Source organism: Pipistrellus hanaki (assembly GCF_964339955.1).
Source record: "Pipistrellus hanaki genome assembly, chromosome: 5".
Taxonomy (NCBI): domain Eukaryota; kingdom Metazoa; phylum Chordata; class Mammalia; order Chiroptera; family Vespertilionidae; genus Pipistrellus; species Pipistrellus hanaki.
Genome location: NC_140507.1, coordinates 34,041,305 through 34,110,066, shown reverse-complemented (window position 1 = coordinate 34,110,066; position 68,762 = coordinate 34,041,305). Strand labels below are relative to the sequence as shown.

Genomic DNA, 68,762 nt, shown 5'->3' with positions numbered 1-68,762 from the left:
CGGCTCGCACGCGGCTAGACCGCGCCCAGGTCCCGTGAATGGGGAGTCGGCTGGTCGCTGCTCCTTTAGTTTTTCTGGGGGCGTACACCCCACCTCCTGGCTCAGACCCTTTTGGCGCTTGGAACCCCAGTCTTATCCCTCTTCCCCAGCCCAGCATGGGCTCCTTGGAGAGTCTCCCAGGAGCGCCTTCCAGGGAGGACTGGAGCAGACCGAGATTTGGGAGGGACTGGATCATAATATTAGAGCCCTCCTTTAAAAAAAATCATTCCACTTTTGCTCAAAGGAGTGCATTTATTTAGAATAGGAACAGAAAGGAGCTTGAGCTCCATCAAGTTTATCCACATCGAGTAGCAGAACGCAGTGAGGTCTGACAGACCAGCCTCCTCCTCTCGTGGGCGGGGCCTCTCCCACATCCGCCCCGAGCCAGAGAAGACCCAAACCCCCTGGCCACAGGAAAGGGAGAGAAAAAGGGAGCTGTCCCCCTCCTCAGCTCCCTCTGCGAGATGATGGGGTTCTGCCTCAAAGCCTCCAGCCTCTGGAGTGAGGGTACAGCCCTACTCCAGAGAAGAGGGTGGTCTAGGAGGGGCTTCACGCCTACAAATCTGATGGAGAAAAGTCCACCAAGGTTTCCCAGCACAGCGATCCCCCGTGGTGCTAGCTCGGAGTGGCAGTAGGCTTGAGCTTCTCCCCTAGAACAGAAGGCCTCCCTAGTCCCCTTTCCAGGTAGGCACAGGGTCAGTACTGGGTCACAGACTGCTCCTGTCCTCTTTCCACCTTCGGTTGGGCCCTCCTTCCCCGTAACTCACCCCACCCCACCTCTGGGCGACACAAGGATACCCAGGGATTCCCGCCTCCTTTCCACTGCCCTGGTCCTCAGCCTGCCCTCCACCACCTCCACCCACAGAGCAGCCCCTGGACCAGGGTCCCAACGCATGTTAAAGCATGTTCATATTAACTCCCCAACAGGTGAGAACCAGCCCTCCGCCTTCGCCCCCGGTCCTGCTGGGACACACATGCACACAGCAGTGAGAGGCTCAGGGGTGGCTGAATGGAGAGAGGTGCCTAGGCCCTCTCACACCACAAACTTGTTCTTGGCCAGGATGTTGCTCTTAGTAGCTGTGTCTGCGTGGGCCTGGTACCCAATGATGGTCTTTGTCGAGAGTCCCAAGCGCTCTTTGTAGACCCGCCTGGGATGGGGATGGGGGTAAGTGGGAGAGGAAGAGACAGGCAGTCAGCACAGCCCTGGAGATAAGCTGGTCCTCTGCCCACAGCTCCTACCCTGGTTCCAGCCACGGACACTCCCATTTTGGGTGCTTTAGTCACATGGAAACCCAAAATAAGACTAGGGCAAAGGAAGAGTTCTGCTAGAAAGAGTTTGGCATCTAGGGTCCCAAACCCTTAACACAGGTGGGTAAGGCAGAAGGGGTAAAAGTTCCAGAGGTCTCCCCTGTAGGCCAAGTCCTCACCCACATGTTACTTTCTCCCCTAAAAGAGGCCCAGACCCCCCACCCCCATGCCAGCACCCTCACCCGATGGAGAGCACGCCCGTCTGGTTCTCTGCCTCCCGTGTCCACACTGCGATCTTGTCCCCCTTGGCTCGGATGTTGATGACCGCCCCACACACCTCCTGGCTGTACTCTTCGAAGCTCTCCCCGATGAGGCACAGCAGCTGGGGCCAAATTGGGGGGGGGGGGGTTGAGACCTCCAGCTGTGACACAGGGACTGCACCCGCCATCCTTGAGACCACAGGTACCATACCAGCCCTGCCCCCTCTTTTGGGGGACCCTCCCCACCAGCCCCTCCACTCACTGTCTCCAACCACAGGCGGTCCAGCTCAGTGTGGCGCTGCTGTTTGGCAAGGCTGACCAGCCAGCGGCCACCCCGCTTATTCCTGGCGTCTTCCCACATGGGCTCGATGCCATCCTGGGAGGCCAGATGGCAAGTCAACTGCCTCCCTCTGTTCAAAGGGAAGTGGGGGCCCAGCCACCTCCCCCAGTCCTGCCCCTGCCCCGCAGGAGGTCTCCACAGGGTAGCTTCTGTTATGCCTCCATCCCCTCTGTGCAGGCAAGTGCCACCACCAGCCATTCAACCCCCCGAGCCTTCTCCTTCGAGCTCCCCCAGGCTCGAGGGCCCTAACGTGTGTCATCTTTTATAGCCTTGCACGTGTGTGTGCCTGTCTCCTTTCCTGAACTGAGCTCCTGAAGACAGGAGTTCAAATGGGGATGATTCACAGAGCCTCTGGGCCATGCCCCACATCCCAAGCTCAGCTGGGCACAAGGTCACCTGGGAAATCTTGAAACACTGATGCCAGGGTCCCACCACACACATCTGCTGGGTGGGCAGCTCCAGGGATTAGCCCGGTCTGTGACGATCAGTGCCCGTGACCAATGCTGACACCTATTCCTAGTTAAAGAGCCAGGCCAGAAACCGGGCTCGTCTTTGTATCCCCACTTTCCAGACTCTTCAATGGTCCTCAAGGCGCAGCGCAGGGCTGACATCTTGCCCCAGCTCCTCTACAGCCTCTCCTCCTCCTGGCTCTGAGGGAGGCTGTCCTCAGACTCCACCCCGGACCTCCTGGGAGGGAGTAGTCCTGGGGAGAGTCCGCCCCCTGTGCCTGGGGGCAGGGAGGCAGCGCTTACCTTGAACACCGCATAGTCACAGCCGGAAGAGAGCTTACTGGCCAGCTGGATGTGACTGTAAATCCTAGAGAGAGTCCCCGGCCCCAGGCTGAATGTCCAGGCTTCTTAAGGGCCTGGTTCCAGCTGAGCTCAGCCCCTCGCCTTCTCACCAGACCCCACCCTGCTTCCCACCAACCTGCCAACTTCCAAGCCTTTGCTCACCCTGGGGCTCCGGCCTGGAATTCCATCCTTACTCACCCTCACCTTCAAACCCCACGTCCTCCCCGGCCTCCCCTGACCACCCATGCCCAGTGCCACATTTGTTGTCAGTGCCCCTCTGGCTGGAGCCCAGGCCTTCGCCCCGACCCCTAGGCTTATAACAGCCCCTTCCCGGTCCCCTCACTTGGCTCTCATAGACACTCTGAGGCAGCCTAATCCTCACTGTGTGGTTGAGACAAGCTCGGAGAGGGGCGGGAACTTGCCCAGGGCCCCGAACCATGAAGCAGCAGAGTCAGGGTCAGCCCCCTGCTTTCTCCCACGCTTTCTCCCTAAACCCCAAGGTCTCCCCAGGCCTGTGCCCCCCGAAGAATCCACTAAGCCCAGCCCTCACTAACGCGGCCAGGCCCCAGGGAGGACTGGGGGAGCTGTGTGGAAAGCAGCCCCCAGAGGGCTGGGCTCTGGGAAGGATCCTGAGCTCAGGGTCCCCTGGCCCCAGCCTCTTCCATAAAGGGCAGGCAGACACTCACGCCCAGAAGTCCTCCACGGTGTCAAACTTGGTGACCAGTTGCAGGTTATCCTGCCAGGCCCGGCTGCGGTCGTTCTTGAAGAACCACAGGGCCCACCTGGAAGCAGAGAGCCCCTGTGCCCTCCCTGGCAGCAGCTGGGCTGGCAGGGAAGTCTCACCCTTTCAAGGACAAACTGGGGGACATTTGGGGTGCAGACCCCCCACCCCAAAGTGTCTGGAGTCAGTTACCCTGGTGGGGCAGAGGGCCGAGGAGAAGTGGAGGCGCTTAACTCAGAGTCCCAGTGGGGTTACGGCTGGAAGGAACACAGGGCCCACGTCGTAGGCCAGCTCTGGCCTTGCCCTTGAGAACCGGGGCTGAGGGAGGAAGGGGTTGTCCAGAGCAGACCCTACCTGTTCTGCAGAAGGTGCAACTGCTGTGTGGCCTCCACTGGGCCCGCACTGCGGGCCTTCCCCCGCAGGGACAGCAGAGTTGAGGGAGAGTTTGGAGCCTCCTCTCTCATGGATGCTCCCGCTGCTGCTGCTGCCGCCGCCTCTCCTTCCTCTTCACCCTCAGCCTCTCTGACCTGACAGAGAAAGGAGCCAGGGTGGGCTGTGAATTCCGGCCCTGGCGGCCCAGGCTGCAGGCGGGGCAGGCAGGGGGGCTTACAAGGCTGCTGGTAGCCATGCTGAAGCAGTTTGGGCTCCTCCACAGAACATCCAAGAGGGACCCCCAGCTGCCAGCTTTTAACCCATCAGCGTGCCCTGCCCCTGAGTGCTCAGGGCAGGGGAAGGGGTGGATCCAGCAAGGAGCTGCTCAGAGGGAGGGGGGCTTGTACTATTCCTTCTGCCAACCGCCTTTAGCAAGCACTTTCTGCCTGCAGCCTGGGGGCTGCGGGACAGGTGAGACCAGGCAGGCTCCACCCCGCCCACATCGTGAGACAGGAAGGTAAGGGTCAATATTAGGGAGCTGCCCTTAACAACATCGAATCCCACTGAGGGTGGGATTTGAATTTAAAGCAGACTGTCCCAGCTGAAACCAGTTTGGTTCAGTGGATAGAGCATCGGCCTTCGGACTGAAAGGTCCCAGGTTCGATTCCGGTCAGAGCATGTATCTTGGTTGCGGGCACATACCCTGTAGGGAGTGTGTTGAAGGCAGCTGATCTATGTTTCTAACTCTCTTTCCCTCTTTCTTTCTCTCTGTAAAAAATCAATGAAGTATATATTTAAGATAATAATAAATAAATAAGGCAGACTGTCCCAGAGATGGCAGAAGCAGTGACTGACATAACTGGGGCGAGGCCAGATCAGAGACCTGGTACATGCATTGAGGCATCCCCTTGTTTCTCTCTGCTGCCATTCACCTCCTCGAGTGGCCACCGATGCCATCTGACACAAGCATTCATGTGGTCTCAGGAAGCATTTGAGTTTATGTTAAATATAATCATTCAGAAACCGGGAGATTGTATTAAAAATACACATTTTTGGTTTCTCTTGAAAATGTGGGGAGGTCTGGCAACACTAGGGCCTCTACCTCGCAGATCCACAATCTGCTGCAGCTGAGGCTGCCCTTTGGCGGAACAAATGAGGTTGCACATGGCCCCACCAGCCAACTACACTCCTGGCCTATTCCAGTATAGCCCACCTAGGCATGGATGGCAAGGGGTAGTGCCACACAATCGAGGTTCAAGTCCTCCCTACCCTGACCTCAGCCAAGTTTTACTGAACCTCATTGAGTCCATTTCCCCATCTGTAAAATGGGAAGGTTAATGATATACAACTCAGAAGCTTATTGTATTAAATGATATAAAACACAAAAGGCTCATAGGAGAAGGCTTGGCTCGGAGGTCAATAGAAATCACCTGAGAACTACCCTGTTGGGAGTGGGGGTAGGAACTAGAAAGGGAACGGGAGATTGGAGGGGGGAAGCTCTGGCTCTGAATAACCTTTCCCAGCCTTCTCAACAGCTATTTTTCTCCCTACCTAATCCCTCCAGAAGTTGGCAGCTCTTAATGAATATTATTATTTTCTTAGCAATATGTTTGTTTGCATGAGTCCAATAAGAATCTGGTCTCTTTATGAATAGGACACATAAAGCCAGTTTCCACTTGTAGTTTTATCAACCAAGACTTTGATTGGAATGTCATGATGGAGAGGACTTGCCTAGATTCTGGATGTCACCAGAAAGCTTTAAGGAATTAAGATTGACTTTGAAGCTAGTAGAATCCCCATGGAGAAATGGCTAAAGACTAAAGCTCAATCTGGAGATTCCTTATGAGTCTCTACCAAAGCAGATTTTAAAGTTTCTCCTCAAGTTTCTTTCCTTCCCCCTGCCCACTATTAGGGGCCCAGATCTCTAAGGGGACCAATCCCTTCCCCTTCTCCCACACCGAGGGAAGCCCATGACCACCTGGAGGCTGACAGGCTATATGTATTCAGCCCCCATCCCCTAATGTATGTGACAGGCATGGGGTTATGTGCTGGGAGGTGGTGAGTGCAAACTGGGTGGCCCCTGTTCTCTGATCTGCCAGAGAGCCAGACATCAGATAATCTCCCCAAGATCACCTTTGTAATCACAAATGCAGACCTTTGAAGGAAAGGAATTGCAGGTGGAGAAAATAAAGTCCACCACCTGACCTGGGCTTTAGAGCAGTTCTAAAGTGCCTGGGCCAGAATCACCTGCAGGGCTTGATAAACAGACCACATTTTGAGAACCACTAGCTCAGAGGTAGCTCATTGGAGAGGTGACGTTTGAGCCAAGAGCTAAAGTATGAGTGAGAGTTTACTAGGTAGTGTAGGAGGGCATCTCAGGGGTGAAGCAGCATGCAAAAGGCTGTGGGGCAAAGGGAACATGGGTACTGGGAGATGAGAAGAAAGAACAGTGTGGTGAAGCCCAAAGGAGGAAGGGTGCTAAGTCTTGATCCCAGGAATGTGGAAAGCATCGCCGAGTGCTTAAGTTGGGACAGATGACCTGGGCAGGTAATCGAAGGGGCTTTCCAACAAGTTCTCTGTAGAAACACAAAAACACTCTCTGAAGCAAGAATGGGAGGAGATTTATGAGGCTGCTAACATAGTTTTCCAGGTGGCAGGGAAGATGGAGAGAACATGGATTTCAGAGGTATTTAGAAGGCAGACTCAGAGGCATTTAGTGATGGACAGGCTCTGGACAGGTGAGGCATGGTGTCCCAGCTACCTGTTGCTGCACAATAAACCACCCAAACTTAGTGGCTTAAAGCAATAATGGTTTCTTTCACTCATAGATCTGCAGTTTGGGTAGCCCTCAGTAGGGATCGTTCATCTCTGTTCCAAAGCATTATCAGTTGGAGTGGCTTACAGGCTGGGGCTGGAATCATCTGCTCACTCCCAGTGGGGCAGTTGGTGCTGGCTGTCCACTGGAACCTCGGCTGAGGGTGTCTGTTAGGACAGCTCTAGTGGCCTCTCCCTGTGGCTGCTTCCTTTCCTCACACTGGCCAGGTTCCCAGAGTGAGAGTCCAGAGAGATGAGAAGCAGAAGCTACTAGTTTCTCAAAGCCTGGGCCAAAAAACTGGCAAAGCCTCAGATCCATGGTATTTGGGTCCTAGGGCCCACATTCAAGGATGATGACATAATCCTTAGGAGGAGTATGACATAATCCACTGGGGGGAGTGTCAAAGAATTTTGAACAGAGGAAGTACTGGAAGAAGGCCAGGAAACCTGTTATTCCCCTCTATCAATTTGGTAAAGTATACTCTTATAAGCAATATTGAAGAATTTATATTTTTCTCCCTACCTAATCCCTCCAGAAGTTGGCAGCTCTTAATGAATATTATTATTTTCTTAGCAATATGTTTGTTTGCATGAATTCAATAGGAGTCTGGTATCTTTATAATAGGACACATAAAGCCAGTTTCCACTTGTAGTTTTATCAACTAAGACTTTGATTGGAATGTCATGCTGGAGAGAGACATGCCTAGATTCTGGATGTCACCAGAAAGCTTTAAGGAATTAAGATTGACTTTGAAGCTGGTAAAATCCCCTTGGAGTAATGGCTAAAGACTAAAACTCAATCTGGAGATTCCTTACAAGATTCTATCAAAGCAGATTTTAAAAAGCCTATATGATCAATTATTATTCTTGTGTTTATGCAAATAATCAGGCCAAATTGAAACTGAACTTAATGCAGTAAATAGTCTTGAGTTGACTGTCTTTGATTTTTTTTTTTAAAGAGGGTGATTTTAGCAGGGGAGAGAGGAGGTTGTGTTTTAATAGAATCTATTGAAGCCAGGGAAAGGGGATAGTAAATTCTAGTTAAACTTTTGGATATTAGACTCTAGTTAAAGTTTTACTTTTCACCTACAAACTGAATTGGATCCTGAATTTTTCTAGTTTTCTTAAGTATATGGCTGCAACTCTCCAAACTAATGTTTCCTTTTTCTCCCATCCTTTGATTTGGAATTATTGAGAACCACTGATGCAGGGTAAACCATACAAAATTTACTTGAGCACCTGGTGGTGTTCAAACTGCAGGTAAGGAGGATCTCTCAGACTTAACAGTTTGCTTTCATTCCAGGAAAAGAATCTTTGAGCCTTACCTCTAAAAATCTTCTCGACAGACAGCCTTACAAGCTGAGAAACTAGCTTATCATTTACTCTGATCATTAACCTTTGTTTCTTCTCTTCTGTTTTCTTGGGCATACCCCGATGGAACACCTGATTGCTAGTTTACACAATATAGGTCTCCCTTTGGGAGGCCATCTGCATCACTGCCTCCTAAAATGAGATTTAGCAATTTAACTGAACTGACTTTTTTTTTTTTTTTCAGAACTAAATGGCTGAGTCAATGAAATGTGAAGCAACCTACCAACTTCACTTTATATAAACTTTTATTATTTAAAAGGGTGGGGTCTGCAGGAACCAGAGGTCTGCCACCTTGAAATTGTTTTCCCTATCCTGCCCAAGAGGTACAGAAGAAAAAAATAAACTTACATCAGAAAAAAGATCTTAAGGTGTTTCCTTTATCAAATTTAAATTAAAAATAGTGAAAAAGGGCTTCAGGCAGGTGCCACGCCTTCATCCAGGGAAGCCTGTCCACCAACCCTGTAAAGTCGGTCCCTCCCTCTATCACCTGGTTCTTACCTCTCCTCAGATCTTAAATAACTATAATTCTCCTTCTCATTTTCAGGCCATGCCTTTTCACTTTCTTGTCAAATTTGTCACCTCTAGGATATAATTCCATATCAAGATGATGATGCTTCATGGATTCAGCCTATGCCTACTTCAGAAGAATCAGCTAATAGCCTCTCTGTTCCCGTCGTGGATCCATCCCCTTGTCTCCCTTAGATCACGCATAGAGACACTTCCATACCATCTATAGGCAGGTACCACAGCCTTGTCAGCAGGAAGCAGTTATTAAGACAGATCATCCTCCCTTTCACCCCTAAAAAAAATTTCAGGGATGGCCTAACCGGTCTGGCTTTGTGGATAGAGTGTTGGCCTGTGGACTGAAGGGTCCCAGTCAAGGGACCCTTCAAGGATCCAGTCAAGGGCATGTACCTTGGTTGTGGGCCCATCCCCAGTTGGAGATGTGCAAGAGGCAGCTGATCCATGTTTCTAACTCTTTCCCTCTCCCTTCCTCTCTGTAAAAAATCAATAATATTATATATATATATATATATATTTTTTTTTTAATTCAGGGATGGAAGTGTCTGAGACATGCCAGTAAGCCAGGACCCTGAAATAGGGAAACTGAGATAGATAGTTAAATGGTTGAGCAGTTTAGAGCCATTAAGTAAATTGAAAAATCCTATCTTCTGTAAACAAGACACTTAAGGGTAAATGGTTACACTTCTCCTCCCCAACCAGAGGATAAATAGCGGAAATCCAACAGTGTACTAGGCTAGTTTGGACCAGCTTGTGAGAACAAATATTAAAGTTTTAGGAATTTTATTTGCCATTTATAAAAGCCACACCCTGACTTCATTGGTTGAGCATCATCCTGTGAATCAAAAGGTTGTAGGATTCCCAGTCAAGAGCACATTGTGGGGTAGGGGGGGTTGTACGCAGGAGGCAGCCAATCTTCACTCTCACATTGATGTTACTCTCTGTTCCTCTCCTTTCCTCTCTATCTAAAAACAATAAACTATTCTTTGAAATCCATTATTAAAAATTAAATAATGTAAACTTTTAATTTTATAAATTATGTTAAAAACATATATAATAAGCATATAAAACAAGTATAGCATAATAAAAACAAATTTATAATTATTTTACCATTATCTATGCTCTTAAGATCATTTTTAAATCTATTTTATCTGATGGTGGAAATACAGTATATCTCTTCCCAATTCTCTGTTCAGTGACACCACATTGAAAGCTTGAAATTAATCATGGTGTGAGAATTTACACCATGGGTATCAGCAAACTACAGTTCAAGATACTCCCCTCTTTGGATAGCCGTGTGTTAAAATGTTCTTGTACACCATGGCCCATATCTACACCTGCAGCCAGCCTGAAGTGAATGCCCGAGCTCCGGGCTCAGGTAGCCTGCTGCTGCTGGTCACCTCCTCTAGTTTGTCCACCAGGCACCGCACATTTGGCATGGCCCAAACAAGCTCATTACCCCCCTCCCCCAACCCCCAATACTGCTCCACCCCCTCAATATCTGTTTCATTTTGCAGCAGCATTAATCACCCGTATGCCCAAGCCAGAAGCTGGGAATCTTCCTAGACTGGTCCCTCTCCCTCTTCCCCAGAGCCTGATAAGTTACCTCCTGAATGATACCCAAATCTCTCTCTCTCACACACACACACACACACACGCACACACACTGGCTTTGTCATCCTTCCTGTGGGTTCTGCCTCCTCCTCCTCCTCCCTGATCTTGCTGCTTCTAGCCATGTCCCCCTCCCACCGACCCTGATTTGGCTCTATAAAATGCAGATCTCGTGTAGGTCTCTCTTGTGCTTAAAATCCTGCAGTGACTCCCAGTTCCAGAAGCACAGACACCTTTCCTCTGGTCTCCTTCTTCTCTTCCTCCTCTCCTCTCTCCTGCTGGATCCTTCCTCATCACATACTCAGACATTCGTGAATCACAGAAATCACTCTGGCTAATTTAAGCAGGTAAGTTTATTAGCCAATACTGGGCAGCTCAGACACTCTCCGGGAAGGCCAGAGAACTCTCCCCGGAGACCACGCAGCCTAGAAGGATGCCCCAGCCCACACTGCCAACAGGCCCGGGAAGACCCCCCTGACGTGCTGGCTGGGCACAGACAGTGCAGCTTGGGCTGCCATGCTGGGTGCCCCCAGAAGCAGTGTCACTGCTGCAGGCAGTCCCTGGCAGGGGCTGCCACCACCACCACCACCACCTGTCCTCACAGACCAGACTCCCTCACTCCCCGTTGCTCTGGCACCAGCTTCAGATTCAGAGTCTGGGGTCGGGTGTCTGGGGCTGAGGTCACATGCAGGTCCTGGCTACAAGGAAGGCTGGGAAAGCAGTGAAAGTGCCTAAAGGAGGAGGTGGGCTCTGCCTCAGAAAGTGGGGATTCCCCAGACAGGGGAAGGGGGCAATTTTAATGCTGAGAGGCCAATGATAATGATAGGTATCCCCTGTGCTAGCTCTTACAATTATACAAGTGAAATACTATTCCAGGTAAAATAATCAAAGGTGATGAAACATAAAAGCTTCTCTCTCTCTCTCTGAGTCCTCTCAGGGAGAGAAGGGGCAACTACTATCAATGGTTTTATTAAAAGTCCTTGCAGCCTGGCCAGCATGGCTCAGTGGTTGAACATCGACCTAAGAACCAGGAGGTCAGTTTGATTCCTGGTCTGGGCACAGGCTCAATCCCCAGTGTGAGGTGTGCAGGAGGCAGCTGATTCATGATTCTCATCATTGATGTTACTATCTCCCTCTCCCTTCCTCTCTGAAATCAATAAAAACATATTTTTAGCCGAAACCGGTTTGGCTCAGTGGATAAAGCGTCGGCCTGCGGACTGAAGGGTCCTGGGTTCGATTCCGGTCAAGGGCATGTGCTTGATAACTCTCTCATCGATGTTTCTAACTCTCTATCTCTCTCCTTTCCTCTCTGTGAAAAATCAATAAAATATATATATTTTTAAAAAACATATTTTTAAGAAGTCCTTGCAGATGTGTTCTTTGTATATTCAGATATAAGTACGTCTGTATATATTTGAGCATAGGTATCTTTGTAATGAATATGGTATGTGATATATATAATTTTCTATGTATCAAAATTGGCTTGTCCCACACCTTACAGTTTGGCACCTGGCTAATCCTTTCTAGGTAACGTAGCAGTTCGCCAAGTGGACATAACCACAGTTAGCTTGCCAGTCCTCTACAGATACACATATAGGTCTTTTCAGGGTTTTTTCTTGCTACAAGAAACCGCGCTGCAGTGACTCTCCCTGCACAAATGTCCGTGTGCTTGTGCAAGGAGAGATCCAAGAGATGTATTCCTGGAAGGGGGAACTGTTGGCTCCAAAGGAGCGTGCATTTCTGTCTTTGGGAAACATTGCCAAATCGCCTTCCAAAAAGCAGGCGCCAACTTGCAGCTCTCCCAGCAGTCTGTGAACACCCTGCTCCCCCCACCGCCTCGGCCCAGGCCCTGAACACACTGGCTGCTAGCTGCCCCCTCATCACCTGTCACTCACATACCGTGTTTCTAGCCACAGTGCCTCTGCCCAGGCTGTATGCACTAACATTCTCTTCCTCCCTTGTCTGTCAGGTGATATCTTACCTCACTCATGAGGCCCAGCCTAGCTGTCACCTCCTCTGTCTGTACAGCTTCCATGACTGCCCTAAGCTGTCAGAGTACCTTCCTCTGGGATCCCAGCTTCTTGGGCATAATTCGGTCATGGCACTGAAGACCCATGTGCAGGCTGGAATTGAATGGCCATTTTGACAATCCCCACCATAACCATACATCGAGTCCATCTCATCTCCCTTCCTCCTGGTTCCCCAGCTGCACTGCCTTTTATCTCTTCTGAAGCATAGTCCTGCCTCAGGACCTTTGCACCTGCAGTCCCCTCTCTATGGATCCTGCCTTCACCAATCTTGGCCTGGGTGCTCTTCCCTGGCCACCTTGTCTCAAGTATCCCTCCTCCAGTCACTCCTTACACCACCATTCTATTATCTTCATCACACTTCTCACAAGCTGAAATAACACTGGCTTAAATTGTCTGTCCTGTGCCCCATCTCCACACACACACACACACACACACACACACACACACACACACACACCGTTATAAGCTCCAATGCAGGGACCTTGCTTTCCTTTCCTACTGTCTCCAGCCTGGCGCCAGCACAAGTCCTTTGATTAAACCATGTGTATTTTGCAGAAGAGGAAACATTCAGAAACTCAGCTGAGTAGCCCAGGGCCCCACAGTTAATGTTTAAAAGCACAGCGGAGATCCAAAGCCATCTGAGCCCCCAGTGAGTTCTGCTGCTCCCGGGGACCGGACGCGAGTCTGCCGCCCCGAGGTCCCCACAGCACCGCCCGGGAGGCCGGCGGGCGCGGAGGAGATGTCACCCTCCCTCTCCGCCCCCTTGTCAGTCAGGCCGAGGGGGCGGCGCTGAGCTCAGAGCTGCCGCAGCGCCGGAGCCGGAGCCGGAGCCGGAGGAGCCGGAGCGGAGCGAGTGGGGCTCTGGGCGCGAGCGGCGGCCGGCGGCGCACCCCAGGCCCGAGCTCTGCCGCGCCCGCTCAGGTCCTGCGCGCCGCCTGCCCAGACCCACCGGAGCCCCTGTCCCGCCGCCCCGCGCCGCCCCGCGCCCGCCGCAGCCCGGCCCGCCGAGCCCCCGCGTCCTCCCGCCGCAGCCCCAGCCCCAGCCCGGCCCCAGCCCGGCCCCGCAGCCAGGTGAGGCGCCGCGCTCCGGAGCGGACCGGAGAGGACGGGGGCGCAGAGGGGAGGAGGCGGGACGGGGAAGGGCTGGGTGAAGAGGGGCTGGATGCGCTGGGGGAGACGACCGGGAAGGCGCTGGAACGCGGAGAAGGGGCGCCGGTGGGTGCACCCCGGGGCTGGGTGCCTGCAGCTCGGTGTCTGCAGCCGCCTGGGGGGCCGTGTGGACGTGCGTCCGCGCCCGTTAGAACGCCCGGTGTCCTGTGTGTGCACACGAGCGTGTCCGCGGGGTGTTTGTGTGTGCATGCTCAGCCGTGTGGCATGTGTGTGTGTGCACAGGCAGGCGCAGAGCCCGGCGCTCCGGGTCCGCCGGGCTGCAGCGTGCGGGCTCCCGGGTAGCCGAGGCGGCCCCTCCCGCGTCCCGGGGTTTCAAGGACGCGGGGACTGCCCTGTGGCCTGGCGCGGGGGGACTGGGGCGGCGGGAGGGGGTTCCGAGCCGGGAGCGCGCCCGGGCCTCAGGGGGACGGGGGGCCCCCACCGCCTACCCCCCTCCCCCCGGGCAGCTCTGGGGTGAGGGTGCAGGGCCAGCGCCCCGTGCCGTGTGTTCGCCCCCCCCCCCTCAGGCCGCCAGGATGGACGTGTTCATGAAGGGCCTGTCCATGGCCAAGGAGGGTGTCGTGGCCGCCGCGGAGAAAACCAAGCAGGGGGTCACGGAGGCGGCGGAGAAGACCAAGGAGGGCGTCCTCTACGTCGGTGGGCGAGGGCGAGGGGGAGGGGTAGGGGGGGTCCCCGGGGAGAGGGCCTGGGCACTCACGGGGGGGCGGGTCTGGGCAGGAGAGTGTGAGTCAGCAGATGGAGCGGGGTCCCAGGGTCACTGGGGACACAGCCCACGGGAGGGGGAGGGGAGTCAGGGTCGGTGAGGGTGGGATCCTGCTGAACGGCCGGAGATGGGGGAGTGATCAAAGCAGGCAGTCTTCCTTCTCTTCCTCTTCGCACGAATAGTTCGCTGGTTGTGAGCCCTCCCTCTCCGCCCAGGACTGTGGGGAATGCCGTAGCGCCCATCACCTCAGTTAATCCTCCTGCCCATTGCACAGACCAGGGCTGGCCGCCCGGAGGCTTCACTGTCTTGCTCAAGGTCACACCAGCTGATAAAAGCCAAGCTCTCTGGATGGCAAGGCCCCCCGCCTCCCCTGCCGCCCCCCCCCCCTATGTTCTGGGACTCCCTCCAGCCCTCCTCCCCACACGCTGCCACCAGAGTTGCTCTCGGTGCCCCCTGCCTCCCAGTGCCTGTAGTTCCACCCTGCCCTCTCTCCTCCGGGTCCCCCTCCTTGCAGTTGCCAGCTGGCACCAGGACAAGGGCCAAGGGGGTAAATCTCTCACCCTGACTGAGGAAGGAGAGGGAGCCTGCAGCATCCTTTGTAGACCGGGGGCAAGGCCCGGAGACTGGCATTCGCCGAGTCCCCTCTGTGATTCAGGCCTTCCCTGTGGGCAGCGGGCTGCAGAGGGCTGCCTTTGGCTTTGTGGTCATTGGGAAAATACTTACTGACAGCGTACTGTGTGCCAGCCATGTCATGGCTCCTGGAGATGTCACAGCGGACCAGAGAGTCAAAGGTGCCTTCTCTCCTGACCCGGACACAGTCGTGGGGTTTGACAAGGGGCTGGGGCGGGGGCCGCTTTGGTAGGGTAGGTCGGAGAGGGGGATGTTGGAGCGGAGTCCTGAGAATAAGGGGCCGGAAGGGGGTTGGCGGAGGCTAGAGAGCAAAGGGCATGGTTGGGGGGCAAGAGCTGGCTCATGAGGGGCCCCTTAGACCCGGGCACAGCATTCTACTTGTCATGAGAGATTGGAAGGTAGGGACTGGAGTGACCTGATTTCCGTTTGGAAAGATCCCAGAGACCTCTGGGGACAGAACAAATCCCAGGGATGTCCCCTGGAAGGGAGGGTAGCCACCAAGCAAGGGTGGCTAGGGCAGAGGGGACGGAGTCGGGGGAAAGGCCTGAGCCCATACCTACTGGAGCCCATTCTGCCCCCTTCTGCCTCCTCCCCCTGCACAGGAGCCACCAACGGCTCCCAGTTCCTAGGCTGTTAAGCCTCAGCTCCCTGGAGCCTGAGGTCGTGCCTCAGTCTATGTTCCCAGCTGTGTTTCTCACCAACCCCGTCCCCATCCCCATCCCCATCTCTGCCTCAGTCTATGTTCCCAGCTGTGTTTCTCACCAACCCCGTCCCCATCCCCGTCCCCATCTCTGCCTCAGTCTATGTTCCCAGCTGTGTTTCTCACCATCCCCGTCCCCATCCCCATCTCTGCAGGCACACAGACCGCTTCCATGTGCTTCCTGCCGGCCCCAAACACACACCTCCCTGTGCCCTGCCTGCATGGTTCCCCGCGCTTAGAGTACCCTCTCCTCTCCCTTCTGCATATCCACCTGCTCCCCATCTGGCAAGGTCCAGCAATGCCCCCTCCCCATCACATACCCCCTGGAGGCTGGAGGTCCGCTCAAGGAAGTAGGTGTGAGGGGCTCAGTGCAGCGATGAGGGGTGTCTTGTAGGATTTTGAAGCCCAAGGAGGCAGTGATGGGGCCAGGATGCCCGCTGCCAACCAGGTCCCCCTGCCCATTGTGTAACCCCTGTGCTTGCCAGAGTCTCTGACCCCTCAGCTCAGAGCCCTTAAATGTGCCCTTTATCTTCCTGCAGGAAACAAGACCAGAGAAGGGGTGGTACAAGGAGTCACCTCAGGTACCGGCCCAGCCCTGGCCCAGCCCCTTTCCCTCCCCAGCCTGAGAGCCGCCTGGTCCCAGAGGGTGGGATAAGGGTGGTAGAAAAGGGTTCCCCTACGATTGAGGGGATGCTCCACGAGAAAGGCAGGTCCCAGGGCACTACAGGGGCGGGGGCACCTATGTCTCCTTCACCTTGGCCCCCAACCCCGTCCCTAACCCTCTCCCTGCTCTAGTGGCTGAGAAAACCAAGGAGCAGGCGTCACACCTGGGAGGAGCGATGTTCTCCGGGGCTGGGAACATCGCGGCAGCCACTGGCCTGGTGAAGAAGGAGGAATTCCCCACTGACCTGAAGGTGAGCGGTCCTTCCACCACACACGGATGACTACAAATGTACACACGCTCCCTGCCACCCCAGCCAGCACCTCACCTCACTTCTGCCTAGGGGTGTGTAGATGTGGTGCTCCTGTGACTACGATTCAGATCTGGCTGTGCACATGCATCCTGCTTGCAAGGGTGACCTGGACCACTTCTGGCCACATCTGCAAGTGTCATTGATTGTTCATTCATTTCTTTTTTTTTTTTAATACAGTATATTTATTGATTTTTTACAGAGAGGAAGGGAGAGGGATAGTGAGTTAAAAACATCGATCAGCTGCCCCCTGCACACTCCCTACTGGGTATGTGCTTGCAACCAAGGCATATGCCTTGACCGGAATCGAACTAATGCTCTATCCACTGAGCCAGACTGGTTAGGGCCATTCATTACTTTCCATGCAACAAGTATTTACACCAGAGAGGAATTGCTCTGGGGATTGCTGCAATGAACAGTTACCTGCACTCATGGAGCTGATACTGCAGTGAGAGAAGACAGAAAAAAAGCCAACCAATAAGCAAGGTTATTTCAGACAGGGATAAATGCTACGAAGAAAAGACAACAGGGTGATAGGATAGTCAAGGGATGCTTGGCTGCTTTGGCTAAGAGGGCTTTTCTGAGGAGGGGACATTTGAACTGACACCCAAGGGATGAGGCAAGCCAAATGGGGAGTGTAATTCAGGCAGCAGGAGCAGTTCATGCAAAGGCCCTGAGACAGGCGTGAGCAGGTGAGGTCCAGGGGGGAGCGGGGAGGGGGAGTCGTGTGTCACTCGTTTGTGCAGGCATGTTCCCCCAGGGTAGTGGTGGTGGCTACCTGTGTGTGCATAAGACAGGTGCCTGCATTAGGACACTGCAGAATAAGCCTTGTGAGCTCTGGAACCTCACAGAGCTGGGCCTGAATCCCAACTCCACTACTTCCTGGTTGTGTGACCGTGGGCAGGTCCCATCACGTCTCTGAGCCCGAATCTCTGACTGTAAGATGGGAGAGGAACACGATAGGGCTCTTTTATAGATTAAAGATAATATAGATCAGAGGCACTCAACACGTTAAGCATGCCTGAGAATCACCAGAAGGCCGATTACAGTACGGACCCTTGGCCCCAACCCTAGAATCTCAGACTCAGTAGGCCTGAGGTGGGGCCTGGTGATTTGCATTTCTAACAAGAACTCAGGTGATACTGATGCTGCAGGTTCAGAGACCCCATCGTGAGAAGCACTGGTGAAGAGACAGGCTTGCACACAGCGAGTGCTCAGTAAGACACAGGGGCCCCACGACCATGTGAGCGGTCCGTGTCTGCCCCCGGGGACTCTGTGAGCACAGTGTACGTGGAAGTGCACTCCGCCTTGCACTCTGGGCCCATACGTTTGCACAGACGTTCATCCCCCCGTGGGATGTTGCAAGTCTGCCCGCCTACAAGTGCAGACTCTGCCTCTGTGGGGCGGGGGCTCCTTCCTCCGCTGGTTTGGGAAGTCGGTGTGCCTTTCACGTGAGCGTACCCACAGGCTGGGGAGATCCCGCCCCATGCTGCACTGCAGACGTTTTGCACAGCTGCTTCCTTCCCCAGCAGAAGTCTGGGACTTGACTCAGAAGTTCTGCTTCAAGTCCTGCCCATGCATTTCTTATTGTTACATTTCCAGTGATGGCTCCCATTCATTGACTATTCTATGGGCAGGTACTGCTCTAGAAGTGTTATAGATGCAGCAACTGAGGCTCAAAAGCAGTGAAGTGACTTGCCCAAGACCCCATGCCTGCATGCCTGCCTCCCTGCCTCCCTGAGAAGGTGGTTGGGAGGATAAGCTCGGGTCCATATCATTGGAGTCACTTGACGCCAACTGATGCTACGTCCTCTGCCGGGGGCTGGGGTGCAAGAGAGAGGCAAGTCTGGGCTGTGTGTGAGGGGCGTTTGCACAGAGCCATCTTTCTCTGGCTGCCTAACTCCTAAAGCACCTCAAGCCTCCTCTCTCAAGGAAGCTCAAGATCATAGATTTACAATCCAAACCATAGCCCTCTGGGGCCACCCAGCATTGGGAAACCTGTGCGAGCCCAGCATGCATGTTCCTGAGTGTCTCTCCATCCCAGCCTGCTCACATACGGCATCATGGAAGCCTCCTGTACTCCTACAAAGCAGAGACACCATCTCATTTCACACCCGAGGCTGCTAGGATCAGCGGTGAAGTGACATCCCTGATGCCAGTCAGCTAGTGCGTGGCCAGGCTGGGAAACACCCTCATGTTAGCAGCACCCAGATCAAGGCTCAGAACACCGGCCCTTCAGGAGTCCCACCTTCTACCCACTTCCAGTCCTTTCCACCAGGGCCAAGACTAGGGTGAGGTGAGGGAGGTGTCTGGGGTACATAATTTAAGGGGTGCACTCATTCTGGGGTCTCATTTCCATGGTGATGAGAATGGTGCCTTCTCAACACTTGCACCCTCAGCGCCTTACTCTCTCCCACTTTCAGCCTGGCCCTGCCTCCCTGCCCGTGCTTCCTGCCTTCTAGCATCACAAATCAGCTGGGTGTTGTTTAACTCCCTATAAATGCTATCCTAAAGTAGATGCTCTTCTGTCCCTGGCTTCTTCCACTCAGCAGGAAGCTGTGCTATGTACTATAGGCCTCCATGTTTATTGTGCAGAATCCATGTATGATGAAACCACAAGGCACACATCCTTTTATTCTTATTGGACTTCTGTTTCCAAGCAATGTGCTTGAGTTGGAAATTTTTTAAAATATATTTTATTGAATTTTTACAGAGAGGAAGGGAGATGGATAGAGAGTTAGAAACATTGGTGAGAAAGAAACATCAATCAGTTGCCTCTTGCATACCCCCTACTGAGGATGTGCCTGCAACCAAGGTAAATGCCCTTGACTGGAATCGAACCTGGGACCATTCAGTCCGCAGGCTGATGCTCTATCCACTGAGCCAAACCAGTTTCGGCTGATCTGGAATTTTTAAAAATTGATTTCAGAGACAGGAAGAGAGAGAGAGAGAAACATTGATGTGAGAGAGAGATACCAGTCAGTTGCCTCCTGAATGTGCTGACCAAGGATCGAACCTGAAACTTGGGTATGTGCCCTGACTGGGAATCGAACCCTCCACCATTTGGTGTACGGGACAACCCTCCACCCAACTGAGCTACTCCGGCCAGGACTCAAGCTGGAATTTTTAACATCATGTTTCTTTCCTGGATTCTGAATATAGCAGGGTGACTAAACTAACATTTCTCCACTTCCTGGGCCCTGGTATATCCATCTGGACACTGAGGGGAATGAGTCAGGTCAAGAGCTGTAGACTCGTTTGCCCGTGGGGCTCACCTAGACAGGTAATTAGAAGGAGCTGAAGTCGCTTGGGTGGAGTTGGTGCAACTACAGTGCACAGTAGTCCGTCTCAGTGTCAGCCCTTCAGGATCCCAAGAGTCTTATCTCCGCCCAGGAGGGAGGGACAGTGATCCTTGTGGAAGTGGGGGAGGTGGTATGCCCTCCTCCCTAAGGTTCCCCAGGGGTCCAGGCGTGTGCCAGCCCATGTGGCCTTGTGCAGCCGTACGCTGGACCCCAGGTTATTGTGTGTGCAGCCAGCTCCATCTCATGTTTGTGCACATCCTGTGCTCACCTGGCCTGGCAGCCCCTCATTTGCATGCCTGCTGGTCTGTACTAGGCGGGGGAGCAGGTGCAGGGGGAAGGGACTGGAGTCTTAGCTCACACATCCAAGCAACACCACTGAGCCGTTGCTTCCAGCTTATCTTAAAATAGCAACAGCTGAAGAAACCAGGCCACACAGGGCCGCGGGGGAGGGAGGGAGTGAGGGAGGGAAGGCGGCAGGGGAATGGCTCAGAGCCCCTTCCCAGCCCATCGGTGAGCCTCCATCTCTCTCCAGCCAGAGGAGTCTCCGGGGTTACCTCTGGGGTCCCAAAGCCCCACACAGAGCCTGACGCACGGGCGTGGGGATAAAGAGGTGACTGCGTATGCTGTCGCTCTCCCCATCCCATTCAGTAAAAGTGATGGGAGGGCAGGGGCCTGCCAGGTGCCGGGGAGAAGGGTCTGGCGAGCCCTGCTCCTCTCCCCACACCCAGCTTCAAGCAGGGTCTGGAGAGATTCCACTTCTCATGCATCCACCCCACTTCCAACTAAGCAATTTAATTAGACATTCTGGTTGCACTGCCAACAAAGCCTCACCTCCCCCTAGTCAGGCAGGAGCTCCCCCGGGTAGGAATTTGGGGGGCACCCCTGGCGGCCCTCACAGGCCCTGTCCCTTCTCTGCCTGCAGCCTGAGGAGGTGGCCCAGGAAGCTGCTGAGGAGCCACTGATAGAGCCCCTGATGGAGCCAGAAGGAGAGAGCTATGAGGACTCGCCCCAGGTGAGGGGGAGCAGGGCTGGGTGGGGCTGTGGGCGCCCCAGAGGACAGCAGCCATCCCCAGCTGGGGTGGGAGGTCCCTGGCAGGGTAGGGTTGGGCCAGAGAGCTTCAGGCCCCCGTTTTCTGGAACCCAGGTCCCCAGAGGTGTCAGCATGGAGGGAGGACAGCTGGGGTGTATTACTGGGCCCCAGGGAACCCTGCCCAGGACTGAACAGGCTGTTTCCAACTCCCAGGTTCCTGGTCTGGGGTGGGGGTGGAGGTGCGGGGATATGCCCTATTCCTCCCTAACAGACCCAGAGCCTGGCCACCTGGTTTCCAACCCCTTCCTCTTCTGCTCTTCTCCACTTCACCCCGATCCCTCTGATGCAGGAGGAGTATCAGGAGTATGAGCCAGAGGCCTAAGGGGCCAGGAGGGCCCCCCACCAGCAGCACAATTCCATCCTGGTCCCTGCCTCACCTCCCAGAGCCAGGGCTGACCTTCAACCCCTGCCCCCAAATACGAGATCTTCCTACACTCCACGGCGCCCGCTGGGAGCCAGTGTTAGTATCTGTCCATCTGTCTGTCCTACCCGCCGGCATCCAACCCCGGGGCCTGGACAGGGCCTGGCCTGCGGACGACCATGGGAGCCTCGCCGCCCCACCTGTGTTGCCCTGCCCGCCCCATCCCGTCCAGTGTCTGCGCGGATGTAGCATGTTCTGTGTGTTTTTAAACCAAGATCCGAAGGCGACGGCGCCCTGCCCTACCCCCACAGAGTCTCTCCGAGCGGCCCCTCCAGAATCCCCCACTCCACTCCCACGCCCGCCCCAAAACCTTTTTTTTTTTTTTTTTTTTTTTAACCAAAACCGGGAGTCAGGCTGTGCCATACCCCTCCCCCAGCCGGTCCGGTCCAAGCGCGGGCGTTGTGTGTGTCGTGATCGTGGCATGGAGAGTCCCCCAGCCCCCGTGTGAGCGTGTTCCGGGCGGGCGGCCCAGCCGCCCCCTCCGTGTCCATGAATAAAGTCACTCTGTCTGTAGCCGGCGCCACGCGGGCAGGGCGGGCGGGGCGCCAGAGGGGGGTGGCCCACGGACTCCACCTGCCCCACTCCCTTCTTTGGGGCCCGCCAACCTCGGCCCGGGTATGGGACTGACAGCCTCGGACCCCGGCTTCTCAGTATCCCACCCTCCCGTGGAAGGATGTGGGAGAGGTGTTCTCCCGGGCTGCGAGGCGGGGAGGCAGCCTCTGGAGCCCCCTGGCGGCGGTAGAGCGCCTGCTGCCTGTTCGGGGAGGAGGGGAGCCCCGGCCGCCGGGGTGCAGGGTGCACGGGTTCACACCTCGCCTAGCTCGCAGCACGGGCGCGCGGACACGGGGGCGCGCCGGGCGGAGTGCGCGCTCCCGGGCAGGCGCTCCCGGGCGGACACGTGCACACTCACGGCTGCACGCGCGCCGCCAAGTCGTCGGGAACCTGCTGCGCGGGCACGGAGACGATGCTGTGCGCAGACAGACCTCTCCCCTCCCCAGAGCGTTCACACGTGCGCACATACCCCCCTGCGCGCGCACACTTGCACACACTCCTGCCCAAAGCAGACAGCCCATCCTGCCCAGGGGACGGGAGATGGGCAGCCGTCTCAGGAGTCACTGCTCGGGCTTCACCCGGGGGGTTGCGGCCTGGGCTGGGGTGGGCGAGGGTCTGCAGACATCCGGAAGCCGGCCAGCCCACTGGATCAGACCGTTATGGACATTGGAGGGACCCCAGCACCGCCTGGGCAAGGGAAGACGGGGCGGAGACGTCACGTGGCTGCGCGGAGGCCCCGCCTCCGTCAAGCGAAGGGGCCGCTCTCATTGGCTCAGAAGCTCCCCACGAGGCTCCGCCCCCGTCGATGCGCCGCTTTCTGCCTCGGAGCTCCTTCATTTCATCCCCGCAGAAGCGGGATCCCAGCCCAGGCGGAACCCCCGCTTTTCCTGGCCTCTGGACCCCACCCCCAACCTCGCCTGCGTAAGAGCTCACCCCCCTTCTCTGCCTGTTCAGACATCCTTTCGGACTCCAGCCCCTGGGTTGGAAGGAGCTTGGCCAATTCAGTCAACGCCGAGTGTTAGCGCTGCCTCTTTCCCGAGGGGAGGGGGCTGGGATGGTGCCAGGCTCGCGAGCTCCTTGAGCATTGCGGGAGGTCCGCCCACTGGGGTCACCTTGGCCTGTACCGAGCCTTTGCTTCCGGAAGTCGGAGGCGGCTGGCAGACATGTGTGTAGTGAGAACAAACCGGTGGGCTTGGCTTCTCTGACTCCATGTGCAGGTGCCAGGATCTCAGGTCCCTTTTGACTGAATGAGGACACCATTTACAACCCACAGGACGCGGGGATTGCAAATTCCTGGCCCTCCGTTTGAATTTGGCATCTAGAGATGCTTAATTTGCTAGCACAAGGTTTAATTTTTTTTTTAATGTGATTTCAGTTGGCAACAGCCCTTTTCTCTCCCTAGTCACTCATTTTCATGAGCTGACTGCTAAAGAATTTGAGTTTGCCACCTCCTCTCCAGATACCAGCACCGGATCCCCAGTTTTAGATGCCAGAACAAGGTTTGCCATCTGGCTCGGGGTGGGGGTGGGTTCTTCTTCCTTCTCTGTTGCCAGGCCACGCACCTGCTTTTCTGAGCCTGGTTTCTACCCAGAGACCAAGGTTGTCTTCTGCCAGGGTCACTTTTAAACTGTATTCCAGGCACAGGCACAGAAGCATCAGTGGGAGATGCCAGCCCTGTATCAGATGGCAGCCCTGCCTGTGGGTGCACATGTAAGAACACACAACTCCTGGGTCCCTCCCTGGTGACAGGGATGGAGTTATTTACCAAGTGCCCAGTAGGCCTCACGCATCTGGCATCGGTCTCCATGAATTTCACTTGAAATTGTGCTCAGTGATTTCTTGTTAGTAGACCCAGTTTGCAGGTGAGAGAATGAAGGCCAGAGAGGCAGTGACCTGCCCTGGGAAGCATTGGTAGGGAGTGACAGAGGCCACAAGCCTGACCCCAAAGCCCAATTTTCCCAAAGGGACCTGCTCTTGGGGGAGATAAACACACAGAACCATCAATAAAGGAAACCATGGGGGCAACAGAGTGGAGATAAGAGAAGCTTGTGCAATTTCATGCAGACTGCAAGTGAGGTTGTGTTTGTGGGGGGGGGGGGTTTGAGGTGTTGAGCTGTGTGTGCACGCTTACATACATGATGGGAGTGTATCAGTTGATGTGTGTACATGGATATTGCCCACATGTGTTGTGTGTGTTTAGTCATCCAACAGTATGTGCTGCACACATGCTCTGTTCTTAGAAGTGAGGGGCTGCAGGCACAGCCCTGCAGGTCGCTGCCCCAACAGAACTCCTGTCCCACGGATCAAGATAATTTTGAGTTTTATGTGTTTATTTTATTATTTTTTAATATATTTTATTGATTTTTTACAGAGAGGAAGAGAGAGGGATAGAGAGTTAGAAACATCAATGAGAGAGCATCATCGATCAGCTGCCTCCTGCACACCCCCTGGTGGGGATGTGCCTGCAACCAAGGTACATGCCCTTGACCGGAATCAAACCTGGGACCCTTGAGTCTGCAGGCCGACGCTCTATCCACTGAGCCAAACCGGTTTCGGCAATTTTGAGTTTTATGAAGAACATAAAGCAGGGCGATGTGCCTGGGAGGGAGTGGTGAGCAACAGTAAATGGGTGGTCAGCTCAGGCCTCCGAGGAGGTGAGGGCGGGGCTGACACCTGTGTGAGAAGGAGCCCCTGATAGAGCCTGGGAGATCCGGAGACAGCCTGGCAGCGGAGGCGCCCACCTCTGTGTCTGCGAGGACATGGCACGTGGTGGGCTTGGCTGAGCCCGGCTGGGCCTGCTGATATCTGCAGGTCCGGCCCCACCGCGCCCGACCACACCTTCCCTTCTGTGCCTGTGCTTTCCTCCACAGCTGCCCTCAGCGCAGCCTGGCGGATCCTTCCCTCCTCTGAGCTTCCCCTAGCCCTCCAACAAGAAATGTTAGTCCCCGTCACCCCATCCTGCGCAGCGTGCGCGGGGTGACCCCTCCAGACCCCTGTCGGCACTCTGTGGGCTTTTGCTGGCTGAGAACTGCCCTCTCCCCCTGATGAGGGCTGGGGGCTGTCCCTGTGTCCCCACCGTTCCCAGTTTCCCTCCCAGCTTCCCACTCCCACCCCCCCCCCCCGGAACTTTATTTTTGTTGTCTCCCTTCCCTATTTATAGCTCTCTCCCCTCCAGAACCATCCCTGCATCCATCCTGTTGCCTAGAAACTGGCTCTGGGCTGCGGGTGGGGGAAGGCCAGGCCAGCCAAGGCAGGGGGAGGGAAGAACTGCCACCCACGCCCCCTGCCAGCATTGCTCTCAGGCTCCCAGGAGCCCACACCAGCCTCTGCCCCGCACCCACACGTGTTTCTTAAAAGATGAAACAAAATGTGGAAAACAGCAGCCTTTGTGATTTGTGAAGCCCTTCACAACTTCTAGAGGACAATATATACACCCAGTCGCTGATGCCTCTCAATAGCCTGACCCATTTTTCCAAATGAGGAAACTGAGGCTCCAGGAAGTAAAGGTCTCATAGCTCACGTCCTCTCCGGAGAAATTCTATGGCTTCCTTGGGATATTGGCCTGAAACACTGAAAAGAAGTTTTAAGAGCACAAATAATCCCCAAATCCATTGTTTTCAAAAGGGTAAAGAGAAAAATGTTAAGATTTATCACACACCAAGCCACCAACACTGCCATACACCCACCATGCACTCTGCCGTGCCCCACACCATGGCCCCAACATGTCCCTGCCACACCCCAACCATGCCACCCTACGTGCCCCCCCACTCCCCCTTGCCCAACTGCAGCTCGACTCCTGGTCCTGAGTCTCCCCTTCCACAGATGGGACCAGGGAGCCTGAGCTTGCTTCCTGGCTCTGACTTCACCAGCTTTGTGACTCAGACAGTTCACGTGACCTCTCTGAGCCTCGGCGTCCTCAGCCTGAAAGAATGCTGACTTCCACCCCAGAGGACTAGTAGGAGACACTGATGAGAAAGTGCTTTGAAAACCATCGAGTGCTGTAAGGTGTGACTAATTCAAATAGTTACTATTGCTATGGTTACGATCAGGGCCAAGAGGTAGGGCAGGGGAGCCAAGATGGGCCCTGGCTTACCAAGGGAGCCCTGGCCTGTGTCCAGGCAGAGGCCTCCTTTCCCTGGAAGAAGGAGGGTCCTGGGTGGGGACTGCCTGAGACTGAGGAGTGGGGGGAGGGCACAGAGGCCCTCATGCCTGACTCTCCCGGCTCTCAGGCATCCCCATCCCTTCCTGCCCCTCTCCCTGTCTCCCACCCAGAGGGCCCCCTTGTATCTCTGAACTTGGCTCTCTGGGCAGAACGGGGGAGAGGGCTGCCAAGGAGCAGCTGGGCCATGATTCAGCCTGAGTCACCCATCCAAATGCTGGGGCCACCCCCAGCTGGGCCAGGGCCCGCAGCTGCTGGGGGTGGGGAAGTGGAGAGGAAGGGAGGAGGGTGTGTGGGCAGCAGGCTGTGCTCACATGTGCTCAGGCCAGGGGCTTTCATGACTATCAGAGCAGCTGTGAGGGGCTGGTGCATATGAAGAGGTCAGAGTCGGGAGAGTGACTCCATGGACACCGGTTATCTGGGCTGACTGAGGAGGCAGGGTTTTCGCGTGTGTGTGTGTGTGTGTGTGTGTGTGCCTGCACATGATTGGGTGTTGCAAATAGTCTTCTGAGTAAATGAAGAAGAGCTAATAGTATGGACTGAAGAGTGGCTCCCAGCTTTATCACTTTCAGCTACTTGACCCTGGTAAGTTACCTAACCTGTCTGGACTTCTGTTTCCTCGCCTATGAAACGGAAACAATACTATCCCTCTCAGATGATTTTCTTCAGAAGTAAATGTAATGAGATGGTGACTGTAAAACAATCAGGCAGGCAGTAAGTGGTGCATCACCATCGTTACGTTATCGTCATCCACCGGGTTACACGTTGCCTGCATAGGAAGGCACCTATCTGAGTGTCTGTGTTCAGTGGTGTGTCTGCACAAGCCTCAGGGGATGGAGGTCTGGGCAAATATTTCTTGAAGGAGTCAGTGAATGTGTGCTGTGTGTACAATTCTGAAGCAAACACAAGCACTTTCCAGAAAGTTGGGTTCACTGTCTGCCATATGATCCCATCTCTGCACACACACACACACACACACACACACACTACCACCACCACCACACCTTCCATAGAGGCTGTGATTTGCTGAAATTGGCCTAGACCTGGACCAGTGTTCAAGCAAACAGGTCAGGAACTGTGAATGCTATTGCATTGGAACGCTCAGACCTTCTCAAAAACAAAGCTGGAATGGGGGTAACTGGCTAGACCCCAAGGGTGGGTGTGAAAGGGGGACTGTGTTTGATAAAGTGGACATGAACATCAATAAGCATGAGATGCGCGTGTGTGTGTGTGTGTGTGTGTGTGTGTGTGCGTGCGTGCGCGCGCGCACGCGCACGCATGCAGGGGTGGCACTGGGAATGGCTGCTGTCTCTGCTCTGGTACAGTCTGCTTGTCTCCATGGAGCCTGTTGCCACACATGCTTGCTTTTCAGAAAGTCACCGGGATTGTTTTTTCCACCCCCAGCCTGGGCGCCAGCCAAGGAGCTGCAGGCACTTGTTTATCTTTTGGTGCGTACGAGTGTGTATGGCTTCCCAGCGGGAGACCATTCGAGATATACGCACACATGCACACACACGCTCTCACATGGGCAGGGGTGGCCATGTTGGTTGTCACAGAATGAGCCTGAACCCCAGGATGAGCCAAAACCTGGGCCCAGACCAACTCGCTTTATGTGGGAACAAAGATGGCCCCTCAGCAGCCTCAGGGGACACACCAGGCTTAGCAATCTCCAAAGCTCCAGGAAAGTGTGAGGGCCAGATGCCCTGGCCTTGGTGCTGTACTCCAACCCCATCCCCCAGAACCAGTCACTGCACAACAAGTGGACACGCCTGGGTCACTGCCCCCCTAAAGCCGGCAGTGGGGTAAGTCCTGGACGGGAGTGGCTCGCCGTGGTCAGAAAAGGGGAACAGTGTTGGGCTCACTATTACCCCGGTGTGCCCCATGAGTGCTACACTATGTTGTTTGGTTTTTTTTTGTGTGTGTGTGTGTGTGTTTTTGGTTGTTGTTGTTTTTTTCTCCCTCTACATTCTCTTTAGAGCTCTGAGCGCTCTTACATATGATGAAGTTGAGGCTCAGAAAGACCTTAATCAAGGCACACTACTTGTGCTACTAACTGGAAAGACCTTTGTGTTTGGTTTTGTTTTCTGGAAACTTTCCATTTCAAACGTTTTTATCAACAAGTCCCCATGGAACAAGAGTGTTTGGAGTGTGGCAAAGGGCACAGATGGAAAGAGGCCCTGACTGTGCCATGTAGCTGACAAGGCCAGAGCTCTGACCTCATCGTCTCAGACGACCTTACCGTTCCTGTGCCCGCCAGAAAGACTCCCATCTGCCAGAACCTGCATCTTTGTCAAAAAGCTGCCCTCTGGCTGAGGAGCCCACTTGCCCTGTGCACTGTGAGCCAGAAGCGCCTGGAATTAGCACTCAGCCCCGGTGTCTACGAGGCACTCGGCTATAAATATACCCGCTCCCTCACCCTTGGCCAGGGAATTCTGAGATGTGCCTTTATCCCATTTCCCAAGACTTCCTGTGGGATTAAGCTTCACTCTCCCAGTGTGGTAGCTGGCTTAATAACTACCCCTTATTGGATACCTGTCTCTCCCGGGTCACTTTCCCACTCCCCTGCTGGTGTCCCCGCACCTCCCAAATAAGCCACAATCTCTTCAATTCAGGTATGTAAGCTGCCCCAAAGCACTCAACCCCATCTTTCCCTTCCACCCTAAGCATTTGGGCCCAGCCATCGTGCTCTCCCTTCCTGGCATCTCCCATTCCTGTCTCTACTGCCCCACTCCCATCACAATGTAATGCCTTCAATCTCCTCCTCATCCCATGTAGAAACCGCGATGTCTCCTTTCTCCCTCCAAGCCCAGACTTGTTGAAAGAGTCATATCCTTGTCGCTCGGTGCCTTACTCCTATTTACTCATTAACCACCACCCCCACCCCCGCCGTCTGGCTTCCACCCCCAACACCTCCGCTGCCTATGCTTTCATCAAATTTCCACTACCTTCTTTTTAAGTGCAGAGGACATCTCTCAGGCCATATCCTATCTTCCTGGTGCAGTTAGCCCTGCCCTTCTGGAACATTCTCTCTCCTTGGCTTCAGAGACATCACACTCTCCTGGGTTTCTTCTGGTTTCTCAGACAACACTCTCTCTCTCTCTCTCTCTCTCTCTCTCAACCTCTCTCTCTCTCTCTCTCTCTCTCTCTCTCTCTCTCTCTTTCTCTCTCTCTCTCTCTCTCGCCTCATTTCCCAGCTGGTCCTTTAATGGTGGAGCTCCTTAGGGTGGATCTGGGGTCCTTACTCACCCCCCCCCCTTGGTCTACATGCTCCCTTCATGCACCAACACGTCCTCATGACTTTCATCACCAGCTTCCTGGCCTGTCTGCCCTGGCTACTCCGGGGCTCCGCTCTGGACTCGTATGTGAAAGCACTGCCCTCCCACAAGCCCTTACTTTCCCCAGTGCTCATCGGTACCTGTCCTCCATCCACTTGGCTCCCCAAAACAGAACCTGAGAGAGACAGCAGAACCCTCTGTCTTCTCACACCCACAGCCAGCCCATGATCAAAGCTTCTCTCCATCCCAACAAACGCTGCCATGCTTCCGAGAGCAGTGTCTGTCCCCTAAACAACCTCCGAGGCCTCCTCACTCACGCCCTGGTCTGGTTCAAATTCCCCCCGCCCCAGGGGGCTTAGATCATAGGTTGGTCCTGCCACTTTTCACGTCTTATGAGCCTCCCCCAGCCTCCATGTCTACATCTGTATCACCGGGCCAATAATGTTTACCTGGAAGGACTGTAGGGGGAATAAAATGAAATGACGAATGTAGAATAGGGTTTGTAAACTGTGAAGCAAAGTGCCCTTGCGGGCAGCGAAGGAGCAGTTTTCAGGGCCTGAGCGTTAGAAAGCCGGCCAGGCAGGGGAGTTGTCCGTGGTGCTGAAAATTGGTTTGGGCATTCTGCGGTTTTCTGCTTCCCTGGGCTTCTGGCTCAAGACACAGGCCGATAGATTTTCTTCGTTTGCCATCTAGATTTTTTTTTTTTTTTTTTAAAAAGACCACGGTGACTTAAGGTCCACCAGGTAAGTGACAGGAATAAAAAATAGGGGTTAAATGTGAGGTGAATTAGCTGTGTGAGCAGAAACAAGTGATGTATCAGTATCTCAACATTCTTATCTGAAAAATGGGGACATGATCCATTAACATTAACACTCTTCTAAGTGATTGGAAATTGAAATTAGATGAATTCTGTAAACAAAACTTAACACGGTGTTTGCCCCTAAATAAGCGTTACATTAACATTAGCTGTTGCCATTTTTAGTAGGTGGTTTCACAAGTACAGGAGAGAGGGTTCTATCCTCTCTCTCTCTCTCTCTCTCTCTCTCTCTCTCTCGGCAATTACGGAATTATTTTTTTCTCCTCTGGAAAGTCAAAGGGGAGGGGACAATTTCTCTGCTGAGAAATGTCGGGGGGGGGGGGCTGCAAGTCCTGACGCACTAGGCAATTCACATTTTACTGGGAGCCCCTGAACATCTGCTTCAGGCTCCTGCATCCTTCCAAGGCCACTGTGAAGTGATTCGTATTAGCCCATTCTATAGATGGGGAAATAGAGGTTCGGAGGGGTGAAGTGATTTGCTCAAGGTTGCCTCGGGGGAGAAGAAGTGGACTTGCACGGACTGGGCGGCCACCTGGCTGGGAGGCGGGGGAATCCAAGGCGCTTCCCCTCAAACCCCCACACCACCCCACCCCACCCCCACCCCCACCACCCCCACCACCGGGGTCCGCTCCGCTGGCGCGGGCGTGGGCAGCGGCGAGACAAAGGGAAGGGGGCGGGGAGGGACAGGCCGGAAGTGCGGCCGTGGCGGAGGCGGGAAATCTCTCCGCTTTGAGAGCTCGGAGATCTCAGCGACCTGGGTCCCCATCTGTGGAGCGGCCTCCCCTCTCCGAACCCCCATTTCCCTCTCGGTGAGGCGTGGAGAGAGAGGGTGTCTTGGGGCTGGGTTGGGTGAGGTTGGAGACAGCGCGCCCCGCCCTCCAAAGGCGCGCGGCCACCGGGCAGCCCCTCCACCTCCGAGCCTCCCGGTCTGTGAAATGGGAGCCCAATCGACAGGGCGGGAACCCAGAAGCCCAGGGGCCATGCGGAGGGGCGTCCCTCTCTCCCTCCCTCCCTCCCTCCTTCGCCCCGGCTTCCCCGCCGGCACCGCCCCTCCCGGCTGAGCCCGGAGCCGGCCAGCGCGCATGCCCGGGGCGGGGCGGGCGCGGGGCGGGAGCGCGGGTCTGGCGCGGGGGACCGCGGCGCCGACACCGAGGGGCCGCCCGCCAGCCCGGCCGGAGGCAGCGAGGCCCCGGGCGGCGGCCGCGGAGCCGGAGCGCAGCGCGCCGAGGACACCGAGCGGCGGCACCGCGGGGTAAGCGCCCGCCGCACCTGCCGCGCCTCCGGGAGGGCGGGCGGCGAAGAGCCCCTTCTCTCTTCCCTCCTGCCGAACCCGGAGCCGCTGTCCGGGGTCTTCGAACCCCCTGGGTGCTGGGCTTCGGCCCCGCGCGCGGCGTGCGTCCGGCCGGAGCCCGGGTCCGTGTACGCGCGCGGCCGGGGGCGGCAGGTGCCCGTTCCTAGGCTCCTGGCCGCGGCGGGGCGGGGTGGGGGCGGGTCCCGCTGTCCGGGCCGAGTCCCCAAGGGGCCCCACCGGCCAGTCCGCGTGTGTACAGAACCCTGGCCCCGCAGCCCGCAGCCCCTTTGTTCCGCATGGCCGTGTGTGTGTGTGTGTGTGTGTGTGTGTGTGTGTGTGTTGGAGGTGGGGGGGGGGGCAGCGCGGGGAGGGGTCCGCCTGCGTTGATTCATTTCTCTCCTAGAGCAAGCTCAGGGCTCGAGTGGCTCTGCTGTTCGTGAAACAATGAGCACACTCGCTGTTGCACACTTAGTGTGGCACACCCTCTGGGGTCCCATCACACACTGTCACACAACGCATGAGGCCATAGGTCCACACACGTCCGCTGTGGGCCTTGGTCATTCCATCAGACTCATAAACTTGGCCACCCGTGCACCCACCGAGGACACCCCGTGGGAGCCTTCCGTACACACCCAGGCATAGCTACGCACTCACACCAGCCATCGCTATCACGGCATTCTCAACTCAACAATGCTCCCTGATCCCGACATGCTCACAGCCACCCAGCTCTGGCCTGCGTGTGCCTGTTCACACCTGCTCATCACGGTGTCCCTCATGTATCCACAGTCCCTGGAGTAGGCCGTCACACTTGTGGGCACTTTCCCTGTCCCACACTTTCTGCCTTTTAGCTTAATATCCACCTTCCCCCACATTCAGCCCCAGTGTGCACACGCTTGCCCTCTTGGGGATGGGTGGATGGGTGGATGGATGGATGGATGATCAGGGGGCCGTTTTTGGAAGAAGGTTTGGCCATCACCCTTGTTAAGCTCTTTCTTACCTCCAGCCCAGGCAGGAAGCTTCACTGCCGTGAGGGTACTAGGAGATGAGGGCAGGAGAGGGTGAGGGGCAGCAGACCAGGACTGTCAGACAGACACAGGCCACACTCATGCCTGTCAAAGCCCACAAGCCTTTACAGGTCCTGTCACTATGGGAGGAAGTGGTCGCTGGTGGCTGGCAGCCCTGGGAGGAAATCCTAAAGGGAGAGGAATAGGCTGGCCAGGTCTCTGGGCCAGAATGGGCACTCACAGGGGCAGCTCCACCCAAGAGCAGGGCACACCTCCAGCCAGCTCTCCCATGAGACTCTGAGGCCCTGTAGCCACACGAGTGCACACCCACAGGGTCCAAGTGGGCCCCATGTCACACAAACAAGCAGGCTATTTTATGCATATGCAGGTTGCTCATGTGTACACCAAGCTCTTCTTGAGAAGAATGCAAGAGCCAAATCCCGGCTCCCAGGCTGGCCTAGCCTGGTGCATTCTACACTCCCTCTGCACACACTAAGGGGTCATCTGCTCATGGTGGTTGTGGTTCCTGTAGGTTCCTGCATAGGGGACACTCTTTTGTGAGGAGTGGGGGGACACTCTTGCTTCCTCTCCTGAATGTTCCCTGGTACTTTGCCAAAAAGCAGAAAGGGGTTTTAAGAAATAAGGGTCAGTGTCCAAGATCTTAGCTGATACCAGTCGGAAGAACCCAGGTTTGGGGTTCGGAAACAATAGGCTTTGAGCCACAGTCCCCCGCCCCATCTGTGTGCCTTTGGTGTCAAGTCTTTCCTCCCTCTGACCTGTGTCCTCACCTGTGAAATGGGGTAACAGTGCTCCCTCGTGAGGTTTTTGTAGAGTCCAGACGCTAAAGGGAGCCTGAGCGTGCGGGGCCCAGGGCTGAGCACACAGTGGGAGAGGAGGGGCGTGGAGAGGGGTGAAAGGTGGCGCCCCAGGCTTGAACTGCCTCTTGCAGAAGTGGCTGGATGGTATCAAAGCTTTTCCACAAGCCAGGAAGGGCCCAGCAGAACTGGGAGCAGAGAGCCTCTGGGAATGGTATCTTGGCTGATCTTCAGCCCCGGGCTGGGCCAGCTCTTCCGAATATAGCCTGCACCCCCTCCCCCATCTCACAGATTGGGAAAGACCCATCCAAAGTCATGGAGGAAGGCCATGCTCAGGCTTGACCCCACACCTTTCTGACCATGGCCAGGCTCTGTCCCTTCCCCAAAACTGATCCCAAGTCGAAGGACCTTGAGCCGGGAACTGAGACACCGGCCTCTTCCAGGTGTGCCTTTCAGAGAGGGCGTGTTACCAGCGGGGCCCTGCCTGCCCCTCAGGACCTCCGTTTCCTCCTCCGGGAAATAAGAGCATGGCACCCGGGGTCTGCACATAAACACGGGGCCTGGTGTGTGAGGTCACTTCCCACCTCTCTCTCTGGTCAAGGCTCAGAACTCAGGTGGCTACAGGCTAGATGGATAACATACATGAGAGGCTGGCCATGAGAAAGGGATGGCACAAATGCAGTGACCCATGGCAACCAGCACCAGCCTCAGTGTGCAGGACACCACGGGGAGGGCTGGTGGCTGTGGCTAATTAGAGAGTGCACCTCTAGCTAACGAGGCAGTCACTGCTTGGCTCCTGCTGACTGTTGCCATGCAGAAAGCAAGCTCAGATCGCCAATTTTTAGTTTTCCAAGAGGATCTAGAAAAATGGTTTTCACATGGAATCATCTAACTTTTAGAAGTTAATTCCTTTTTAAAAAAAAAAAAAAATTTTTTTAGCACTCTGGGTCAAACAAGCGTAGCTGCTGACGGGGTTTGCCAGTTTGTGCCTCTGCTGCAGGCTCTCCCTCCCCTGCCCCCTCCTGGGAGCACAGCTGGGCGCTGACAGGCTGAGTAGATAAAAACAGGCCTTCCACAGGCACAGCCGGCCCCAGGGTGCAGAGCTGCGCACACCTCTCCTCTTGTTAATTTGCACAGCAGCCCTGCGTGAGCAGGGGCTGCGTGTCCCAGGGTCCCCAGTGAGAAGGAGGGACTTACCTGAGGTCCCAGAGTGGGAGAATGGGGAGCAGTCCTGTCTTTCTGCTAGGCCACCCCCAGGGGAGGGAGCTTGTTGATTGGTGTTGTTGGAGGGACCAGTGTGAGGGGACCCAGGGCTGGGCTTCCCAGGGTGAAAGAAGCGGGAGTGAGGACCCAGAGCGCCCCTCCTCCAGCCTGTGAACTCCTTCCAGCGCCATCCCAACCGCCCCCCCCCCACACACACACACACACACCTGCCAGGCAGCTATTGAATTCCCATTTTCCAGAAGAGGAAACTGAGGTTCTAAGAGGAGGCGTGGCTGGGAGACCCAGCCCTCAGGACCTTGGTTTCCTCCTCTGGAAAGTAAGAACAGAGCACAGAGCGTGGGCCCTCTCTCTCTCTCAGCCATCTACCCAGTCGATCTGGCTTATTACCTCCTTTTCTGTAGCCAAAGGACCAGATAGATCAGAGGTCTCAAGCGAGTGGCCTAGGGGTCAACGCTGGCCCACAAAAGTGAATTCTCTGGCCTGTGTAGTAGTTTTTACATTAACCAACATTTAAAATATAGGAAAACCCAAGTTGGTGACTTTGCTCAAAAAATGAGAGCTGGCCATGCAAGAGCCACCTTTCCTTACCTGCTCAAGACACTGCAGGGTTCCCAGCAGCCTTAGGATAAGCCCTCGCTTCTCCCCCAAGGCCTGCGTGCTGGGTTCCCGCCCGCCTCCTCCCTCTCCCCCTTCCCATCCCACTGCAGCCCCTCAGGCCTTTCCATGGCTGCCTCAGGCCTTACCTCCTCAGAGGGGCCTTCCTCAAGCACGTGTTAAGCCAGCTGCCCACTCCTTTGTCTTCACCGCATCTATTTTTTTGAAATTACATGATTCTTTTGCTTATTTGTGGATTGCTTGTCCCCCAGTCTTTCCACGCCTGGAAGGCAGGGACCATGCATTTCTTGGTCACTGCTGTATCCCTAGTACCAAGAACAAGGCACATGTGAATGAATGAATGACTTCCTGCCCTGGCCAGTGTGTTGATCGGGGCACCGTCCTGTGCAGGGGGAGCCGCAGGTTCGATTCTCAGTCAGGGACATACCTCGGTTGTGGCTTTACTCCCCAGTCAGAGCGTGTAGGGGAGGCAACTGATGGATGTCTCTCTCTCACACCAATGTTCCTCTTCTCTTCTTTCTCTTTTCTTCTCCTCTCCTCTCTTTTCTTTTCTCTTCCTCCTCCTTCTTCTCCCCCACCTCTCTAAAAAAAATGAGAATAAATGAATTCCTAACCAGCCAGTAGAACTTAGTGCTAGAAGGGGTCACTGCTGTCTCATTTACTACAGTCCCCATCACTCCCGCTTGAATTAGGAGTCTTGAATCATGTCACGTACTCTGCTGTTTTTCTTATGGGAGAAAAACACTTCCCTGTGCCCATTTCATCATCTGGAGCCAAAAAATGAAGTCCATACCACTCAGGTCTGATGCCTGCTTGACCCTTGTGGGCCAGTGACCTTCCAACTCATTCTTTTCTCATGCTGCTAAAAACCAGATCCAAAGACTTCCAGCCAGACCTCTCCAGTGCCTCAAACCTATTGCATAGCCCTGGCCAGTGTTGCTCAGTGGTTAGTGTAGACCCGTGAATTGAAGGGTTGCAAGTTCAGTTCCTGATCAAGGGCACATAACCTGGGTTGCAGGTTCTATCCCCAACCTTGGTTGGGGCTTGTGCTGGAGGAATCAATGAATATGTCTCTCTAACATTTATGTTTCTCTCTCTCTCTCTCTCTTTCTCTCTCTCCCTCCCTCCCTCCATCTTTCCCTCCCTCCCCACTTCCCTTCCACTTTCTCTCCAAAAAAAAAAAATCAATGGAAAAAATATCCTGGGGTGAGGATTAACAACAACAACAAAATGCCGTCTCACAGCTGCCTCTGTACATCCCCCTATAAGGCCCACAGGCACCCAGGTCTCCTTCCCAAGACCCCGTGCCCACCATAATGTGTAAGACCACCCCTCCCCCTGTGTCCCCATTAAGGTGATGACTCCACCACCACTTTAAGTCCCATAAGCCCAAAGCCTGCAGACCCAGCGGTGAACAGTAGGAACCATGTCCCCATCCAGGGACCTAAGTCCAGGCAGAGACCCAGAGGTGTAAGTGCAAAGTGACATGAATCTGGTCAGGGGAAAACTGGAGTCTGTGGGACCCTGAGGGAGCTGGTGGACAAAGAAGACTCCTGGGGGTGGGGGTGGAGGGGCATTTAAACTGAGGCTTGAAGGTTGAATGAGAGCCAGGCAGGAGGGGAGAGGCCACGATGGGAGAGATGTGAGCCATAGAGGAACCCAAAGGTGGAACACTTATATATGTGTGTGTGAGTGAATATGGGTGTCTGTGCATGTGTGTGTGAATGTGGGGGGTTGAGTGAAATGGATGTGTGTGCTAGTGAAAATGGGTGTGTGCGTGTGTGTCGGTGCATGTATATGCTTTGGGGGAGGAAGTGCATAATGAATGATACAGCCCCGCACGTCAGTAAGTCTGCGGGGCTTGAAAGCACATTATGGAGTTGGATTTGACCCTAAAGGTAGTAGAGAGTCATTAAAGATTTCTGTCTTCCCTGTTTTATTGTTTTTTAAATCATAACTCACTCGGCCAGCGTGACTCAGTTCATCAATCTATGAACCAGGAGGCCACGATTCAATTCCTGGTCAGGGCACAGGCCCAGGTTGTGGGCTCCACCCCCAGTGTGGGGCATGCAGGAGGCAGCCTATCCATGGTTCTCTGTCACCATTGATGTTTCTCTCTTCATCGCTGAAATAAAAATAAAAAAGGTCATAATTCACATTCAAACTTTATAGACGGGCAGACAAAAAAAAAATCTCTTCCGTTTCCAAATCCCTGGTCTCACTTCCCAGAGGCAACCACTACTAAAAAATCACATGAGTTTCCTTCTAGAAACATTCTTTTCATAACTAAACCATAGATGTGAGTCTGTCCGTTACCGTGGCTGCATGCATGGGATCCCTCTGGCCATGCTGTCCCGGGCTTTTTTCACTTATTTTATTCTGGACATCTTTCCTCTTCCCTCCGCACATTCTGACAGCTCCGAGGGGCGCCAGGGCTTCCCTGCACTTTCTGAACACACTTCTTGGTTTTCTTCTCATTACCAGCCATGTCCTCCTCACCTCTGTGCACCACCAGTCTGTCTTCAAGGCCATCCCTGGAGATGGGCGTGCTGGCCCAGATGCTACGCGCACTGAAACTGATAAATGTCTTTTCCAAAAGATTACAGCCAATTTACCTCCCCAGCAAGAGCCAGGGGAAGTAAATTGCATGGAATCGCGTGGTTGGACCAGCATCTTAAAAGATCACTCAGTCATTCATTCAATAAATATTTATTGGGAGCTACTAGCTTACTACGTGCTAGTCATTTTCTTGACTCTGAGGATACATCGGTACACACCAACAACCCTCCTCCCCCCGCCCCAACACACACACACACACAGCTACCGTCATACAGCTGACATTCTAATGGTAAAGCCAAGCCATAAGCAATTAACCAATGTAATATGTCAGATGGTGACAGGTACCGTGAAGAAAATCGGAGCAGGGCAAGCAAGATGCGGAGTTCCAGCCAGTGCCGGGGAGGAGGCTGTTCTGTACAGGGAGCAGACCAGGCAGATATGGGGCAGAAAAGCATTCCAGGCAGAGAAGACAGCCAGCGCAAAGGTCCTGGGGTAGGAGGTGTTTGAGGATCAGCCGTGCAGCCAGGATGGCGAAAGCAGCATAATCGAGGGAGAGGTACTGGGGGCAGAAAAATGCAGAATCTCTTATAGGGTCCCTATAAGAAAGTTACTTTAACTTCGCATAAGATTGAGGAGACACTTGCATGGTTCTGAGCACCGGGGTTGGGGGACCATGATCTGCCTTGAGTCCTATTACCATCCCTCTGGCTGCTGTGTTGAGAATGAGCTGTTTGGGATGAAGAAAAAAGCAGGGATGATCCAGGTGGGAGATAGTACAGGTTAAGCTCAGGGTGGTAGCCAGATCCTGGGTATACTCTGAAGGCAGATCCCTTATGTTTTGCTGATGGGTGGTACTTTTTAAGGGTGTGACAGAAAGTTAAGGGTGACTCTGGGGATTTGGGCCTGAGACGTAGCAAGGTGGCTTTGGAGATGAGGCAGGAAGAGCGGGCTTCAAGCTCGCTTTGGCTGCTGAGCGTGTAAGAGAACAGAGCTGCTCGCAGACCCAGCCGCCTGCCAGATCCTCTCCCTGGCTGTCCCCCAGGTACCACACGCTTGGCTTGTCCAAAATGCAACTCCTCCTTTCCCCACATCTCCTGCCCAGCACCATTGCCTGGCAACCCACCCACCCCCAGCCAGAATCCTGCGGTCCACCCCCACCTGCACCCCCTACAGCCAGCTGGTTCCTATCAGTTTTCCCTCAGAGCTCTCAATCCTGCCGACTCCCATTCCCTGGGACCTTTCCGGACCTCTCATCCAGACCACTGCAGCTGCTCGGGGTCCGTGGCAGAGGGGCTTGGTGAATGAATGAAGCACTGGGTAAATGAGATGGAATGAATGACTGACTAGCCTCCTTGTAAGCCTTGGCCAGCCCCTCTCCTCCAGCCCAGCCTCCACACCATTCCAGAGCCATCTTTGAAAGCACACATGTTGGGCTTTATCCCTTCTTAGACTATCAAATATTCACAGCTCCCCAGGGCCTACACAGACAGAACTGGTAGCCTACAGACATATTTTATTTAGCCCCCAGAGTGCTGTGGTTTGTTTGTTTTATCTTGAATTGATTAGGACATTTTACATTAAAGTGCCGGATTTCCCACTTCTCGCTGGCACTACCAGGATGCATTTCTCCAGAACAATGCTTGGCTGGTGAAGGAGTGCTTCTCCCCTTAGACGGAGCATATACTGGCTGGTTTGCGGCAGTCTTCACCACTCCCTATTGCTTTATACTGAGCTTGCTTCCCTCACTTAAACTACTACCTCGCCCCAGAGTTTGTGGCCCATGGGCTAGAGGAAACGCACAATTTCTAGGCAGCATGGGGTGGGCTGACAAGGAAGGGTGAAGGTAACGGAAGTTGAAAGTTAGACTGGACAAATTGTGAAGGGCCTTGAATGCCATGTTAGAAGTCAGGGTCGCCGGGGGCAGCAATGTGGGTGGGTTTGTGCTGTTAGCCCAGACCGGGGCAGAGGATCTGGTGAGGAGGCCTGGCTGCTGGGAGGAGGGTGAGAGAGAGGAGGCCCAGATGGAGGCTCTTCTCCGCTGGGTCTCCCCTGAGCCTGAGTCCACTCTCTCTGTGTTTCAGCACCGGACAGCAGCCTGGCGCCGAAGCATGGTCCTGAGGGCAGGTGGACAGTGCTGAAGAGCCAGCCTGGCTCCCGTGGCTTCGAAAGGACCCCAGCCCTCGAGGACCCCAGCCCACAGCCCTCTGCCGCCCACAGGATGGGAGCCTGGGGGCTGGGAGCCCGGCCATGAGGGATTACCGCTCCTCCCCACCAAAGGCCAGCCCTGAACCCCCCAGCCACACCCCTGCCCAAAGCCCAGGCATGGACTCCAGACACAGCAACCCCAGTGGGACTGGGGAAGGGGCCTCCTGCTCGGAGGATCCTGGCAGGAGTTTGGCCTGCCCATCCCTGACCTGCATCCCTCCCCAGGAGGCAGCCACCAAAGAGACCGTGGGAGCGCATGGAGCCTCGATCTCAGGAACACCAGAAGCCACCTTCTCTGGGAAGCCGGAGCTTGTGTCCTCAGCGAACGCTGACCCCTCATCCTTGGAGAGCAGAAAGCCTGTGTTCCTGGAGAAGTTGGACGCCAAGCCCTCCAAGCAGGCAGATCCCGCTAGCGCAGAGAAGGAAGACGCCGGGTCCTTGAGAAAGGCAGATCCCACGTTCCTAGGGAAGACAGAGCCTGCCGTCTCGGGAAAGGGGGAGCCTGTGGCTTCTGGAAGGATGGGTCCTGGGACCCCAGGAGAGGAGGATCCTGTATCCTCCGCCAAAGTGGGCCCTGCGTGCCCAAGACAGGAGGAGCCCGGGTGTTCGGGACAGGAGCTTCCTGTGTCCTCAGAAGAGGCGGGCTCTGCATCTGCGAGCAAGGCACACCCTGTGTCCTTGGGAAGGAGAGATCCCGGGCCCGCAGGGAAGGCCGATCCCGGGTCCTTGGACTACGCCCCTTCTGCGTCTGCAGGAAAGACAGATCCCGGGTCCTTGGCGATGCTGACGCCAAGGTCACCGGTCAAAATGGAGCCCATGTCCCATGGAACAGTGGCTCCGGGGTCGGCGGGAAGGGGTGGACGCTCGGAGATGACCGATCCTGTATCCGTGGGACATGCAGAAACCGTGTCCTCTACAAAAGAGGACCCTCAGGCCCCGGGAATGACGGAGCCTGCCTCCTCCAGAAAGGCCGATCCGGTGTCTGTGAGAATGACAGCCACCGGGTCCGCCGGGCAGGCGGGAGCTGGGTCGTTGGGCAAGGTGGGTCCAGCTCCCCTGGGGAAGGTGGACCCTGTGTCCTCGGAAAAGCCGGAGCCCTTGTCTCCTGGGCAGGCCGGACTGGCATCTGTGGGAAAGGCAGGAGCTGTGTCCTCCGAAAAGGAGGACTCGGTGTCTTCCAGAAAAGCGGAGCCCCTCGTTTCTGCGGGAAATATAAAAACGTCATCATCTTCTGGGACAGTGAGTCCTGGCCCTTTAGGGAAGACGGACCCTGTGCCCTCGGTTCCCGGGGACCCCAAGGGCTTGGGGACAGCGGGGCCCTCGTCTTCTGTAAAAGCTGAGGCAGTGACGGAGGGGAAAGCAGCGCCCCTGTCCTCAGAGAAAGCAGGACCCGTGGCCTCCGGAAAGGTGGGTTCCACCACCTCAGGGAAGGCGGACCCCGCCGTGGACAGCGTGGGCCCTGTGAGCAGGGGGAAAGCAGGAAGCGTGTCCCCCGGAGAAGTGGACTCCGTGTCTGCAGGAAAGGTGGCGCCCACGACCATAGGGAACACGGCCCTGGCCCCCTCGGGGAAAGCCGATGCTGCCCCCGAGGGAAAGGCGGGTGCTCTGCTCCCAGAGAAGGCGAGTCCTGTGAACTCCTCGAAGGTGGGCCCCGGGGCCTTGGGGAGCGCAGACACAAAGCCCCCTGAGCAGGAGGGTCCCACGCCATCAGAAAAAGCGGCCGAGGCCGCGTCTCTGCAGAAGGAGAAGCCACTGGCCTCGGAGCGGGAGAATCCTGGGTCCTCAGGAAAAGCAGGCCCTGCTGCCTCTGGGAAGGTGGAGCCTGAGGCCCTGGGGAAGGCAGATGCTGCTCCACCCCCACCCCCGGGAAAAGCAGAGCCCCCGTCCTTGGGGGACGTGCCCCCTCTGACTCTGGAGCAGGCGGAGGCCCTCTCCGGACCCAGGAAGCCAGCCGGTAAAGCCTGCGGCTCAGCCACCTCTCCCTCGGTTGCGGTTGCCGGGAGCAGCGGCGGGGGCCTGGTGCAGCCAGCGCCGGCCATCAGCACGGAGGCCTGCAGCCCGGAGGCCGAGGCGCCCCCGCCGGGGCCGCGGACTCGGGACAACTTCACCAAGGCGCCGTCGTGGGATGCGGGCGCCCCGCCGCCGCCGCGCGAGGACGCGGGCACCCAGGCGGGCGCGCTGGCCTGCGTGTCGGTGGCCGTGAGCCCCATGTCCCCGCAGGACAGCGCGGGCGGCCCCGCCTTCAGCTTCCAGCCGGCGCCGCGCCCCGCGCCCAGCCCCGCGCCCAGGCCGCCGTCGCGCCGGGACGCGGGCCTGCAGGTGTCGCTGGGGGCCGCCGAGACGCGCTCCGTGGCCACGGGACCCATGACGCCGCAGGCCTCCGCGCCGCCCGCCGCCGCGCCGCCCGCCTTCCCCGAGGTGCTGGTGCGGCCCGGCTCGGCGCTGGCCGCCGCCCTGGCGCCCCCGGAGGCGGCCGAGCCCGTGCGCGACGTGAGCTGGGACGAGAAGGGCATGACGTGGGAGGTGTACGGCGCCTCCATGGAGGTGGAGGTGCTGGGCATGGCCATCCAGAAGCACCTGGAGCGGCAGATCGAGGAGCACGGCCGCCAGGGGGCGCCCGCGCTGCCCCCGGCCGCCCGCCTGGGCCCTGGGAGGGCCGGGTCGGTGCGCGCTGCGCCCCCCGAGGGCGCCGCCAAGCGCCCGCCGGGCCTCTTCCGCGCGCTGCTGCAGAGCGTGCGCCGGCCCAGGTGCTGCTCCCGAGCCGGGCCCACGGCCGAGTGATCAGCTCCCCTTTTGTACGCCCCGGTGTCCAACCTTCTCAGGCTCCCTTCTGGAGCCCAGATCCCTGGGAGGCCTCCAAGGCATGGGCAGGCTCTCCAGGGCCTTCTCGTCCTCTTTTTTCAGCCCCCTCCCCTCCCACACAAATGAACCCTCTCCGCCCAGCTCCCTCCTGGTCATGAGCCCACGAGCCCAGCCCTGACTCCTGACTGTCCCCTCACAGCTGTCCTCTCCACTCCCTCCCGGTCACACTGGGCGACCTCAGGGACCTGCTCAGCACCCCGGCCCTGAGGGCTGGTGGACTGCCAGTGTCAGCCAGGTCCCCAGAATGGGAGAGACTGTGTGCATAAGCTCCAAGCGTGCAAGGATGGGTGTGCGAGGCCCCGGAGTGTGCGAGGCTCCGAATGTGAGGCCCTGGGCGTGTGTGAGATCGTGTCCTCCCCACGGGCTTTCCCCGTGGCCCAGGCATCTCTTGCATGCTGGTAGTCATCCCCAATTCCTGTCTCCCCTCACCCGGCCCAGCTCCCAGCCCTATGTCCACCCTCACAGGACACTCTTTACAATCCCGGGGGGGGGAGGGGGGGGGGCGGGGAGGGGGGAGGGGAGACAGCGGCAGGAATGCCCTGGCCCTGCAGTTGAAAGGAGAGTCTCAGAAAGGTCAGAGGGCCTCAGACAGGTCTGGGTTACAGGTCAGGGCCACAGGCAGACTGTGTGGCCGCTGGTCCTGGGTATTGGGGCAGGACGGAGAGCTCATCCTACAACCACAGTCGTCCTCTCAAGGCTTCCCTCTCCAGGCTCTTGTCCCCCCTGTGCTGTGAAGACCCCTCAGAACACCTGGTCCCACCCCTCCAGCCGCGGTTTTTGGCTACAAACTGTCACAGTGTACCTTGGTAATAAAATGTTCCCCCGACTCTCACCAGTTGTGATTGGCTACAGGCAGAAGGGAGCAGAGCAACACAACACCAGTGTATTATTATATGGGACAGTAGGTATCATTTTGGGGGAACAGGATCTCTTCTGAGGTAGAGTGGGGCTCACGCAGGGCCCTGTGGCGGGGCCCCGTCACAGGTCTGTAGTGTCCAGGCCAGCATTGATGAAGGACAGCTCCTGCTGCTGTCCACCTGCGCCCGCCGTCCTTCCTGACAGCACCGCGCTCAGGGGCTCCGCGTCCGGCTCCACCGGACTCTGGGGGGGCTCCCTCTGTAGGGGGGGAGAGGAGAGGCGTGAGGGCTGGGACAAGATGGGGTGATGTCTCCAGGCCCTAAGGAAGCGGGCAGGCCTTCCAGCCCACACAGACCGGTGGCTCCTCTGCCGGGTCCCACCCTGCTCCTCTTGGGGCCTCCGTTCTCTGGCTGTGGCCCGGAGGTGGCCAGTCCCCCGGAGGTGCAGATGGACCCAAGGGAAGGGCTGGACCTCATGGACGGGGGAACTGCCCTGGCCTTTGCCCCCTCCACAGACACAGCCGCACTTGGGTGTCCTGCCCGGTCCTGAATAGTGCCAGGCCCTGGATCCTGTGCCAAGGAGCCAGCCCAGCCAAGTTCCCGCCACCTGCACCCCCGGCAGGCACCGTGCGGGCAGGCTGCGTTAACGGCGCGGTCCGTCCATCGCCTGAAGTGCCCGCAGGAACCCCGTGAGGGAGGAGTTGTGTGCCCCACTTTGCAGACGTGGAAACTGAAGCTGAGAGGGCTCTCATGGCCAGGCAGGGGCAGCACAGGGTTTGGGCCGCTGGCCTTGCTGGCTCTAAAGTTTGTCCGCAGCGCAATGCTGACTCCCTACTGTCCCCTCACAGTTCTCGGCTCCACTCCCTCCCGGTCACCCTGGGCGACCTCAGGGGCCTCTGGTGCAATCCGACATCTCCTTCTGCAGCCAGGGTCTCACTGTCCATCGTGGTGCACACCCACACATCCCCCTGCCTCCCCCCCCGCCCCTTGTGACATGGGCACACACCCAGCCGAACACACACACTTCAGAGCTGAGCCCTTCAGCAGACCAGGCTACTGCCCAGCAGAGCCCACAGGCAGAGCCCAGCACCGGCCCTGGGGGACCACAGGGCTCGTTCAGGCTGGGGCTGTTCCCTGGTGAACAGCGGAACCTCGGAGCGGCCCCAGGTCAGTCTACACATTCTCCGTGTGCTCCCTGGAGCCCTCGCCGCTAACCCACCTCGGGAGCTGTTGGCACGGGGCAGCCCGGGAAGATGCTACTGGCCTTGGAGACAAGACCTGGGCTCTAGTCTGTACTCGACCTGCAAGCGTTCTGACCTTGGGCAAGGCAGCACCCCAGCACCCCTCCCTGGCCCTGGTTGTTTTAAACGGTAGGATTGGGTGATCCCTCTGGGTACCTCACACACACACACACAGGTCTTGAGTGAGTCAGGGCACCAGGTATCTGAGGAAAAAGGCGCCCCACTGTGTTCCCCTCTCAGCCATGGGAGAAGAGGGGCAGCCCCCGGGCCTCGGGCCTGCCCACTGCTACAGGGGAGGGACCTCGGGCAGCTTCTGGAAATATAATGACCCCCTGCCATCCCAGGACCGTATTGGCTCTCTCCTGGCTTTGAAGGCTCTCCGTGGCCTGGCCCCTCCCTCTCCAGACTCTTCAGAGCTCCCCACCTTTCCCAGCCCCCAGGTCCAGCCCCCTCGCTGGGGCCCGGACTGCATTTCCCTCTGGGGAGCAGCTTTGGCCTCCGCCTGTCTGGCCACCAGCTCTGGCAGGCAGGACTGTTTCCGTCTGCCTCCATTACCCCTACACATGTCCGTTGGAGTTTTCCAACCCATCTTCAACCAGAAATGAGCTGGTTACCCAGGGACCTCTACCCCTGCCTGGTGGCCTGCATGGCCACCTACGACTCCATCCTTGGGATCCTGTGTGGAGGCCTCCATGTTACAGCCAGATCCCTGAGCAACAGCCCGGTGTTTCAACGCCCACGAGAGGCTTGGGCTGGCCAAGTCCTTCCATGTAAGGCGTTCTCCGGGGAAATTAAGTGCTGAAGGAAAGGTGGAGAGCCCCAGAGAGCAGGACAGAGCTGAGGGTAGGACGCAGAGGGCCGTGGATACCTAACCATCCCACACACACAGAACCGCAGACTACTGAAGTTCAGTGGGCCTTAGGGCTGCTTCTCCAGCGGTGGCTTTCAAAATGGGAAGGAGAGATGGTAGTTCCTTCCGGTTCTGGCACCCACCCTGCATCCTGCTTCTCAATCCTGCCTGCACACGAGAACCCCAGGGCTTTCACAACACGTCCATGCCAGACCCACCTCAGCCCTCGGATCAGAGTCCCCGGGCTGTGGCCCGGTACTTCTAAAGAGCTCCCCATATGAGCCAAAGCCAGTTTGGCTCAGTGGTAGAGCATTGGTCTGCGGACTGAAAGGTCCCAGGTTCGATTCCGATCAAGAGCATGTACCTTGGTTGCGGGCACATCCCCAGTGGGGGGTGTGCAAGAGGCAGCTGGTCGATGTTTCTCTCTCATCGACGTTTCTAGCTCTCTATCTCTCTCCCTTCCTCTCTGTAAAAAAAATCAATAAAATATATTTAAAAAATAAAAATAAAGAGCTCCCCATGTGATTCTAAGCAGCCGCCAGGCTGTGTGAAGTCTCGAGCCAATAGAACCAGCTGACATACTGAACGAATGATGGTACTGTTGTTCATTTGAGCCTACCTTCACTCCTTTGCTAGGTTATATTCACCTCCACATCTCCTCCCCCCACCCTGCCAGCTCTTCTCTAAGGGATTTAAGGCAGGGAAGCAGATAGTTTAGCATTTACTCTGTGCCCGGTGGTTTTTATACCCACTCTTATTTCATCCTCACAACAGCCCTACACGGCTGGTGTTCCGGTCCCCATTTGCAGGTGAGAAAACAAAACCAGGGAGAAGTCACCTTCCCAGGGTCACGGTGACTAGTAGAGGAGCAAGGCTTGGACCCATCCCAAAGCCGTAAGGTGTCTCAGGGCCTGGAGCAGAAACGCTAAGGCAGAAGCAGATGCTTCTGCTCTGCCCTGAGCCCCACCCCTTCAGAGAAGGACCCCAGGTCAGAATCCCCAGGCAACAACTAATCCCCCATCTTGCCTTGATTATCTCTTTGCTGTTTTCCAGGTCCACAAAGTTGTCATCCAGGGAGTTGAGGCTATTGGGGAGATGATGGAATTCAGATCGTTGGCAGGCCCAGTCCTCCCTGTCTGTGGTCAAAACCACCATTGCCTCTACCTTCTTTTCTACCACACCATCATCATCACCACCACTATCACAGCCACCATCACCATCACACCATCACCACACCATCACCAGCACTATCAACACAGCCACCATCACCATCACACCATCACCACATCATCACCATCATCACTCCCACCACCACCATCACCATCACCACATCATCACCACCATCACTCCCACCATCACCATCACACCATCACCACACTCTCATCACCACCATCACCACACCATCACCCCACCCTCATCACCACCATCACTCCCACCATCACCATCACACCATCACCACCACCATCACCATCACTACCCCCATCACAATCATCACTACCACCTCTATCACCACCACCATGTCATCGCTACTATCTCCACCATCATCCCCCCAGCTCCATCACCAACTCTACCACCACCCATCATTATCACCATCACCACCACCACCAACAACAACTGCACCATCACCACCACCAACTAGCATGGTTATGAGTGACACTGCTCACCTGTGATGGTCCACGTCGCTGGAGGAGGATTGGGACTCGAAGCCCAGGTCCTTGGTGGGGAGGTTCAGCACGGGATTGGCCCTGGAGAAAAGGCCTAGTCAGGCGGCCGTGTGCCTCGCCGCCCCATGGGGCCTCTAACCCACCCTCTGAGTCCCACTCACCGATCAGCAGTGTACATGTTAGTCCCAGGGATGGCACAGGTTGAGGGCATCACCCCTGCTGCTGTTTTCCGGGCCTCCTTGGCAGCCTTTATTGCCCGAAGCTTCCGGCGGTAGCTGTGGGAACCAGGAAAGGGGTCACTACTCTCCCAGCACACCCACCGTGTGTCCAGCGAGGCCCTGGGAGTGTGGCTCCACAACAGCCTGGCCAGGAAGAGCATTCCCTCCGTTTCCAGGTATAAATAACTGTCAAGGAAGGAAAAGGATTTGCCAAAGGCCACACAGTTGACTAGTGTCAAGGCCTAGACTCAAACCCAGATGTGACTGCTGACTGCAAATGATTGGAAAAGAAAAAAAGAAACAGCATTTGTTAAATGCCTTTTAGGTACCAGACATCTTGCTGGGGTGTGAGATGCATATTGCTTCCTTGAAGGCTTTGAGGAATCTAGTCTCATGCCCATTATGCAGATGAGGAAACTGAGGCTTGAGGAGGGGAGATGACCCAAGATGTCACCACAGGTCAATGGGGATGGAATACAGATATACCTGACACCTAAACCCAAGCTCTATGTACCCTCTCTTCCTTACGGCTTGGGGGCGGGACAGAGGCGGGGGTGGAGACACAGGATGGTGAGAACGGTACCTCTTTCGGACACACATGAGGGCCAAGGTCATGATCACAATGACCAGCAGCAAGGCCACTCCCAATCCTATGATGACGCTGCTGAGCACCTTCGGCACATCTGTCTTCAGCTCACCCTGGGAGCCCTGGAGAAAGAGTGTGAGGGAGGCTCACAGACACACCCGCCCCACGGCTTTCCTCCTGTGGCCACTCACCAGCACCACCAGCCCCAGCCGCAGCAGCTGCGTCAGTGCATCCCGGTCTTCCTGGATCCGCCTGTCCACAGAGCCCCGCTCAGGCCCAAGAGCATCCCCCAGGCTTCCTGCTCTCCCTCCTGCCCCGCCCCCACGGGCAGCCCCACTCACACACTCAGCTGATCAAGTGTCAGGGCCGACCCATTCGAGAAGACAAAGTAGGCATCGAGGTAGGAACGGCCTCGGGCCCTGGGACGGGCAGGGGTGAAGCGTTAACAGCGGCCTAGAACCACCCAGCGGCCCCTCCTGCTGCTTCTCTTCCTCACCAACCCCGGGGCCTGCGGCCACTCACCGAGCTGTGGACTCTATGTCCTTGATGTCCACAATGTAGACCGTAGTCCTGGTCGCCTGGGACAGAGCACTGCAAAGGGGCGGGTGTCACAGAGGCCTGGGGTCGGAGCCTTAAACCAGGCCTGTGGCCAGGCCTCTGCCGGGGAAGTCAGGGATTGCGTGAATTAGGAAGGGGAGCTCCCGCTGGACAGCTCCATTGGCTAAGAAGGTAGCACCTCTGTGCAAACAGAGAAGGAAGCGCTTCCTCTGGGACTGGGTAACAGCTTAGCAAGCAGAGTGCACAGCCTTAGCAACCATACACGGCAGCCCTATTGAGGTCTTTCCCTGCCCAGCCAACCGTAGGCGTCTGGGGACACGCAGAAAGGAGGTGCCGGCTCAGGGTCAAAGACAGGGACAAGACAGGAGTCTGAGACAGGGCTGAGAGACATGCCATCCAGGTCTTTAGGGGACCAGGCTCCCAGGCCATGTTCCTCCCCACGCCCCCTTCCGGGCTCCCCAGACCTACTCCTTAATGTCGTTCGTGTTGGCGCCCACCTCCTCCTTGCTCGTGGAGAACTGCAACCTCACACGGTAGCTCTGATCCACAGTGAAGAGCTATGAAGGGGGAAGAGCGGGGTCATGGGAGAAGAGGAGGCACAAGGGACCCAGGGCTGGCAGAGGACACCAGGGCTGGAGGCAGGGCCCAAAGCTCACATTCAGGGTGATGTTGGCTTCCAGAGCGGGACCCACTGAAGGTTTGTCCTGGGCCTGGACTGTCACTTGGTAGGTGCCTTGGAGAGTGGCATCAAGGCTAGTCACCAGCCTGGGGAAGGTAAGAGGGAACCACTCAGCCTTGGAACTCAAGCTGGAGTCCTCTGGAGCCCACTTGTCCCCTTCCCAGGACGGGAACTCACCGCCTTGAGGTCCCCTTTGGGCTCCCCCCACCCCCATCCAGGGGCTGCCCGAGGTTACTCAATGTGGCCGATGAACACATCAGTCTCTCGAGAGGTGGAGACCCGGAAGAGGTCCTGGAAAGGGATCACGGTCCCATCCTTAGTGATGAAATCCACTTGGAGGATGGAGAACAAGACGTCCCCGTTGCTCCCTGAGTCATTGTCTCTGGCCTGGGGGCGAGAGCGGACAATATCTGTGGCCGGGCCAGGGACCCCTCACCCCCAGCAGGAATCAGGCTAGGGTGGCCTGGAAGGCTGGTCTGCGTAATCTCTATCAGCCTTCCACAGGCCACCCCAACCGAGCAAATGCTCCAAACAAATTCCAGTTCTGGCCAGTCCCAGCCTCTGGCCCCCTAACCCAGCAGGTTACCAGCCAAAGGTCCCTTTTATGTAGAAATCCCACCCTGCCCCACCCATTTCCAACACACACACTCTGTTTCCTGAGCACCTACTGGGTGCCAGGCTCCTTCCCTCCGCGCCCTCATTTCAGTGCTTACTGATCTGAGTACAAATTCCCCGAATGAACCATAAAATGACTGGGAGAGAGGGCAAAAACATTTTTACTCGTCCTAATGCTTTTTAGAGAAAAATACAGCCAACACACGGAAGCATGAGTCCACTGTTCAGGATGAGGCCAAAGCTGGTGTTTACATTTTTTTTTAAAAAAAAAGTTGATTTAAAGAAAATTGCTCAAGCCATGGCCAGACACATGACATTAGAGGACAAGTGACTGAAGACTGGAAAACTGACTTTGAAAGAAACTGAGACTCTGGGGGGGGCAATGGTATATGTACAAAGATAATAATTTAAATAAATAAATAAATAAATAAATAAATAAATAAATAAATAAATAAAAATAAAAAGAAGCTGAGACTTCAAGAGAGATCTTGTCCTACCAAAAACTCAGCTCTGATGAGGCAGGCCAGGCCATTCATCTCCTGCCCCCACACCCTTTCCACAGCACAGAGCGCAGCACCAGACACCGCCGCCTCTGGGTCAGAGGTCACGGCTAGCTTCTTGTCTAGAGGGCAGCTGAGTTCCAAAAAGGAGTGGCAACTGCCCAGGTCAGCAAGAGGCCAGGCTGTGTGGGGGGCCTCACCACTTGGCATAGCCACCGCCCTCTAAAACATACACCCGCATCCGACACCATAAAGAGCTGGGTCTTTTTATGGAAATGATTTAACTCCAAGGAACTTATTTAATGTGCAGTTGATTTTTCTCTAATGCTCAAGAATCCTAATGTCGTGAGTCAAATCTCTCCTGCAAGTGGTTTTTACTGTCATGAAATTTTTATGAATACTAAATTTAACAATGAATGAAGTTTAATTATATCAATTAAGCAAGTGTTCATTCCCATCCTGGCGTTTTCTTTTCATATGCTGAAGTCAACAAATTTACTTTCCAGTATTAAAGCATTTGGGGGGCAGCTCAAAGGCCTGCAGGCCCTGGCCCCACGTCTCCTGGGGCCAAAGTGACTGCCAAAGGCAGAGCCAAGGACTTACCCGGACAGACGCCACCTGCTGGTTGGGTATCAGAACATCTGGGACGATCACTACAGGCGTGGACAGGAAGGGGTCAGTGGGGTCAGAGCCATTCCCATCTGGCCTAGAGCGGACCGCTAGCTTAGCCCATCCCCCCAAACCTGCCCTCAACCTCTCCACCATCAGAGTCTCCCATGACAACTACCCCTGAGCATGAGTGAGCAGGTCATCCATCTCCCATTGTGCAAATAGGGAAACTCAGACCCAGAGGGGGAGGGCCTGGTCCCAGCCAGACAGGAGCGGGGGCAGAGCTGGGGTGAACACTCAGGTCTCCCCTCCGGTGGAAACCCTGGGGGAGAGGCAGGACTGGAGGCCGTCTCCCCTTCCTGAGGGCCCACCTGGGGCCCAAGGAGGGTCTATGGGAAGTTGCCCAGAGGCAGGCCTGGCGGTGGGAAGGGAGCGGGTTGCTGCTTACCGAAAGTCTGATTGTCAGGCAGAAAGTAGGGCGCGTTGTCATTTATGTCCTCGATGGTGATGGGGAGGCTTCCTAGGAGACAAGGTTGGCTGGCGCTGGTCTCACCCAAAAGGCCTGGGCCTCAGCCATGCTCCCAGCAGCCTCTCCCCCACGCATCAGCCAGCCCCCTCTCCTGCTCCTGACCTGGCATGCCCCGTCGATCTCCGCTGGTCTTTGTGGGAGGGAGTACCCTTCCCAGACCTCAGAGAGGGTAAGCAACTTATCTAAGGTCACACAGCCAGGGCGGTGGACCAGGATTGAGCCCAACCCAGGTCTATGTCACCCAACCACCACATTCTACTGTCACTTACCGGCTGTGTAAGCTGGGTTATTGAGCCTCCCACTCTGTGCCTCAGTTTCCTCATTTATAAAATTATAGAGGGGTCACCTGGCTCGGTGGTCGGCAAACTCATTAGTCCACAGAGCCAGATATCAACAGTACAGCGATTGAAATCTCTTTTGAGAGCCAAATGTTTTAAAGTTAAGCTTCTTCTAATGCCACTTCTTCAACATAGACTCGCCCAGGCCGTGGTTATTTTGTGGAAGAGCCACACTCAAGGGGCCAAAGAGCCGCATGTGGCTCGAGAGCCACGGTTTGCCGACCACGGACCTACTCATGGGTTGTGTGGGAGTGAAATAAAGAAATGCTTACCAGGTGATGGGCATAGCCCTTGGCTGACGTAAGGACTGGGTATATGCCAGCGATTCAGATGGCTGCTTTGCTACTTAGGTCAAAGGTGGGACTCAAGTACCACGTCTGACTCTGCGGTGTGCTCTGTCCTCACCCCCCTACCACCACCACATGACAGCGGTAAGTGCTCTCCCTGTGCTGAGCGCGGCGCTCAATGCTCTGCGAGCATGTTCTCCATTGATCGGCACAGCCGACCTGCCCCCTGACTCCACCTGACAGAAAATGAGGCTTGGCGCCAAAACCGGTTTGGCTCAATGGATAGAGCGTCGGCTTGGGGACTGAAAGGTCCCGGGTTCGATTCCGGTCAAGGGCATGTACCTTGGTTGCGGGCATATCCCCAGTAGGGGGTGTGCAAGAGGCAGCTGATCGATGACTCTCTCTCATCGATGTTTCTAACTCTCTATCTCTCTCCCTTCCTCTCTGTACAAAATCAATAAAATATATTAAAAAGAAAGAAAGAAAGAAAGAAATTAAGAAAATGAGGCTTGGGAAGGCGCCCCGGCTCTCCTGGAGACACAGCTGGTAGGAGCTGGAGCCAGGATTTGAACCCAGACCTTGCAGGTTCCAGCCCAGGGCTCTTTCCCACGGCCCTTACGCAGCAGCCTGCCGAGCCCAGCATGCCAGACCGTCTCACCGTTGTCGCTGTAGGCCTGGAAGCCGGGGTCCGTGGTGAGGTCGTGGGCCCGCACAACCAGCGTGACCAGGTCGCAGGTCTCGTAGTCGATGGCCTCGCTCTGGTTGACGAGCACGGCGCCGTCGGCCAGCACCGAGAACCAGCCGCGGCACAGGCCGCCCACGTCCGCCCCCGCCTTGGTGCAGACGACGTTCACAAGCTGCACCTCCAGCTGGGCTTTGGTGTCCACGTCCTGGGCCACCACCTGGGCCACCTGGCCGTGCTGCGCGCCGTTCTCGGCCACACGGACGCCCCGGAGCGAGGCCGGGCTCAGGGTGGGCTGCTCATCATTCACGTCCTCCACGGGCACGAAGACCCCGGCCGTGGCCTCCGCCCCCTGCGGGTCTGGGTTCTCGGCGCTCACTGTCAGATTGTAGGAGGCCAGGGCCTCGTAGTCCAGGCTCACGTCGGAGGGCAGCCGGAGGCGGCCCTCAGCCCGCCCGGACCCCAGCATCGAGCCTCGGAGGATGAAGTTGTTGGCGCCGCTCCCTGACAGGCTGAAGCTGATGCGGTTGTTGGCTTCCGTCTGGTCCGCGTCCCAGGCCAGCACGACGCCCACCAGCACTCCTGTGGACGAGAAGCGGAATTCCCGGGGACCCCTGGCCTGGTCACCGGAGCCGTCCCCTGCTCTCACCTCCCTCGGGCGCTTCAGGCCCAGCCCGGGAGGGGTCCTGTGCCGCACCGGGTCCAGCCCCCGTGCCCAGCCTGGCCCAGAGAGGGCTTACCTGGGTCGCTCTCATTCACCGGGAATGTGTAGTTGGACTGGCTGAAGACGGGCAAATTATCATTGATGTCCTGCAGACAAGGGCGGTTCTGAGTCCTGGACCTCAGGAGGCCCAGGCTCAGCCTCCCCCCAGAGCACAGACAGCACTGCCCACTTCACAGATGGAAACCCCTTCACCCTCTGAAGTTTAGAAGGAGGAACTAGCCCAGGTCTCACCCCTGGGGCTCTGAGGCCTGTGGCGGGGCCTCTGAAGTTAGTTACACACTTTCAGGGAGTCCTGCCTCCTCTCTGCTCCTCTGCCCACAGCTCAGAGCTGCCTCAGGCCCCGTCTTCCGGAAGGCTGCTTCCCCGTCCCCATGTGTGTCCCTGTCTGACCACCGTTTCTCAGATGTACTGTGTTGGCACCAATATCATTGGGTTTTCACAAGGCCCCGCACCCCAAGCTTCCCCTCACCCCCTTTCCTCCCGTTTCTCCTGCCCGCAGCCAACCCCACGACACTCGACACACATCTGTGCTCAGGCACCTGCCGGGGCTGAGGCCTAGTGCTGCCTCCTTTGCTTACCGTTCTCTGTTCTTGCCTTCCCTCTCGAGCCCTGGCCACCCCACGCACGGCGCTACCGCTGTTGTCAGAGCCTACAGCCAACACCGCCTGCCACGTTTGCCCCTGACCCTGAGGGTGCTGGGGTGCCTTTGATGTTTCCAGCCCTCCCCCAGGCAGCCCACAGACACCACTTTTGCTTCCAGCCTTTTCTAAATAACAGTAGAAAGGACATCTCTAAAAACAAAGCCCATGCCATGACCGGTTTGGCTCAGTGGAGAGAGCGTCGGTCTGCGGATTGAAGGGTCCCGATTCAATTCCGGTCAAGGGAATGTACATTGATTGCGGGCACATCCCCAGTAGAAGGTGTGCAGGAGACAGCTGAGTGATGTTTCTCTCTCATCAATGTTTCTAACTCTCTATCCCTCTCTCTTCCTCTCTGTAAAAAAATCAATAAAAAAAATATATTTTTTTTAAAGCCCACTCCCACCCCCAATCGATGTATTTTCTTTTTTTAAATTTGTTTTTGTTGATTTTTAGAGGAGGAAGGGAGAGGGATAGAAACATCGATGAGAGAGGAGCATCATCGATCGGCCGCACCCCCATCCCCACACCTACACCCAACTGGAATCCAGCCAGTAGCCTGGGCTTGCATCCTGACCAGGAACTGAACCAGTGACCTCCTGGTTCCTGGGTTGCTGCTCAGCAGCTGAGCCACGCTGGCAGGGCTAGATGTCTTTTCTGATGGTGATTTCCCATAAACGGCATGACTAGCTCGATGCACACGGCCCGCTGCCTTCTCCAGGCCTCCTAACTCTAATCGAAGGAGTGGTAAGAGCACAGCTGTGAGTCAAACCCCGCTCCACCTCTGCCTCACATGTGACTTTGACCTCTCCGGGCCTCAAGGTCTCCTCCATCTGCACATGGGTCAGTAGCAGTCCCTGCGCGCAGGCCATGGTGAGGACAGCTCACGGCTGGGAAAGGACCCACTCCCTCACAGAACACAGTGCTGCTTTCTCCCCTCTTGGTGGCCCCCTTCTATCCCAAAGCCAGCTGACAAGTCCCGATTCAGCTTCTGTTTCTCCATTTTCCCTGAGGTGTCACTCGGGTCCCTGTAGGAAAGTGGCACTTCTCAACCTGAGGGACACGGGGCTGCCCTGCCAGGGGTGCAGGCTGTGCACTCACACCCGCGGGGGCTCCATCCACACGCCATGGGCACGGCAGAGTGTGCGCATCTGTCACAATGCTTTTCTCGAGGAAGGTGACTTGTGGGCTGGTACCTACTTAGCAGTAGAAGACTGGCTTCATAACCCCATTCTGACGCCCTGAGCAAGCGACTCGCTCTCTCTGGGCCTCAGTTTCTTGACCAATAAAATGGTAATAACCATGGATACCTTGCAGGGCCAGGTGTGCAGTAGACACTATAAATGCTGATTTCCGCCCCTTATCTTTGCCCTTGAATGGTGGTGGGAGGCAGGAGGGATCGGGTGGATTTGTGAATGAGAGTTAGAGCTAGAATCCACTGAGTGCTTCTATGGGTCAGGCTCTTCCCATTGGTTAACCCCCTTTGTGTTATTTTCATCCCCATGTTACAGATGAGGAACTTTAGGGCTCGGAGAGGCTGAGCAATTGCCTAAGGCCACACCACCAGGCAGCCAGGAACCTAACCCGTCAGCCTGGGGGCAGACCTCTCTGACCCACCATGCCGCAAAGGGCAGAGCTGGCCGGAGGTGGGGAGCTGGTCGTCTGTTTGGAAGCCCCCCAATCCGGGGCCCACCCTGACCCCTGACCCTGGCCGAGCCGGGCCTCACCTCCACAGTGATGGTGACATTGACCTCGGTGCTGCGGACAGGCACCCCACCATCAGCCACACGCACAGTCAGCACAATTCGGCCGTCCAGGGCGGGGTCGATGGCCTCTCTGTCCAGGGGCCCCCGGTTCCTCAGAAGGCCTGTGTCAGGGTCCACCGAGAAGTTGTGGCTGTAGGCACTGGGGAGCAGGCTGAAGGACAGGCGGCTGTTATTGGTGCCTGGCTGGTCCTCGTCGTGAGCCTGCACAGAGAAGCAGGGTTGGGTGTCAGCCCTCAGGTGCTACCACGCCCCTCAGCCACCTCTGCAGCCCAGCCTCCCGCCAGCACTGGCCCACGAGGCAGTCATGGGGTCTGAAGCCGTGGTTATGCTGGCCAATCTCCCAGCCTCGGTTTCCCATCTAAGAGGGTCAGATCAAGAGCTTGCAAGAGCTTCTGAGACGGTCATTTATTCCACAAGCCTCGACTGTGTACCGACAATATGTCGGCTCTGTTCTGGGCACCAGTAATGGAGCCGGGATCACGACAGTTCCCTTATGGAGATGACGTTCTAGCGGAGAAGGAGTCATGGGGGAAGTACGTTATAGACATTCAAAATTTAAACAAGCGTCGGGTAGATGTGACGTCAACAAAGCTCTGATTTTCTCATGATGACTGTGTGTGCCCGTCCTGCCAGGGTCCTCACACATGCTTGGTTGCCTAGGTGACCCAGCACAGACAGTACAACCAGTTCTTCGCTTCCACTGAGCCTCCGCTCATGCTGGCCCCTCACCCCGGATGCCCTTTACACCTTCTCTGCCTGACTCCAGGCCAGGTTGGTGCCTCCCCGGGGCCTCCATGATCCTGGTGTTACCTTCAACATAGCAGAAGTGACACCCTGGCACTGCTGTCCAGTGCCCTCCTCTAACTGAGAGCCACCTGGGGCCATGGCTATGATGCATTCACCTCAGAAACCCTGGGGTCCAGCAAAGGGCCCGGTGCATAGCAATAGATGCTCAGCGCATGTGGTTTTGAACACAGAGCTGGGCTGCTCTGCCTTGGAATTAATTCTTTCCCCTTCCTCCCTTCCTAGCCTCCACCTTCAACTCTTCCATTTTAGTTCTGTTGGAATCTTGTTTGTTAAACGCCTCCTGTGTAGGTAGCCAGAAATGGTTTTTCCAAAAGCCTGGCCCCATCTGTTCATCCCTCAGCACTCTGAACTCAGGCCAGCTTCTCTACCAAGTGCTTCCCGGGGCTCACACCTGGGACTGTGGTTACAGCGGCAGATCTGACATGCTCCTGACCAAGATGCTCTAAGGCCGGGGTGAGAAGCACCGAGGAGCAGAGAAGAAAGGCCTAGGATGTTGACCTCCAGCCCAGCTCTGCTTTTACTGGCTGTGCAACTCCAGAAAAAGTCACTTAACAAGTGCCTTGAGCCTCAGTTTGCTTCTGTGAAATGGGGACCATTTGAGCATCTGCTTCACAAGTCAATCCAGAGATCAGGGATGGGAACGTGCTCTGGAAACCACGCAGCCCGGAAAGCTGGGGGGGCTCCATGGCCACGTGTGTGTTATTCTGATAACCTGGCTCTCTGCTTCTCACAGACCCCCTTTCAGATGACTCAGGAGAGAGGCTTCCCGTCGGTGTCTCTCTAGAGAGACTAGTGGGTTTTTATCTCATAAATTCAGTCAACCCAGTCATAGACCTCATTATAGACTGATAGATATAGATATAGATATAGATATAGATATAGATATAGATATAGATATAGATATAGATATAGATAGATATAGATATGTAAAATAATATTCTAATTAGACCCGAAGAAGCTGGGGCCATCCTGGGTGACTGCTGGCGGCCAGAGAGAAGCCAGTGCCAGCAGCTGGGGGAAGGAAGGCACGAATTAAGAGCATCGGGCCTCTAGTATATATATAATTGACTTCAGAGAGGAAGGAACATTGAGAGAGAGACAGAAACATCAATGATGAGAGAGAATCATTGATCGGCTGCCTCCTGCACACCCCACGCTGGGGATCGAGCCCACAACCTGGGCATGTGCCCTGACCAGGAATCGAACTGTGACCTCCTGGTTTGTAGATCTACATTCATTTCCTTTTTTTTTTTTTTTTCCTTTGGCCATTAGGAAGCTCAGAACTGAATTTTCAGGCCACTCCTAGCAATTGTGTGTCTCTGGGTTCCAGATCTACCTTAGTGCCCTTTAATAGTACCATCCTTATTTTCTCTCTCACTTTATTTCATTCGTACTTTTATCTTATCTTATTTTTCATTCGTAATTTTATCTTAACCTAAGCCACCTCAAGTCCTTTTTGGAATAAGGCAGGGGCCTGAGTTAGAAAGAGCCATGTGTATTTGAGGACTTGCTCTGTGCTAGGCTTTGTGCCGAGTACTTTCCATGCATTGTCTCATCGTTCCCCAGTGACCTTGGGAATAAGTAGGATGATTGCCCTCATACTCTAAAGAGGAAACAGAGGCCCAGAGAGGCTGAGTGACTTCCTCTTAGCCACACAGCGAAGCCCAGATGCCAGCCCGGGGCCAACAGGACTACGGAGCCAGGCTTGGTGCCCTTCCCCCTGCCCCACCCTCCAGGTCCAGGCTGGCTTGTACCTGGATGGTTATGGAGACATTGCCCTGCTCCTCCTGGACGAAGATGTTGTAGGAGCCGGTGACCTCTGGCGTGTTGTCGTTGATGTCCAGCAGGTGGATCTGCAGCGTGGTGGAGGACGACAGGTTCCCGCCGTCCGTGGCCTGCAGCGTGAGGTAGTACTCCGCCTGCTTCTCCCGGTCCAGCAGCTCGCTGCTCCTCACTCTCACCGTCCCTGTGGCTGGGTCCACCTCAAAGATATCTGCCCTGTGCCAGGTGGCCAGATTGAGCAGATGGAAAGATAGGGTGCCCTCTTAAGTTTGAAGTTCAAGTTAAGCAGTGAAAAATGTTTTATCACATTTGCAACATCATGGAACATTTGCAACCTATTTATACTAAAAAGTTATTCGTTGTTTATCTGATATTGCAATGCAACTGAATGTCTTCCTTTTAGTTTAGGGTTTTTTGTTTGTTTGTTTGTTTGTTTTTGTTTTGTTTTGTTTTGTTTTTTAATCCTCACCTGAGGATATTTTTCCATTGATTTTTTTTTTTTTTTTTTTTTTTTTTAGAGAAAGTGGAGAGGGAGAGACAGAGAGACATCAATGTGAGGAAGACACATCCATTGGTTGCCTCCTATACAGGGATGAAGCCTACAATTGAGGTGCATGCCCCTGACAGGAATCAAACCCGGGACCCTTCAGTCCGTAGGCCAATGCTCTATCCACTGAGCCAACCCGGCTAGGGAAGGTGTCTTATGTTTGATCTGGCTACCCTGAACACCCCATGCCCACCCGGAGACCTTACCCATTCCCTGAAAGCAGGCTGTAGGTGATGCGGCTCCCCTCACCCGTGTCTGGGTCAAAGGCCTGTAGGGCAGAGGGACAGATTACAGCACACTGTTCACAAGTGATGGCCCTCACTGCCAGCCCCACACTTGATGGAGACCAGGCTTCCTGACACAAAGAAAGCGCCCCCGACACAGATTCACACTAGACACCCCCACACAACACACCCCCATACATACTCACACATACATGCACACTTGCTGAGACCCAAAGGCATCAAATAATATGGAGACGGGCAGGGCCACAGTCCCCGGTCTGCCCTCCAGGTCCCCCAGCCCGGCCCAGCCCTGTCCCCCATCACTCACATGAATACTGTCGGTTACCACAGAGCCCACCGGACTGTGCTCAAAGATACTGAGGTTGTAGTGGCTCTCAGGGAAGGTGGGCCTGTGGTCATTAATGTCTCTGAGGTGGATGGTCACCGAGGCGACGGAGGAATTCCTACTGTCGGAGTCAACGGCCACAACCTGAGGAGAGGGGAGGAGGCAGCAGCCTTGGGACCAGCGTGTCCCATGGCCTGAGCGTCCCAGGGCCCCAGAATGCCCCTCACCTGCACCCGCATCACCGTCTGCTTCTCGTAGTCCACCAGCGACGGGTCCCTCACCAGCACCTGCACGTCGGCTGAGCCCGCTGCCTTCTCGGGGGAGACACTGAAGGCTGCGGCATCAGGCCCCCACAGGGAGAGCAGGAAGGTGCCGTTGCTGCCCTGTAGAGGTGGGGTGTATAGTAAGGACCCCACCCGCTGCAGCACACACACCTTCCCACAAGTCTCTGGCCTTAGGTTCCTGCCTTAGGAAACCCTGCCCCCTGAGACCCCAAGAGAGGGAGGCTCTCAAAAAACTGAGGTGTGAGGGCCCTGGGAGACTGGGCTGGTCACTAGTCCCTGGAAATGCAGGCCCATCAGAAGACTTCTCTCAGCTCTGTGGGCCCCAGATCTGAGCTGTAGAGATGGAGGCCAGACACACACACATACCACTCCCATGAAGCGTTGCAACAAGCCTTTCCTATGAGCCACATCACCACCCTCCACCACTCATACCAACACTAACACCAATAGCCAGCATCACCCCTTTGCTTACACCCCTCCACTCCACTAAACACCAACCACCAACTCAACCCACCCACCCAATTACCACCCCCCAATTCACCCTCCACTCCACATCTTGTACCAACTCAGTGTCACCAAATACAACCAAACACTATCCATAGCATTCTCATTCAGTACCAAGTCACCCACCACTCAGAATCATCCTCCATTTAAGCATACCCTGCATCTTACTACTCACTCAGACCACCCTGTGCTCAACACTCCCCACACCCCCAACATCCGGTACTATCCCAGCACCTCTCAGCTTCAACCCCCATCACCACCCTCTCCTCAACACCACCAAAAGCTGTATTCCACTCAGTATTACTCAGCATCCAGTACCAATCTCCATTCAACTCCCTTTCTGTTCACCAATACCTAGCATCACCCTGAGCACAAGACTACCCACAGCATCCCTCAACATTTCCAAACATCACTCAAAAACTCTGATTTTCACCACCACTCATGATTGGCACCACCGTCACCTATCACTCATCCCCCACCATGCATCATGGTACCTCACTTTACAGGTGGCTGTGCACCTCCCTCACCCAGCCATCTCCCACCATCCCCCCTGCCCATGCCATCCTTCATCTGGGTGCACATGCCTTGTCTGGGTCGTAAACCACCATGGTGAGGTCATCGATGGGGATGCGGGTGGCGGAGTGCTCGTCCACAGAGCCGGTGAAGTTGACTTGCGCTTCATTGGGGGTGAAGGTGCAGGTCGGGAGACTGCAGTTGAAAAACTCAGGCTTGTGGTCATTGACATCTGTCACCCTCAGCGTGACCCATATGCTCACCTTGGCCTTCTGCCCATAGATGTTGAGGTGCTCCTCTGTGGCCTGAGAGCAGAGCAGAGGCCAGAGGTCAAAAGTCAGAGAAACCAGTGCTCAGAGAGTGCTGAGATAAAAGGTCACAGGTTCCAGAGGGGAATGGGAAGGGTGTGATAGACCCCTTACTTACCGTAACCTGTACCTGCACCTCCTCATCCTCCTCCAACAGCTGCTCACGGTCCAGGGAACCGCTGACCCTGATCACCCCATCTGGCCCGATGTCAAACCAGCCAGGCCTTGTGGAATCTGGAAAGAGGCAGCAGGAGCAGCTGCTTTCAGTGGCTTTGATAAGCCTCTACCCCTTCTCTGAGCCCATCCCCAGCCTGGGGCCACCGTTGTTCTCACTGGAGATGACGTAGGTCACCCGGTCATTGATGCCTTTGTCTCTGTCCACAGCCTCCACCTTCAGCACTGGGGTTCCCTGCAAGGAGGCATGGTCAGAGGCCCAGACCCCTTCTCCATCTCTCATCTCCACCTAGACCCCACCCCAGGGCCCCAGCACACCTGGGGTGCGTCCTCAGCCACGGAGGCCGAGTAAAACTCCCTGACGAACTGGGGGTCCAGGTCCGGCAGGTCGATCACAGTGACGGACAGGAAGACAGGCGAGGAACACTGGATGGTGAAGTTGTCGTGGTATGTGCCGCCTGAGTCCTGCGGGGAGACGGGCCTCCATGAGCTGGGGCAGCAGGCCCAGTGCCCCGGCCCCCAGCTGCACCTGCACCCCCACTCACACAGGCCTTCAGCTTCAGCTGGTAGAAGGCACTCTTGTTGTTGTAGCTGAGGCTGCCATTGAGGATGATGGAGCCGTTGGACAGGATGCTGAAGAGGTACTTGCTATCCTCAGTGCTCGGGATGACCTGAGGCAGAGCACAGTCAGGCCACACCCCCTGAGGGCCCTGTCCCTGACACCTGCTCTGAGAAAGTGCGGTTGAATCCCAAATCTGCCATTGACCAGCCCTGCAACCCTCCCCAACCTCTCTGAGCCTCAGTTTCTGAGCCTCGGTTTCCTCTAGCGAGTGGGCTCAGATATATGCATCTGTGGGTTGAAAGGAGGGTCAAGCAGGCTAAGGTATGTGCCAGGCAGGTAGTGGGCGCTCATAGACAGGAGCTACAGCTAGCAAATCTGTCTTCATGAGAACCGGGGTCACACGCCTATGGTCTGTGATCTTGGACAAGAACATATACCTCTCTGAGCCTGATTTCTTCTACCAGCTGGTGTGACACTAACTCAGTGTCCAGGGCAAGAGGGTGGGAAGAAGGGTTCTGTCTATAGCAGGTACTTATGCTTCTGGGCCAAGCTAGGTTCAGAGGGGCCAACAGAGGCTTGAGGACTGGAGCTGGACCCCCGCACAGCACAGCCCTCAAGGTCCCTGCCCACTGTGTGGGAAACGCTGCCCCTGGTGGTCATGCAGGGTGGCGGGGCCCACACTCACCTCCTCTATGAAGTATTGCACAACCCCGGCAGGCCCTGTGTCTTTGTCCGTGGCCAGCACCGAGAACACCAGAGAGCCAACTGGCAGGGTCTGTAACAAGAGGCTCATCACCGATGAGCTCCAAGGCATCCCCTTCATGCCTGAGTGCGTCACACCCCCGCCCCGACCTTCAGCTATCCCACTGAGAGGATGACACACCTTCCAGGGCCTGAAACCCAACGTTCCCTCTTCCTCCCCAGCTTACGGGCCTCTGGAGGCAGCCGGAGGAGCAGGGAACAAGTCCCCCTCCGCTCCTCTCCCCAGGCAGCCTTCCCACCACTTGAGCTGGCCTCTGATTGGCAGTGATGAGTCCAGAAGCCAGGATGTGTCACTCCCCTCACAGGCATTCCTGTGGGCTCTCTGTAGCCTACAGCTGCAGTATGTTCCAGGCAGCACCCTGCAGAGCCGGAAGGTTCTCCTAGGAGGCCTTTGCTGCCTGAAACCTGGCCCTGCAAATCTTGTCCACACCCTCGCTATTTCCACATGGTGGCCAGATCCTTGAAAATCAGACTATATCATTCTTATGCTAAAAACACAATGGTTCCCCATTCCACTCAGAATATAAGGTAAAAAAAAAAAAAAAAAAAAAGACTATAAGGTCCTTGCTGCCTCCGTAGCCCTCCATGGTCAGATCACTGCCCACCCTCTGACCTCCCCTCCCCTCACTCTCTACCCTCCATCCACACTGGCTTCCTGGCTATACCTAGAACACTCCACGCTCATCCCCACCTCAGAGCCCTTGCATCTACTGTTCCCCTGCCTGGAACATCTTTTTTTCTTTCTTTCTTTCTTTTTTTCTGGAGCATTCTATAGCCAGCTTCTTCTTGCCTTGTAGGTCTCTGCTCAGGTGTCACTTATTCAGAGAAGCCTTTGTGAGTGCTCAACCTAAAACAGCCCCCCCCCCCCGTCATCTTCTCTCATTTTGTCCTGTTTTAAGAGCTTCACACCATCTGTTTATTTAATGTTTCCTTGATTAGTGCCTGTGCTCTTGACTAGAATGTGAGCTACTAAGGGTGGGCAGCCAGGGCTGTCCTGTTCACCAGTTATCCTCAGCACCTAGGACAGTGCCTGGGACTAGCAGGTGCTCCATCAGAGCCTGTCTGGACCTCACCAGCCTCATATCTGGTGTTGCATGGAGACCTAACCTCATGGATCTTCAAAGCCACATGGTAATGGTGCTGTTTGCTGCTCGGGGACCCCTGGGGAATCTCTCCCCACCTATACAGTTCAAGGGAGGCTGCCTCCCCTTACTAGAGGGGAAAGCCTATGATGAAGATCTAGCCAATCAGAGCATTCTGTACCCACATGACCCAAAATGGGCCAATGAGAGGCAACCCTGGGGTTTTGGTTGGGGTCCCTAAGAAAGAGACACTCTGTGTTGAAGTTGCAAAGCCCGTGGAATGCGAGCCTGGAGTGGCTGGGGACGCTTTTATCACCCCGAGGGAGATCTGGCCCCCTGCCCCAAGATGGAGGCAACAGAGAAACAGAGCTGGGAGGGGGAGAGAAATCTCTTCTTGGTAGCATGGTTTGAATAACCTGAACCCAGGCCTGCCTGAATCTAGGTATACCTCTACATTTTTCAGATACACAAAAAAGTCAACTCCTTTATTTCTCTTTATAATTTAAGGCGTTCCGATCCAATCTGATGGACTGCCAATGCTGCTGTACCTATTGTTCATGGGCTGCATCCCCTGGGTTTGGTTCCTGAAACCACCCCTTCCAGCAGGCGCTCTCCCCACTCCTGGATCCCTGTTGGCTGTCTCTGGTCCTTCCCGCTCAGAGAAGAGCTTCTAGGATACTGATCTCTCCTCCCCCTCCCCCCAACACGCACACCATTGGGGCAGATGTTACCTCGTTGATCTCTGTGGAGTAACTGGTATTCTGGAAGACAGGTGCATTGTCGTTTCTGTCCTCCACGATCACCTGGAAGTCCTTCTCCACCTGTGGGGAGAAGGCCAGGTAAGCCTGGAACACGGGGGCCCTGAGAGAGCAAAGTGAGGAGCATCTGGGCAAGAGACCAAGTTGACATAGTTTCTCAGGTGGACGATTTGGCAAGGTTTGGGGTAACCTTTTATGTGATACAATTTCAAATGCCAGAAAAGCTGCAAGTACAGAACAAAGAACTCCCCGTACCCTTCCTCCAGGCTCGCCTGCTGTTTGGATTCTTTCTCCACTTTTATGGAGCCATTTGAACATAGACGGCAGCCATCGTTAGGTCACTTTTTAAACGTCTAAAATGTGCCTGTCCAGCCGAAACTGGTTTGACTCAGCGGATAGAGTGTCGGCTTGCAGACTGAAAGGTCCCAAGTTCTGGCTTGCGGACTGAAAGGTCCCAGGTTCGATTCAAGGGCATGTATCTTGGTTGCAGGCACATCCCTAGTGCGGGGTGTGCAGGAGGCAGCTGATCGATGTTTCTCTCTCATCGATGTTTCTAATTCTCTATCCCTCTCCCTTCCTCTCTGTAAAAAAATCAATAAAATATATTTTTAAAATAATAATAATTTTTTTTAAATGTGCCTGTCCTATTACAAGAATGTTCACTTTAGCTTTGTTTGCCACCGTGTAAGGCTGTGGGCAACCAAAATGTCCATCAGAACAGACCAGCTAAAGCACACGTGTGGCCTCTGGCTGGCATCAAGACAGTAAAGAGACAAGGCCTGGAGCACAGACATGGAATGAACTCCAAAGCTGGTAGTTGAGTGGACAAGGCAGTTCATGGCAATATGGACAGTAGGATCCCACACGGGTTTCAGAAAATGCACAAAAAACTACAACCTTTTGCCCCGCTGCAGTGGCTCAGTGGTTGAGTGTCGACCTATGAACCGGGAGGACACAGTTCGGTTCCAGGTCAGGGCACGTGCCTGGGTTGTGGTTCGATCCCCACTGGGGGCTGTGCAGGCAGCCGATCAATGATTCTCTCTCATCATTGGTGTTTCTCTCTCTCCCTGCTTCTCCCTGCCTCTCTGAAATCAATTAAAAAAAAAATATTTTTTTTTAAAAACTACAACCTTTCTTTTGTGGATGAACCTATGTAAGTGAACACTTAGGGGGGATATGAAAGAGCCCAGGGGCGGTAGACGCTTCAGGTGGGGGTGGGCTGGGAGAGGTGCCTGAGGGGACCTGACCTTTATCTGCAGTTTTTGAAAAGTTTACCAAGAGAATGTGTCCATAAATACCCAAGTCATTGAAATTGTTTTTATTTTTTTTTAATGGGGAATATGTTTTAAAAACAAAACCCTCAACTTTCAAAGACACAAGACACGGTGATACTTAGAAATATGAGCATTGATAACCACCACATTTAGCCAAAGAAATTGAAAGTGATTATCTCAGAGGAGTTGGGTAGGGAGATATTTGGCATTTGCTTTTTATTAATATGCACATTCATTAGTAATAGGATCGGTTCTATTTGTAATATAAGCAATGATTTATATAATTAAAACAAATTAATAAAAATATTAAGATTTTTGTAAAATTGTATAACAAAAAGAGGACAAGTATCATTTTGATAAAAAAAAAAAAAATAAACATTTGCCGAAACTGGTTTGGCTCAGTGGATAGAGTGATGCGGACTGAAGGGTCCCGGGTTCGATTCCAGTCAAGGGCATGTACCTGGGTTGCGGGCACATCCCTGGTGGGGAGTGTGCAAGAGGCAGCTGATCGATAGTTCTCTCTCATCGATGTTTCTAACTCTCTATCCCTCTCTCTTCCTCTCTGCAAAAAATCAATAAAATATATTAAAAAGTAATTAATTAATTAATTAAACATTTGCCTCTTTGTTGTTAACTGGGGCCCTCTCTGCTGATTGGAGGCAGGAGGCACAGTCAGGAGTGTGCCCCAGCCCCTGCTCGCTGACCCCTGGACCTCCCGCCCCTCCATACCCCACGCCGACTCACTGGGAGGTTGTGACCGTCGCTCACGGTGATGGTAACTTTGAGCCAGAAGTTTGTCTGCAGCGAGAAGAGAGAAGGGCCCACGGTAAGCCCGACTCGGGGTGAGAGCACAGCCAGGCACCACCCGGGACACTGGCTCCAGGGCCTCCTGTCTCCCTGCCCCCTCGCGGGCCTTCCACACCTCTGCCCTTTACCTCATAGTCCAGAGGGCTGGCCAGCTTCACCTCCCCAGTGGTTGGGGTGACAGTGAAGAAGATGGAGTTGGGGCCAATAATCCCATAGGTCAGAGGGTCCCCGTCCAGGTCCTCGGCTGCCAACCAGAAGGCCTCAGCACCTGGCGACGGGGCAGAGAATGTCCAGGTACACAGCCACCCCTTTCACGATGGGCCGGGCCAAGCGGCCCAAGAGGCTGGGCTGGGGGGCCTGCCTTCTCTGTGCCCAGAAATCTGGGCACCCCCCAGCCCTCAGGGCTCCAGGTTTGGTGGTTGTTACCCAGCACCCAGTCAGAGGCCTTTTTAAAATATGTTTGTATTGATTTCAGAGAGAGGGAGAGAGAGAGAGAAACATGGAGGAAATAGTAACAGGAATCAGCTGCCTCCTGCACGCCCTTACTAAGCCCGAAACCTCAGCACGGGCCCTGACCGGGGATCAAGCCAGGCGACTTCCTGGTGCATGGAATGATGCTCAACCAACTGAGCCACACCAGCCGGGCTCAGAGGCCTTTGATCACAACATCCTGTTCTCCTTTGGGGAAATGACCCCAACTGCCCCGCACTCAGTAGAATGGGCTGATACCCAGGCATCTCCTTCCCCTGGCCCGGCCCCAGGACCTCTCATCATTGATGTTTCTCTCTCTCTCTCCCTCTCTCTCTCTCTCTCTCTCTCTCTCTCTCTCTCTCTCTCTCTCTCTCTCTCTTTCTCTCTCCCTCTCTCTCCCCTTTCCTCTCTGAAATCAATAAAAATATTTTTTTAGAAAGAAAAAAAATAGAGCAAAAGACCCCCATTTAGTCTGGCGGAAAAGGAGGGAAGCGTGTTGCTCTGAACAATAAAATAACTAGCTTCCCCGGAGGCAGGCAGGGGTCAGGGAACCTGGCCCAGAGTGGACATTCCCTGATGACAGTGAGTACTGGCTTCCTGCCAAGTGCTACCATCCCTCCCTTCTCCCTAAACCATTCTTGTGTGAGTTAGATTATTTGATGCTACGTGAGGGCTCTTGACCCCAATGCTGAAGAGGCTAAAGCAGACTTCTGGAACCAGCTCTCTTCAGATCCCCTTTGCCTGTGACAGGTCCTGGAGCTGCGGGATGAGGAGCACGCCCCCACAGGAGCCCCTGGGAGCCTCTGGGGGGTAAAGACTCAGCCCAGACTGGACCCAGGAGACAGGGACTCACCCACAGGCAGGTCCTCAGGCAGGGCCACTGACGTCATGTTGGGCAGGAACATAGGAGCCACATTGGCCGTCACTGTAGGGACACAGAGCACTGGAATATCTGAGCGCCCCTGCAGAGCCTGAACCCCTATCTGGCCCCATGGGAGCCCACACCATCTCCTACCCCCCACACCCCCGCGAATCTTCAGTCCAGTTCACCCGCCTGAGTCTGGACTCCTCCCCAGACTTGCCCAGGGCAGCAGGCCAGAGGGCTGCTCATAGAAGCTGGGTGTTTGCTGATGAGGGATCTCCTCCTTGCTGGAGGGCTCTGCCGAGGGTCCCCGGGTTAGTGCTGCTCTGGCAGGGGAGGGGATGCACCCACCAGACACGACAAGGGCAGGAAGCAGTAGGCAGGACAGCCATGGCCTCGCCATCACGTCTGGAGGGACCTAGGGGAAGAGGCATCATGGAGGGGCACCTGGACCCAGGCCTTCCTCCTTAAGCCGACCCCCATCGGTGTGGCTCTGACCCAGGCGCATCTGTCATCACCATTCGGCGGTTCTCCCCCAGGTCACATCACTCTCCGCCCGCTTTCCAGGTGTCCCAGGGTAAGGGGGAGCCAGAGAGAACCAAAGGGGTGAGCAGGGTAGCTGAGCCTGGTTCAGAGCCCCAGCCTGAGACTGACCTTGAACCTGACCTCAGAGTTCAGAGCCCACCGTGTAGCAGGCCCTGATCTAAGCACATTAGAAGCATAATCTCACTATTCCTACAACCATGAGGTGGCTGCCAAGAAACCAAGGCTGAGGGAATAGGGGCTTGCCGGAGGCCCCACAGAGAATCGATGAAAGACCACGCTCTAAACACAGGTCCTTCGGACACAGAATTCATTCCCTCAACCACT

The 68,762-nt window shown here is 55.4% G+C and overlaps 4 protein-coding genes across 4 annotated transcripts; 2 read left to right on the top strand and 2 right to left on the bottom strand.

Moving 5' to 3' along the window:
• Positions 1-1,072: 1,072 nt before the first annotated feature.
• EIF4E1B (eukaryotic translation initiation factor 4E family member 1B) lies at positions 1,073-4,027 on the bottom strand (the record flags this gene model as incomplete). The annotated part of the gene is made up of 7 exons (XM_084883906.1): positions 1,073-1,187; positions 1,530-1,669; positions 1,810-1,923; positions 2,640-2,703; positions 3,365-3,460; positions 3,754-3,926; positions 4,010-4,027. 7 exons carry the CDS (start codon positions 4,025-4,027, stop codon positions 1,073-1,075), a joined length of 720 nt encoding a protein of 239 aa, XP_084740032.1.
• An 8,869-nt stretch (positions 4,028-12,896) lies between these two features.
• SNCB (synuclein beta) lies at positions 12,897-21,619 on the top strand. Its single transcript, XM_084886756.1, has 6 exons — positions 12,897-13,190; positions 13,796-13,925; positions 15,862-15,903; positions 16,118-16,236; positions 20,518-20,607; positions 20,975-21,619. The coding sequence occupies exons 2-6, from the start codon at positions 13,805-13,807 to the stop codon at positions 21,005-21,007; spliced, it is 405 nt and encodes a 134-aa protein (XP_084742882.1). The 5' UTR covers positions 12,897-13,190; positions 13,796-13,804; the 3' UTR covers positions 21,008-21,619.
• An 8,964-nt stretch (positions 21,620-30,583) lies between these two features.
• On the top strand, positions 30,584-42,926 carry GPRIN1 (G protein regulated inducer of neurite outgrowth 1). Its single transcript, XM_084886573.1, has 3 exons — positions 30,584-30,763; positions 30,794-31,161; positions 39,499-42,926. Exon 3 carries the CDS (start codon positions 39,665-39,667, stop codon positions 42,401-42,403), a length of 2,739 nt encoding a protein of 912 aa, XP_084742699.1. The 5' UTR covers positions 30,584-30,763; positions 30,794-31,161; positions 39,499-39,664; the 3' UTR covers positions 42,404-42,926.
• An 87-nt stretch (positions 42,927-43,013) lies between these two features.
• CDHR2 (cadherin related family member 2) lies at positions 43,014-67,920 on the bottom strand (the record flags this gene model as incomplete). The annotated part of the gene is made up of 30 exons (XM_084883905.1): positions 43,014-43,600; positions 46,459-46,516; positions 47,097-47,177; positions 47,258-47,371; positions 47,898-48,022; positions 48,092-48,152; positions 48,242-48,319; positions 48,423-48,491; positions 48,927-49,015; positions 49,115-49,223; positions 49,373-49,524; positions 50,856-50,905; positions 51,310-51,381; positions 52,674-53,279; positions 53,438-53,507; positions 55,787-56,026; positions 58,387-58,630; positions 59,168-59,229; positions 59,514-59,675; positions 59,759-59,914; positions 60,904-61,137; positions 61,259-61,374; positions 61,474-61,549; positions 61,633-61,779; positions 61,860-61,985; positions 62,562-62,651; positions 64,452-64,541; positions 66,497-66,550; positions 66,688-66,827; positions 67,884-67,920. 30 exons carry the CDS (start codon positions 67,918-67,920, stop codon positions 43,463-43,465), a joined length of 3,846 nt encoding a protein of 1,281 aa, XP_084740031.1. The 3' UTR covers positions 43,014-43,462.
• Between the last annotated feature and the right edge of the window lie 842 nt (positions 67,921-68,762).

Excerpts from the sequence above, each read along its gene's own strand:
- SNCB (XM_084886756.1), top strand. The coding sequence starts at position 13,805 with ATGGACGTGTTCATGAAGGGCCTGTCCATGGCCAAGGAGGGTGTCGTG. Across the intron at positions 16,237-20,517 it reads AATTCCCCACTGACCTGAAG|CCTGAGGAGGTGGCCCAGGA; the intron begins GTGAGCGGTCCT and ends CTCTGCCTGCAG. Across the intron at positions 20,608-20,974 it reads GCTATGAGGACTCGCCCCAG|GAGGAGTATCAGGAGTATGA; the intron begins GTGAGGGGGAGC and ends CCTCTGATGCAG.
- GPRIN1 (XM_084886573.1), top strand. The coding sequence starts at position 39,665 with ATGAGGGATTACCGCTCCTCCCCACCAAAGGCCAGCCCTGAACCCCCC.